Below are 72,089 nucleotides of genomic sequence, written 5' to 3'. Positions count from 1 at the left end.
AATATATGGGAAAATATTTTATTGGTATCTGTGATTGAAGATTAAATTATAAGATTTAATTTGTTTTATAGTTTTAATTGATTAAATTTTATATTTTGTTTTCTTTATTTTCTCTTTTTTTTTAGCAATTTTTTGTGTGAATATTTTGGATATAATGCAAACAAAATGATTTAGATTGCATTTGTTATTTGTCAAAATTTGATTGTCTTTAGATGTATGGATTTTTTTTCAGAATATTTTATTCGATATAACACATATTGTTTATATAGTCCTGTTAGAAACTGTTAACTTTTTAAAATATGTGAGTCATAATAATTTTGTCTCTGGTATATTAAGGAATCCAAAATTGAATTTATTTTCTTTCAGAGATATGGAACATAAAAAAAAATTAACATTTTTATACTGTATATTGGTCAGTATATGTTTTCGATATGTTATTCATTTCTTGATAAGATTGGCATGGGCAGGTCAGCATAATTATTTATACAAAACTAAATCACTTAAGTCATTTCCAGCTAGGCTAAAAAATCCTTTTAAAAAGATATCGCTGAGGGTTTTTAAATATGACAGGACTAGAAATGTTGTTTTTAAGATTTGTCTGAAACATAATTTATATGCAAAATTTCAAATCATTAAAAATTTTGCTAAATCTATTTTTTAAGGACCACCATTTTTATTGTGCACAATGATCCAAAAATTGAAAAGCCATTTTTGATGATTCTAAATCAAATCATGCCAAGATTAGCACTTAAATTGTCAGTTTAATTCTGAGTATATTTTCTTTATAATCTTTTGCATAAATTTAACTGTCCCATTTGATCTATTTAAGAATTTCATTTTTTTTTTTGGTTTGCAGGTTTTTATTTGTTTGGGTCGTCAGATCAAACAAATAATGGTAGCGAAATTTCAGAGCCTATTGCTGTTAATTGCAAATGCCTAAAGTAGTCCACTTTTTTGAAGCGGTTACTTCACTTACGCGGAAAAATTCAGGGGAGATCAATGTGTAAAGATTGTCAAATGGCAGGCGCATTAATTTTCAAGCAAAGTAGTTCCCAAATGGTCGAAGATTTCTAATATTGTTTCATTCTTTATAGATATACATACCTACAGTAAGCTCCATGATTATTTACATCTGTGTTTAGCGTCGAAATAATAAGTGAGTTACAAACCCTAATTTAGAATAATATGGTTTTCTTCAGGCCATTAACATATAACTTCACCGTGGCCAAGGGGTTTGCACGCTCGCTTATGAATCGAGAGGTCTAGAGTTCAAATCCCAGTTGTGGCAACTCATTTTTTTTTTTTTTTTTAAGTCAAATAAACCTTGAATTGACTATCAGTGTTGCAATTAGTCTTACAGCCAATTTACTACAGTTAAACACTGGAAAGCATTGGTGGACCTATACAAAAACAAATTGGTTTATAATCTCACAACCTTCACCTTTCTGACATCCCAAGACCCAAACAAATTCAGCGCCTTCTGTGCTTTGATTTTATTTTAGTAGAGAGCCTTTAAAAATGATTGCAATAGGCTAACATTCTTTTTTCCATCAAATTTTATTAACTTTGCAGGTTTATATGTTATTTTGTTTATTCTAAGGGGTTGAAATTTGAGTAGTTTTAAATGTTTATATTTATATGTTGAAATGAGTTCATTTTGCTAGAATCCATTCTGAGTTTATGATTAAAGGGAAGTAACCTGCTACATTGTACTTGCATGAAGGTTAAAGTCACTCTTCCACTAGCTTTCTTTGTGTGATATGTACATACTTTTAATTAAATAATCACTTGCTTAGAGGGAAATTTTTGTTTGTTTGTGTGAATAAATTCCTTTTTTCTAGAAAATACAAGTAACGATACTACTAGAAAAGTTGGTAACATATTTTGAATACATATTTAATTTGTTTTGTATGCAAAAATAATGCATGATTTTATTGTTTACTTGCTTCATGCCTTAACAAGACTTGCAAATTTATTTACTATAGCGACTTTTAAATCATTTAAAATAAACAATATACTTAATATGTGTATCAAAATAAATTTCTTGAAAATTGAACAGTAAAGGAGCTTTTGTCATTTATATAACCTGTCCCTTCCCTTGTCAATATTATTAACCATTTTGTTCAAAATTATACACAATTATCTCAAAATCTTTCAAGATAATTTATATTTTTGTTATATTGAAAAAATGTTGATTATCCATGGGGTTGGGGTGGGTTCCATTGTAAAAGGACAAAAGTTTGACCATCCTAACCAACTCCACTATGGGATGGGAAGGGCATACATACTGGTTCTCACCACTGTGGGTTTTAAATCCCGCCAGAGACTTTGGGTTCTTTAATCATAGCTATCCACTATCAAGCTAGCTTACAGAACATTGGTGGTTCTACTCCGGTGCCCTCCAATGCCTGAAACAATGACAGATGAGGTCTTCCTCTAATAGTAAAGGGACAGGGGAACTGCTGTATCCATGGACTAAAACACATTAGTAACAGTCATTAGGGGTGATAAACGGAAGGAAAATCTCTTAACAGGGCATTAAACCCTGAAATTCATTTCAACACCATTTGAATTGTCCCTTTTTTCAACCTGGAGTTCCGGAGTTGGTATTTTACAAAGAAGGGGAAGTGAAACAAGGTGTTTTTTAGTCTTAATGACATATTTACTGCTTAGTCTGCTTTGGCCAACTTATTCTTCCCATGTGACCAGTGCAGACCAATTTAAGCCAACACTCATGCCCTCTGGTCATGGTCTGTACTGCTTGCTAATTAGTCATTCGAATTTTGTAGTTATTCCAAAAAATTATGAGACTGAAAGATGGACAAGAACATTATAGATATTTAGGATAGTAAGGATTAATAATGTTCCCCCATATACTTAGAATATAATTCAGTGTTGCTATTCTTGAAAATATTCACTCCCTTTTTGAAACAGTTATATATTCTTTATCAAATGTGGTAAACCATGTCAGTAAAGTCGTCATAGAATCGAGGATTCTGTTTTAATTTTGATTATTCATTAGCATTTTAAGGTGTAGGTCAATTTCTTAGAAATTGAAATTGAAGAACGTCCATTAAGTAAAGTTCTCGTTTCAATTGCCTGATTTAAATAGGTATATTTTTTCATGGGGGAATTAGATAGCTTAAGAGATATTCTTAGTTCTCTAGAGGTTTTGCACAAGTACAAAAATGAAAAACAATGGATGCATTTTGAATTTTGTCCGTCCTTCAACTCTGCTTCTGTTGGTTTATCCCTATTGGCGTCAAAGCTACGATTCGTAACCACTTACCACACATCAGCACTGGTTAAGCTGCGGTCTTACCCGGCAGAGCCCAGAACCACCCCGATAAGGTCTTCTAGACCGTCTTCCCCCTCATTACAGTGGAAGATAATTTGGTGACTTTTGGTGTCAACCACGTAAATGACGTGCATACTCTTAATTCATACATTAACTAGTAATATTAATTATAATTATTTGTAATCCCCGACTCACTTTGCACCAAAATATCTCAGCCTGTAACTTTGAGAGAGCGAGTCACTCATTAACGAAAAGCACCGCAGGTACAACCAGACGGTAAAATACCCGCCGTATCGTGGCTTTTTTGGCGCGAAAATCATTGCATGTGCTTGGTAGATCAATATAAATAACATAGTTATTTTCCTTCGCTATCCCAAGCGTGTAAACCCCAGGGATGTGCGCCAATGAAGGGTTTACAAACAACATGTCAGGGATAGGAGTTGATGCCTTGGATTAATTAATATAAATTATTTCAAGCACGTACTACATGTACATGTACTTACTTTCATTTTTATAAGCTTCACCGTAATATTTCTGAACTTCTTTCGGGGCTTGCTCAAACGTGGCATTTAAACCATCTTGTATTGTATCTTCCTCAACGATGCCTGTGTCGAAATAACCTGGTTCTATCAGATGTACACTGATTCCTGTTCTGTAAAGCTCCCGTCTGCAAGAGGAAAATGACATGAAAGATGGAATACAATTTTAAGGAAAAAACTTGTATCTAAAAGGTTTTCTCCAGTAACTAAGTTACACATTGATTACTTGCTGGATGTTTAGAGATGTCCATAACAATTAATTCGCCAATCGATGATTTATTTTTGAAGTATTTCTTAAAAAGAACACCAATTGCCAACAACAACAGTTCCATACCAGAGTCAAATCAGCCCTGATTCACACCACTAGCTTCACCTAAAAGTGCCGTGAGAGGCGGGCGTCACAGCCAGGGTGATTGTTTGGTTTAATACATTATTTTTGAGAAATTGTGTAAAACATCTATTTTTAATTGGAAAGCAATCCTGCACTCCTTACATTTGATTCGGATGTGCGCTTATTAATGTATGTGTGTTCGTTAATTTTCATGATAATATATATCATACTATCATAGTATTCACTGACCTTAACTGGTCCGAAAATCCTTCAACTCCGAATTTAGACGCACAATACGGCCCAGTAGCTATAGCAAAACGGCCACATATGCTAGACATATTCACAATCCTCCCACCCTTTTCCTTCCTTACTAATGGCAGAAACTCCTTTGTAACAAATATAACTCCGAACAAGTTTATTTCAATGGTCCTTCTAAACTCTGACGCCGACAGCCATTCTATCGGACCGACAGTCCCTGGCACTCCAGCATTATTTACTATTGCCCATAAACCTGAAATTAGATCAAACGTATTGAATTGACCAGATCATTTATGCAAATTCTGAAGGTTGTTGCATGTAACATTTCAGGTAAAAAACTGCATGTTTCTGATAAACTTTCATTTCAAATTATAACACTTGTCATTTATTTTTGTACACATGAAAATCAGTAAGACTGTCTTATAAACAAAATATAATGGCCTCGCAACAAACTTAGCATTTCAAAAAAAAAGAAAAGTTAACGACAAACATAAACGACCAGTTTGTTAGCCAGTGCGCATCCGTGAAATCTCTCAAAACGGTACACTATTGGCTGCCCAACTTGTTGAATACGTACATTGTAATATTGAAAACCCTCTAATTATCAATGAGACAGTCCCACAGTCCCATTACTGTCCCACTATCAAAGCAGAACACGAACTATTACACCGATCAGCATTAAACATACATCATAATTGCCCACCTTGTTCTCCTTTGGTAAAATTTCTTTTCCTACGATCCCTTTTGTTGCTTTACGTGATACTTGTTCATAGAAACAATCTATTTCAACGGTCGCAATTGATTTAGAACATGCCGCCTTTGAGTTCTGTCATTCCTTTTCATTGTCACAAACAGCCCTGCATACACGACGGAAACCAAGTCGTCTAAAACGTTAGCTAACAAGTTTCACGAATCCCGTCGTCAACATCCAGTATGGAAGACATCTTGTTCCATAGTACAGCACTTTTAACCGCTCGTCATAACAACCGTAACTGTTAAAACATACGTGTTAGAATATTAGAGATTTTACAGCATTTCTCTGAAAAAGACAGAGCAATAACTCGCTTACATTTTGTATGTTGAATTGAAAAAACAATTGCATAATTATGACAAATCTGTTATTTACTGTAATTATTTTATATTTAAAGATGTGGTTACAATAAGAAAGCATGTCGCCATTTTTATATGGCTACAAGTCACAATAATTTGGTAATGATAGACATGAGGTTATATAATTCAAATACTGTCATGTGATTGTTATCACATAGTAACTGTTATGTGTTGTGCGGTAATTACATGTATCATGTGTATAACGTCAAATGGTTATAGAAACATAGATACAGTTATATGGTTACACTTATGTGATAATACTTTACAGTTACATTATTTGGTTATAGTAATATGTTATTAGTTTACAATTACATTATTAGGTTATAGTAATATGTTATTAGTTTACAATAACATTATTTTGGCTTATAGGTATATTGGTATGTTTACGATAAGAATTTTGTCGGTTTCATCTTTAACAGCAATGTCTTAACAAGTAGTAGCTGTTACTCGTCAATATTTGGTTAAACAGTATTTACTTTTTGATATAAATAATGTTAGTATGGTAGCCTGGAGGGAGGTTAGTGTATTAGTCAGCATTAATAAAATAAGTCTTACAGATCCCTTAATAAAGCATGAATTCCGTCATTTACGTAAACTAGACGAAATGGAATTAAAGGTTTTAATAATGCCTTCGGATAAAGAATTTATCTCTTCTCGTGAATGTTATCTTTTATTTTGTTGTTGAAATAGCTTACATTTTGTCCATTTTTTTCCAAAATGTATACAATGTAGCATAAACGTGACCTTGTCAACTATATTTATTGAATTTTACGAATTAAAAAGTGTGTTTCGTATAATAACTAAAAGTTGTTAACTCTTTCTGTATTACATTTCAATGAGGATAATTTTGTATAGATTATATCACTTATATACACGCTGCAGCATATAAAACTGACCACTTTCTTTCTCTTTTTTCCAAAAGGAAGCAATTATGAATGAAATATAATTTGTTAGATTGTTGAACTGGTTTATGGCCGTGTATAAACGGCTGTATTCTGTAAAACAATGGACAAATTTGCCTAAATACTCGTGTTATTTATGTGCCTTATACACTGAGCTATACGGTGCATTTTAAACGGGAAAGCATAATTTTACCACTGTGAAGTATTATATAATCACACGTGTCTCGGTTTGGATCTGAACCTATATTTCGTTATTGGTTATACAATTCAAACATGTATACGTCTCGTGACCTACATTATTTATGAAACGTAATGTGTAATATAAAAACAATCTTACGCATTGAAAGCATGCACCTAACACCAATATTTCCTAAATCGTATCGTATAAAATACATTATAGCTAGAGAGAACATAATAATAATGAAAACATACAAAAATGTTACCATCAAAGTTTAATCAGGTTATGTTAAATATTGAATGCGGTAGAACAAATAGCTAACATTAACAACGACTCCGCCATGCGTGTACACAACTTATGACTCGTGTTTGTTTTTAAGCGATAAACCATGAAATAATAGAGTAATATTATAATACAGCAATATATAGCTTTATGTTTTAAATGATGACTGTGAATTTAAAATATAATTTTTTATTCCTTTTTACTAAATCACTTATAGTAATTTCTGTGCTAAATGTAGATGTATGTATAACTTGTATACTAAAACTTTCCAATTGCTAAATTTATAAACTGTGATCAATTTCACATCTGTAATACTTTGCACATTATAATTTCCATGGCTCATTATAAATGGTCACGCTCTCCTGATGGAAATTACTCTGATGGAAGTATATCATGTTTATCATATGATATTGGCACATAATACATTTTCAAGGCTACTTACCTTATGCACGATGATAATTTCCATGCCATTTTATGGACTATTATCAATTCCCGTGATTATTGTCCGTGGGTTATGATATAACAATTATGAATTTTCTTACAATAAAAAAGAATACAGTTTTAAATTTCCAGTGGCCATTTAGCGATTATTAATTCAATTACATGTATAAATTCCATGGCTTAGCTTAATAACTATACATTAATCCAATGTCACATAATATTTTTGTTAGCTTTTATGGACTATTTGTATGCACTTATTTATTTTCTTTTTTTCGACATGAAGTAAATATTTTGTAGGATTTCACTAAAAAATAAAGTGTACATACAACGAAATATGATTTAAATTACATTAGAATGACATACAATCCAAATCTCAGTATGCTTCTGAACGTAAACTCCATCTAGATCTCGCACGATAACATGTCAGTTAAGCTAGAAACATTACAGTCGTTTTAGATGATAGAAATACAATAATTACCTCCTTTGAAGAGAAGGAACTTTTATTTATAACTACTGAACAGATTTATTGTCAACAATAAGAAATAACCTTCATCTCTTCTTCCAATCAATCCTCTAGATATTTAAATTGTTCTATCCCGAACGCCGAATGAATTCGTTCATATTGGTCACATTACAATACCTAGTACATCAAATAACAGTTTATTTGCTTTAAACATTATAACACGTTCTAGCATAATATCAGACAGTAACATAGTTAATAGCAACAATATGCAAAACAAAATGTTATGAATCTGGTTTAGCGGAGGATATTTGGTTAATATGAGCAAGATATAAATCTTAATTTGATATTTTTTTGTGAAGAAATACATAAGAATACTACACAAATTTGAAAAATGTTAATTACCTCTTCTTTTACAACCGCAAAGTATAAAAATCTTGATAAATTTTGAGTCATTTTACTAAATTTAAAGTAAAGATCACTTCAAACTTTGTTGATTGTTGAGCCAATGGCAATAATAACATGGCAAATATTTTATTCTTATATCTCTATAGTAAGGGCAAGCACCAACAGACAGAAATGATATTCGTCCTCGAATTGATTAAGATTCGCAAAGGTCATAGTCGACTTTGGCCGGGGTGTGTGTATTATTGTCCAAGTTTCAATGCGTATTAAGTCTGATATTCTGTCTTATTAACAGCTCATTCTAATTTTTTTTTCCAAACAATCGAAAAATATTTCTCCACAAAAAATCGTGTTTAAATATTGAATAAAAATGTTAAGCGACTCGAATTATTTATTTCACAGTACAATTGTGTTTATTTAATCCAAATAACCTTAACTTAATCTCTGCAAACAGAAATACTCTATGATCCAAACCTTGCATTCCAAACAATATAACTGAAACGTGGACAATCTAAATCATTTTGATTTGAGTTGAACGCCATTTTTGAGAGAAATATTTCTTTTATCCTGTATGATTTTTCAGCATTGAGAAATGTTTTGTTTAATAAGCGGAAATTTGATCTTGTTTTTAATATTGTAGCATATTTGTTTTCTATTACACCATCGTAATACGCCCAGTTTCACCATATAAGTGCACATAAATTGGTTGACTTTTGACACAAAGAACCTGTCTTAAAAATTTGTATGTACAAGCTTCGATATCTGATGCTTTATGATGCCCCATATTGTGGTGACCAAAGTTAAGAAAACGGAACCGACAAGAGTATCAAATAACGAAAGCTTTTGGGACATTGAGAATTCGGTGTAATTAAGGATTTTAAATAAATTAATAAAGAAAAATGAAGCATGTTACGCGAAATATGCGTTTTTTGGGTGCGAAACCATTACCATTTTTAAACAACAGTTATTCCTAGAATATTTTAAAAAGAGGGAACTATTTCAAATTAGAGTGTGTGTCAATATAAAAATCAAATGTCGTATGTCTGCCACGTTCAAAAATTCATAGCTTTTGTTTTGAGAAGTATTAATCTTTAATCCCCAAAATTACATAATTAACCACATCGTTTAACATTTACTGTAAGGAAACTGGCGAGAGAAGAACACTAGTGCCTTGTCGTCGGAGTAATACAGAAGTAGAAACATTTATAGATCTTTACAGTAAAAATCCCATCAAGTCTGAATTAATATATTGTGTTATTCGTTGAGAACAGCATAAAAATAAAAAGATGAACTGGGGTCTCCTGTTTAGGCCTATATTTGAGCTAAAATATTCCTGAATATGATTTTTATAACCTTACACATGATATCTATTGATTAATGTCTTAACTTAGTTGTTAAGTGTAATTCGTAAGACAGTAATATAAATATAGTAGCAGACCCCTTTACACTGCGACTTTTCGGTCCGTTTCGCCATGATTTCGGAATAATTTGGCAGCAACCGATTGACTATGAAAGGGTAAAAGCACAGAACAGCAGCAACAACAAAAAGTGGATGATTTTTTTGCCCAACCATTGTTTACTGGTGCATTGGTAATGAAAGGCGATCGTCAACTGCTCAAGCACAATCACACGTGTGTCACATTTATATACGTTCAATTTATGCTTTAACGAACAATAGAAGACAGAAAAAATAGAAGCAACGAAACATAGATTATTATAAACAAACTTTAACACTTAAATCATCATCATGACTTCTATCTACAACATGAATTACTTTTTGATAATCTTCATTTACACATGTATGTATAAGCGATATATATTCAACAAAAATTCTTTTTTCTGTTTCCCCTTGGAGCACTATAACCATATAACGCTAGTAAATACTAACTCACTAAATATACTATTTTAAGTGAACAGCTTGATTCAATCATGTCCCATAGGCAAACATATTGCAGTTTCATCCAGTACGTGTAGAACTACTTCAACTCAATTTTTGTGGAATCAAACGGCGAAGTATTCGAATGTTCTTAACCATATGAAGCTGAATGCCGTCTAAATTTCTATAAAACAGTCTTTAATCTTTATATTATTTAATGAATAATTCCTTCCTGAAATGTTAAAAAATATTCTACTTATATTCGATTGAAAATAATATTTAATATTTCAACTATGCATTTATTTAAAACATTGACCAGTTGGCAGGGTTCTGGCTATAGCTTGCATTCATTCATTTATTTTCAGTCTCTCATCTACATCTATTTACATTAACACATACGCGATATATAACATACACTATAGTACATTCGGAAGACTTGCGCAACATACAACATATTTACATATAACTAAAACGGGACACTTAACCAAATGCGAAAACACACACTTAAAATGCTAACTAAAAGAAATAAAAGAATAAGATCCCTAAGAATCTATGACAACCCTAAAAGTATCAGTGTCAAATACATTTCATTGTCGGATATAAATGCCAATGAATCTTGAATCTCCTAAACTCGACCTGAATATCCAGCTGGTCAAACGAGCACATTGGACCGCTTCTCAATCTTGTTAAATTCTTCAATGCACACATGTCAACGCATCTTCAACGGTTATTACTGTCTGAAGCATCATATAGTGCATACACCTTGGCAAACTTTTCAGGCTCAAATATTGTAATTGTTTTTTAACATACTGTCTATTATTTCAATATAATTCGTCATTAACTTATATTGATTTGATGTATTTAATATCCTGTGCGACAACAGAACCGACATGTTGATGTCATGTCAAGATAAGATCTAGTAGATGATAATTAATGTATTTTGGCACAAATATTATTTTTCTCAACATAACTCGTCGTGTTTCATGACCTAAATCACATAGAACCACGATAAAGTTTGTTCTTTAAGAAATATTTGTAAGATATATCCGCATGATACATTTCAATGTGTTATTGATATATTGAAATACTTATTTAAATTGCCCATCGTAGACAAATTACTTTTTACAAGAGAAAAGATTTAAATCATTGTAGTCTTAAGTTTGTGGTAAATTACACGCTATGACGTAATATAGTCGACTGTTATGACGCCGCTACATCAGCTCTAACTTCTTCTAAAGTTTTCTTTCACTTTATCTACCAATTTTGTCCATTCTCTTTTGAATAATGTTCCACTTACAAAGTAAATCGAAAGAAATTGAAAGAGAAGTTAACACCAGAGACAAACTTGTACTATAACAGGTAGCAAGTTGCCACCCGGCCAAACTTTTCGGACTAAGTTCTGGCTTGAAACGAGATCTTGCCTCGTAGAATCCAATAGACACACCATGGGGTTGTTGTAAGTAAGTAGAATGTACTAAGAGTGAATAGCAGCTTAGCTGATGATCTTTTTCTGTTAGCGACAGTCGGATTTATTTCAGAACGTACACGAGCGGTTAGACCGAATCGTTCCTTTTAGAATAAAGACTGCGATGTTAATGTTTCCGGTAATAATAATGCGGGCAGGAATAGCATTGTTACACTATCAAGAAATATACACTCCAGTACTTTCTGTAGAACGATTCATATTCAGCTGAGATAAAAGAAACACCGGAAAGGTTGTAGTTGGCGGTGCTATTTCCGTAAATGTCCATTGCAAATTTGTCATTTCCGGTAATATTCAAAGCTAAATCGTCACTTCCGTTAAAGTCCATCGCCAAATTTCTTCCAGTAAAATTGTAAGTAAATCTCATCCCGTACACCACGTGACTGTTGGTGGAGAGAATGATGAAGAGGGCGGTTACCCGACACAATGAGCAGTTCTTCGGTTGATTCTCTTCTTAGAAAAAATGGGAGCTTTTATATCAGCAGTATTCTTTCTATTGTCAACAGAACAAGTATCCACAGTAGAGAAGGACCGCAGCGGTCGTTGTCGACCAGATTCGTATACGACAAAATATCGCTGATTGTTCTTTCAGGCCGTTGTCCTTTAATACCTAACAATGTGTCAGGTACTAATGACATCCATAAAACCACTATTCTGTTATAGCAAGGATAAGCAGGAACACTGTTGTTGGATATTTCCGCAGTTGTTTTCTTGATAGAATTATAATGTTTAAAATGTTACCGCAAAGTGCCAATAAACAGTAAAATAAAAGGTACAGTTCTCCATAGCCAGTATGACATTTACACTCAATAAAATATTCGGTTCGCAATTTCCAACGAAATAGAAATTTCTATCCATCGTTAAAAGAAGAGTACTATTTGCCAGTTCAGTCTGTTCTTATTTAACCTTCAACTGGAGATTAATGGTATGGAACACCAATTTCCGTTTCGTGTTGCTTGCCTTTTCTCAATATTTAATTACTGTTATTATTATGTAACATTATACACCAAACAACATATTAGTAACACCAATTTTTGTTGTCATTACCACGTGTACAATATCGACAATCCTGTAATAAAATCGGTAATGCGGACACAATTATAAGAAAAAAATGTGTTTATCCCTACAATATATAGCCATTGGTTAAATATGTTTTATATTTGAAAGTTTTTTTTATAATCACACATATCTTAAAAACCACTAACAACAAAGAAACAACAAAAAACAAACAAAAACAACAAGAAAATCAACAAAAATCTTGCAATTTAGAAATGTTAAATATTATATGTATGTATATATTTTGTTTAAAAAAATGACGAGCATTAAAAAAACAAGTTCATTCCAGAAAATGCTTAAACTCTCTGGAAAAAAAGTTTTTTTCGTTTGTGCTTGAGAAATTCGTTTATCGTAAATGATGAACATCTTAATTAATGTATCTTATATCAAATAGCATGCAAGTATTTCATGGAAATAATAGGATGTAAACAGAATTTTTTGGTGAAAAAAATCGAGCGATGCCATATCTTTTGCAATGTCTTTTTTCCACATACATTAACATCGATAAATCGAAGACAAGTCTACCACGCATGATCTACTGATCTGAAATATTTTCGGCAATCGTCGGCGGTACCCATTTAACATCATGGCCACTGGAACGCTTGAACCCGTAAGCATTATAATAGTACACACGTACCTAAAACAATACAAACAATGGTTCATAATGGTTGAAGACAAAAAAAAAACAACAAAAAACAACAAAGCATAATATGAACAATAACATTCGTCGCCTTTAACATGATTGAGGGGCTACGGTATCAGTATTTGAGTAGAGCAGTGACATACATAAACATACATAATCAGTTATCATTTAAGTATGACTACAATATCTGTACACACAATATATGATCTTAAATATTCACTTCCCAGTAACAAACAATTCTAGAATATGAATATGTTAACAAAACATTATATTTGTGCCTGTGAAGATATAATTTCATTATAAATTAAAGGCAATTTGGGCTAAAGCGCCAATGAAATATATAAGCTTAGCTTGAATTTGAGTATCACGGCTGTAGTTTGTCATTTGGAAAAAATCCTTGTTTTCGTTGTTTTACAATTGAATGTATACAAAACACTAATTATTTTGTTTAAAAAGAACATATATTGAACACTTGTAACAGCTACGGTTATAGAAACCGATATTTGGTAAACAATACTGTCTCGTTGATCGTGATTATTGTTAATGTTAAACATGTTATGGGAGCAACAACAAATGCAATATTAATTAGCAGTTATCATCTTACAATATTACCATTGGTTAGGAAGAGGATAATACAAAATTACACAATCCCACAACGACAAACAATAATTACTTTAACATACATTGTGACATCTGCACCGTATGCTATTGTTAATCTTATAACATTTCACACTTGTGTTGTCAGACGACTCTTGTATTCTATTAATTATTGACCCTTTTATAGATCTATAACAAATATACGCTACGTTTTATTAATGTTATTAGTACGTAAACATGTTGTTATCTTGTCTCATAGCACTTAAAACTAATAATAAATTCTTCATTAATCAATATGATATAATTACTTTCATGAAATTATACGAAGCCAACCGAGTAAGGTGCATGGTTGTTTTAAAGTAACTACCTGAAACCACTTGTGGCTCAAACCTTATGCCACCCGCTTAGCTCCATAGGGAGAGCATCAGATTGGTAATCCAGGGTAATCGGCTCGATCCTTGGACCGGGCGAAAATTCTTCGTTATCTCGAGCCATTTTTCTATCACCGTTGATATCGTCGGTGACCTGTGGTGATTTTGATAATTACTAGTAATTAATCAGGAAAGTCAGGTGGACAGACCGCCGAGTGACCAAAATGGTTTATACGGAAAGACATTAAACTTTAATACAAATACACACAAAGAGTGAAGAAAGTTGTTTTGTTTGTTTTACGCCGATTTTAACACGATTTTGGACACTCGGCCACCTTTTGGTTTCGTTATCTTGAATTTTCACCATCGTACTTTCATCTTTTTCATCATCGTATTTTCGAGTTTTCATCATCGTGGTTTTGCAATTTGAGATAATTATCACTTTGTTGAATACAATACTGATTTTATACTCAGTACTATATTGGACGAGGCATAAAACACATGTATATGCACGAATATTCAAACAGAATCATTACTTTACACAACAATGTAACTTCTTTTTCATAAACCATTTTTTTGATATTTTGACAAAACTTTGCTACTCAGAGTACACTTTGGGTTTGTATATGGAATTTTTGGATTTTAAAAACAATGCTAGACGGTGTACAATAGTGATTCGATTCGATATGGATATTTTGACTCGGAAAATGAAAACAGTTAAGATGAAATACAATAGTGAGACGACTTGAAAAAATGAAAACGAGGCTAAATTTAAAAGTTTTGCTATATTAAGATCTCATGCTGCATACGCTGGAAGCTCATTGGTTACTTTCATAAGGAGCGGACTAATTACTTTTTATCGTGGAAAGTAACTCTAAGCAAAATATAATTACATTATATTTTTTTCTGGCAATTTTGCGTTATACATGTATACATGCGTTATTTGAAAATATTGATTTAAATATTATCTGTTAGCTTTCTTTGATCTTGCACATGTTGATCTGATATTTCAACAACAAAGAAAAAAACAAAAAAACAACAACAACAACAACAACAACAAAACAACAACAACAACAAAAACAAACAATTATTTAGCATGATAAATTGTATAATGATATATAATGATATAATGACTTCTCTGAAAATAATTGTGCATAATTTATTTTTCTTTTATAGTTCATGATTATGCAGCATTATTGCAATTTACTTATTGTATCAAATTTCTTTTCATTTTAAAGCATGATTGATTGTTTGGTACTATAATTTGTATTTTTGCGTGTCTTTACCATATAATGTCATGAATTTATTGTGTATGGCGATATAAAATGTATTGATTGACTGAAAACTTTACAAATAATATCTATATTTTGTCTGCTTTAACTATAAGTCTGTATTGTCTATATACTCGTCTGAGTGTTAGTCTGTGTCCTAATTAAGTCTATTTAAAAACCCGGAAGGAAAATATGATTTATTTTGTTTTTATTATGAAATTCTGAAGATCAGTGTTTGGGAGGAGTGAAATTATCAAGTGTGACAGCTACATTAAGTAGATTGATTTAAAGGTACATTGCATTTCTTATTCACCTGATTCTATCAGCATTTTAAGTACTGCAATGAGTGACAGTTAAATTAAAATTAGCCTGAACATTTTTTTTTCAGTAGCTTTTGATTATTTGTTGGCTTTTACAGCTTCTACAAAGTTACTCGTTTGGTTTTGACGATTAGTGCACTTAAAGCTGCATGCCTCCAGATGAGACAAAATAGTTTAAGAAAATCAAACTAAGATAACATATTAGATGTAACGGTTTAATTAATAATTGATTTACATATATTGTGCGATTCAGTAATTTTATCACCATATTTCTTCTGTAACCAACACAGCAAGGGCTATTTTTGTATATTTTGGCGTCTTTATGGCAATTTACGTAGATTGTAAGTGTCATTTTAAACGTGTAAATGACATTTTCTGTTCAGTTCCATTTTTTACTTCTTAATACATTTTAAAACATTTTCATGTAAATTAGCATAAATCTGGAGGCACGCTGCTTTAAAGTGATTTAGTACTTTGTACGGAAGTCAAATCCAACTTGGTTTACATTTTGCTACCTTTTTCACATTTAAAGCTTTTTTTCTTCATGTGAAAAGTATGTCACATATTCTAAATCCATTATAACAGCATTACTAAACAATATCCATTTCTGAAGCTAAATGTGCCTTTATCATGTTTGTAAAATTGGTATATTTAAGGTTATATTTTTGTCAATTGTCTAAGATTGTTATGTACATCTTTATCCGTGAAGTTCTGCCATGTCAAACAACGTAAACTGTTGGCTTATGGGATTGTACGAGTATGTACCTGTCTTTTTGTTAACATAAAAGCCTTTCTGTATCTTTGCAGACATCAGCCCAAACTCAAAACCAACGTACAAAACAATCATTAAATATCGATAATAATTATGGTTGCCGAAAAACTTTCGTCCTCATGATCGCTCTTAAGTGACAGACAGTAAGGATTGTGGTTGATATTTTTCCAAGAGATATTAAAGGAAGGAGCAGTGCAATTACTAACCATGGAGATTTGAAGGTTGTTTTATTTGTTTGATTTATTCGTTTATTTGAATCGTCATTATATTGTTATCTCAATGACATTTCTTATAGATCTATCCATTACGTTACTTGTTTTCGTGAACTACAATTGCGAACTGAAGCCAACTATGGACGTTTATGATTTGAATAATGATTTTACTACACGCTGCTATATCTGTTAATTTCGTACCTATAATTTAAGAGTAAAATGTTTCTATTTTTATTCCGAAAACTTTATTTTTGATATTGGTTTGTAGTTGAAGTGCTGCATCCCCTAAATTACGACATACATGTACAGTTGTATATATTATTTTGAAATTTAAATCCTTGTTAACATTGCAATTACACGTACAGTTTCAAGATGTATTCTTTTATAGTAGTATCGTTATTGATCTACCTGATAAATTATGTAATCAAGTTAAACATTCTGTAATCAGCTAACTTTTTTCTGGTCTTTGATGATGTTTTCAGGTGTAAAGGTTGGCGTCAAGGTTGCGGAGGGAAAATCTAAGGTGGTTTATATAATACCTGAAACTCATCATGTCTTACTACACTCAAAGGATCGTATCACTGCAAGAGACGGGGAACGGGCACATGAAATGAAAGGAAAAGCAGAAATGTCCACTACTACAACATGTGTTATCTTTGAGTTACTCAACAACGCTGGTAGCTTTATGATTTTTAGCCCAATGTTCCTATTTAAATGGCTTTATATATACGTTTAATATAGTTTTATCATGTTTAATTGCATACGCATGAACGCATACTCACACACGTACGCACAGACGCAAGCACGCACGCACGCACATACATACATACATTAATACATACATTCACACAAACATACATACAAATATTAACGGTCTTGGTCTATCTGTAATAAAAACAACAACAACAACAACAACAACAGGGAAACACATGCTTCAGTACACCCTGTAGCACACGTTCTGCCTCGATATTTATCCCAGTATGGCTACGGTACTGGCTTGTATTAAGAAATAGTATGGAAACTTGATAAAATTTTCTGTAAAAAACATTCACTGTCGAGATTATAAAACTTTTTTTGAGATCTCAGGATTTTCATTTAGACTCGGTGGATATTCTGTGCTGGTTCTAGCAAATCAAACACCTGAGACTTGAGTTTGAGCTTAAAATTCTTTATACCATTGAGTGCAGATCATTGTTGAATGTTTAAAGGGGTCTGATTAAACGCTCTGTGAGTCAAGCCAAGGAAAGGGTATTCATAGACTCTGATACATCTAGTATCAATCATGAGACTAAATATGTAAATGAGCTAGTAACTTAGTTGATAGAGCTGCGTAATGGTACAGAAGTTTCAAGATTCCGTACCATCTAAAATACCCTAGTGTTATAACATTTATGGTACTGTAAATGTTAAAATTTTATCTAACTTGTTTCTCTGATTTTAAGTCGACTTTAACACATTTTTGGTAGTATCTTGCCAGTCGGTCGTTTTCCTGAATAACTGACCAATATAATTATCAATTCCTCGCCTTTTATTCACTACTTTGGCGTCTCAATCGGACTAGATAAGTGACTTCCATCTGTTTCTAAACTGCATGGTCTTTGAAGGTATTAAAACCCATTTCATCAAGCGTCAAGGGAAGACAACTATGGTTACTCACCGATGTGATATGATACCTATAGAGTGGGTGACTAGAAGATTAGCCACTGGTTCTTTCTTAAAGAGAAATCCTGGTGTGACGGAGGGGTATAGATTCTATCCTCCAAAACTGGAGACTTTCTTAAAGGTTTACTCTTGTTTCATACAAATAAAAAATCTGTTTATGTATGATAACATATATAGAAACATTTGTATCCCTTAAATTTCTATTATTTTATCATCTACAAATGTATGTAACATAAATTAGTGTTTATAATATAGTCTTATAATCAAAGAAACTATATATATGAATTTCAATTTGGCAAACTGGCCTACAGATCGTCTAGTTTTTTTGTTGTTTTATTTATATGATGCCTTTTGTAAATTGACACAAATGTTCAATTTTTAAACATGATTTAAATCTTTCACATCTTTGAAAGCACGATACAGATTGGCCGAATCATGCCTCTTAAAATTAAGATTTAAGGGAAACAAGAAACGTAACTGCGATTGTTTGGAAACAAACTTTTATTTATTTTGCAAATGGAGAAGGGTTTGTTGACAGGAACTGTTAGAATATAGAACAAAAACGTACTTTTATTGAGTAAAATCTGTTCAATTATTTCATGTTTAGGATGACAAGAACCATGATCCTCAGTGGTCATATGAACAGTGTATTGAGGCCAAACTGACTGCTGGACCCCGGATCATTGGTCAGTATGAGATAGATATTATATCGAGAACAACGGTCACTGTGTTTGAAATTTTAGAGAAAGCTTGGGCGTCCTTAGGTTGTTCTCTGATTGACATGAAGGTAGAGTTTGGAATAAACCATGAAACTGGTAAATGTTACAATCTTTAATTTGCACGCGGAAACATGACTTAACTTCTTTTGAAAAGAGAAAACTATAATACAGTAGCTAATATGTTTGGAACCCCTACAAAAGTTATATAAATTATCCCACTAGCCTCAACAATTGGCGAGCAGTTCCAAGTAACATAGTTTACATATACATACAATAAACACATCTTACAAATATTTTACTAAACTGATCACTGCCATGGGCATTATATATTTTGAGTGTAGCGTCACCTTGTCATCCTCTAAATATAGTTGTATTATGACCCGGTGTCAATTTGGCAATTTACAAGTAGTTTATATAGAAAACACATTTAAACCTTTTGAAATGTACAGTGCCAAGGGATTACACCTTTTTTCATGTAAGTTTTAAAATTTTAGCTTATCTGGCAAAACGTGATTTTGTTGTGAAAAAGAATTAATTAATTTGATTGCAGTGAATTTCACTTTTAAAATGATTAAAAAAAACATTTTTTTTATTTCCTAAAGCCATGTTATAAGAGTTTTTACAGCGTACATTATTTTTCTAGGTGAGATATTGTTAGCTGATGTCATTGATAATGATTCATGGCGTTTATGGCCGGCCGGGGATCGCCGCTTGATGAAAGATGTACAGGTGTATAGAGAGTTGAAGGAAGTCACAGCTAAAGATTTAGACATGGTCAAACGTAACTTTGAATGGGTAGCTGACAAAGTGTCTGTAAGTGAGCTTTAGTATTGCATTTTAGAATTATCTGAATGTTCTGTTACTGTTACAGTTACAACTTGGTCATGTCAAAAATATCATTTGGGCCCCGTCTCCTCCAAATATTAATTCGCCTAATTTACTTTAGTTGAAAAACAACTTTCCATCCCGTTTCGTATTCCAAATTTTCTGTGTTCAATTCTGTTCTGTTAATTTATAGATAATTCGTCGCTTGAAAACTGTAATGTTCTATTAGACAAGACTGATTTTAAGAAAATATGAATGCTAGAGGCATTTTATAGTACAAGTAATATCTTGAGTGTTTTAACCTAATATTGGTATGCTGAAGACGATGAGGGTGGATACCAAGAAAATAAAAATTGACATTGACCTTTAAAAGGTCAATTCAAAATGGCCGCTTGAAAATACTAAAATAGGTCATTAAAACTATGATACAATATGATGTAATTAATTATTCTTGTCAAAATCAAATGATTATTCAATATGATACGATTTTAATGAGATTGGCCACCAAATTTAGCGATTATAAGCATAATGGCTCAATTAACAGTCATATACAGTACTGTTTTACTAGCGCGTTAAGGTATAAGACTAAGATTGAATGTTTTAATGATTTAAAAAAAGATTTAATGTTTTGTTTACTTGACCTATATTTAACAATAAACTTTGTTTATAAATATTACCAAAGAATAAATATTTCGTAATAACAAATTAATATTTCGTAATTACGAATCAATATTTCGTAATTAAGATTTTATATTTCGTTAAAACGAAATAATATTTCTAATTGGGAATTATTCTCTATATATAAATGTAGAAAATGTCACTTCAGGTGTTCCGTAATTTTCAACATTATTTGTAGCTATGATTTTTTTAAGTTGTTCATTTTGTTTTCATATATTTTGCACTTGGTTTAAAATAAATATTTAATTTTTTTTTTGAAATGTCAAAAACTTACTTCTATTCATCTTAATTACCTTAATTAATCAGGTTATATAGTCTCTTAATTTTTTGTTTGTTTTATTTTTACAGTCTGAAAAATACATTCCTCCCACATGCAAAACTGCTCTTGATGACATTTGGGCATATTTAAGTTTACCATCTTGTTTAAAAATAAGTGACTATTTAATTTGAAATTTAAAGTTAAAGTTAAAAACAAAACCAACAATAACAACATCATATTTTCAACGAGTCAGAAAATGTCTGAAACCGGGAGATTGCTACGTGTGTTTGCTATACCATGGCAGCTCTCGAAAATTTTGGAATTCAGTCACGGTTTTGAGAAAATTCTACAAGAAGATTATCACATCATTCCTGGTACCCTCCAATAAATTTCCAGGATATCTTAAAGTAACATCAAAGTTATTTTTGCAAATATTACTTGTAAAAAAATGAAGTGATATTTTCTTTGACCATATATAAAAGTCACGTGGGTTGGCTACATAGTAGAGGTGTTAAAATATAATTGTAATACACCTTTTGTTAGCCATTGAAATAGTGTTTTATGTATAAAGGATTTTCAAAAATGGTTATTATTCAGAGCGGGCGCAATGGTGCAGTGGTAACACTGTCTGCCTACAAATCAAGGGGTCGTGAGTTCGATCCCCCGCTACTCCACTACAAGACTGACAAAACCAGGACATAGACACAGAATGACGGTAACGATAGAAACAAGAAAATACCTTAACGGAGCAGGAAACAAGTAACCAAGTACAAGACCGAAGAGGACGACCGATAACGAAGGAAGAACGGAGACAAGCACTGACAACAAGCGAACAGAAACGAGGACCGATAGAAACAAGAAAATACCTTAACGGAGCAGGAAACAAGTACACGACCGACAACAACCGACAACAGAAGGAAGAACGGAGACAAGAACTGACAACAAGCTAACAGAGGCGACGACCGATAACGAAATAACAGGACAAGCACCGATAACAAAAGAACTGACAACAAGACAACGGAGACGGGGATCGATAACAGAGACGGAAACCGATGACAGAACAACGGAGACCAGGACTAATTACAGAAGAAAAGAGACGAGAACCGATGGACAAGCACCGATAACAAAAGAACTGACAACAAGACAACGGAGACGGGGATCGATAACAAAAAAACAGAGACGAGGACTGATGACAGAAGAAAGGAGACGGGGATCGATAACAGAGACGCAAACCGATGACAGAACAACGGAGACCAGGACTAATTACAGAAGAAAAGAGACGAGAACCGATGACAGAATAACGGAGGCCAAAGACGAGAACCGATAACAGAAAAACAGAGACGAGACCCGATGACAGAATAACGGAGAAGAACAAAGACGAGAACCGATAACAGAACAAGACAGGGACCGATAACAGAAGAACTGACAACAAGACAACGTACACAGGTACGAGGATTGTTGACAGAAGAATACGACGGGGGTCGATAACAGAGACGGGAACCGATGAAAGAAGAATTGACAACCTGAAAACGAAAACACAGGACTAATTACAGAAGAAAAGAGACGAGAACGGAGAAGAACGAAGACGAGAACCGATAACAGAAGAACGAAGCCGACGACCGATAACAAAAAAAAAACAGAGACGAGAACCGATAACAGAACATCTAACAACAAAAAAACTGACACATCCAATTACAGAAGAACTGACAACAAGAGAACTGCGACGAGGACCAATAACAACAAAACGAAAGTCACGACCACTTAAAGAGGAACTGACAGCAGAGAAATGCGACGAGAACCTATAACAGAAGAACGAAGACGACGACCGATAATAGAAAAACGAACACCAAAACCCAAGACTACTCAGAGAAATTAATTAATGTATATTTTGCATGCACACGTTTTAACCCCTCACTAGCCACTCTATATGCGTTCATAGAGTCCCAGATAAAATACATGAAAGCTCCATATCAAGCAGATAGGACAGGAAAGAGTGTAGTGTTCGCCTTTAAGATGTCCGTACTATCTTTAATATAACTTCTATATTACTATTATATTGGCATATAGAAAAATGTCTGCCATCTTGGATTTTCGGCCATATTGGATTGTCTTTTTACATGCTTTGTGACAAATTTCAGGCTTTTCCTTTCCTTAAAAGTTTTATTTGATCTATCATCCATTTATGATAAAGAAATTTGGCGGCCATTTTAGTGGTCATTTTAAATGGCCATTTCAATGGTCAAGATCAAGTTTTTCAATTTGGTATCCACCTTTATCGGATTCAGCATACCTTAAATAGGTAAAATACACCAAGATACCACTTGTACTACAAAATGCCACTAGCATCTTATAGGGAGCCAAATTCTCAAAATCAGTCCTGTCTATATCTCCAAATTTTCCAAAAGCAAGTTAAATACACAATTTTGTTCGTAATGGACTGTTCTATCTCCTTGGCATGTTATATTAGTGCTTCAGAGCTTCATAAATGAATTACAACAAAACCATCCTGTTCTAACTCCACAAATTCAGTATGTTTTGATAAATAGACTGTTCTAACTTATTGGAGCAATCATATGATCGATAAATGTCATGTGACCCGTGGGGGCATATGTAACAAACTGTTCTAAATCCAAAGTACCTTATCAAAACATTGCATTAAATCACGTGATGGCAGGACACCCGCCATGTTGTACGAAACATTTTGAGCTAGCTGGTTATACAACGTTTGCTGTTTATTCATATATTTGTACTAAATGTAAGTATTGAATAATATTATGTATTCATAAATTTACTCCAATAATTGGCATTTTATTCTTAAGTCCTATGAATTAACTGCATGTGATTAAACAGGAAAATCAAAGCACTGAATGTACTGGTGGGGAGGCTATGAGAGAATGTTTCAGACTTATAGTGTCTTTTCTTTTTGCTTAAAATATGCTACCAAAATAAAAAGATATGCACATTGCGCTATTTATCCTTACTGTTGTGTTCAACCATTCATATATATGGTTAATGTGGTTGACTATTCATTTTGTTAATATTCCAGAACATTTCATTGAGGTCTACATTCGGACTGTTAATCATACAAATTTTGAAAAACCTTAACTGTCAATAATAAATGACATACCAGCAAGTATGACGACTGTTCATTATCAGATAACAATAACATTTTACAACTGACGGTTCCTTATCAAAATCACAGGAACTTGAAATTCTATCAAATAACCAATATTAATTATAATATCCAAATATACAATATACTATAAAAAAACACAAACACAGGAACTTGAAATTCTATCAAATAACCAATATTAATTATAATATCCAAATATACCCCCTATATACTATAAAAATTTTTTATAGTATATAGGGGGTATATTTGGATATTATAATTAATATTGATTATTTGATAGAATTTCAAGTTCCTGTGTCAAAATATTCTAGGACTGTTCATCATAAATACTTTATGTCATTTTAATATTATTGAATGATAATAACAACTGCAAGTGATGCAACATTTTTATTGAACATAAAAATTATACACGTTTAGATGTACCATAATTGAGATCAATAAGATACTGTCTTGTGATGAATATTAATATTCATGCTCTACGGACAGAAGGTTGTCTTCTCCAGAAGCAAATCTCGAATAAAATCACGTTTCAGAAAATTATTCCCATTTCATTACTGACGGCGTCGGATAATATTAAAGCTAAATATTTCTTGAAAAAATACATATCTGCAAAGCTTATTCAAAACTGAATCAACCTAAGTGAAAATTGATCAGGAAGTTATATCTTCTTTTTTTACCGTCAACACTCAACCAACTAATGGTAGTTAATCGATAGCTTGTGTATTTTTAAACCTCACTAGCTTGAAATATATACTGCGGAAAATCTGTTGTTAACAGGGTGTGCGGTTATTACGTAGGGTTTTCCCTGTCTACCATTTCCTGCAAATAGATGAGAACACCGAAGCCGTCAGTGCTATGAATGATGTTATAAATGGCGTGTTTTGGAAGTTTTTGTTGAAACTTCTCCAATTTCTCCAGAGGCGTGCACGTCGCGGAGAAGGCACACGGAAGGACATAGTCAAGTCATCATAAGTACCAGAGGTGATTGGTTGACCTGTCGTGACTTACTCTGGAGGTTTGGCGCTAATAGATGCCGTTTTTGTTGTCGTCAGTCAGAAAGTTGATGCCTTGACGGTATTGTCGTCTCCTTTACCACCAAAGAACGAAGAATGGGCTTCCAGGAAGAATCTGCTTGAAAAAGACGTCCCAGATGCTATAATCTCGGACATATGGTTATTCCGGCGCCGAGTATAAATAAACTTAAAACACACTCACTTTTGTTGAAAACAAAACAAAAAAAACAACAAAACATTTTCTGTAGTAATTTTTCAAGTGTTGTAAAATGAATAAGAAATTCCTCTTATGCCGCGGATTATTTTTAGAACACAAACATAAAAGTTCTTTTTTTTATTTTTCAAATAAACATTAATCACTTCAGCGCGCGCAAATATCGTTTTCAAATTAAAGTTTCGTAAGATATGTTAATGACTTCCCGATGCTCGACTGTAAGTAATTTGTATATGTATGCGTTTTTTTTGTTTTTTTGTTTTTTTTGTTTTTGTTTTTTAATTAAAGCTTCTTATTCTTTAATATTTTTTATGTATCTCATAATCTGTATTGAAAATTTGAGTTTTATTACACATGGACTATCAAATTATGATGTATGCCCTAGAATTGAATAAACTTTCTAATTACACAATACGGGGTCATACTGATCTTTGCGTCTTTCTCTGAAATAATTATTTCTTTGTTAAAACATATTTGACCACATATTTCTGTCAATTAACTGTTCACTTTACTTCCGATTTTTGTTGTACGGAAACACATGTTTCTATTTGTGTTTTCTAATCAATTCGAATCTATAATCAGTTTAATGGGATCACCACCGGGTAAACGACTACTAGGTACTTTGGTCATGTTTTATACCCCAAATATTTGAATGTTTCTATTGGGATTAAAATGAGCATAGTTAAGTAAACAACTGGTTGTATAAATCCCTGACCTGTCTAATTCTAATTATGAGATCAGTGAATATATAAGACTTTCACTACAAAATATTCCTAAACAAAAGAGCACATGTTTAAATTTATTCCTATACAAATAAAAGATCAGAGTAGGGATCTGTCAATTGCCAAATATACTTTTATGTTAAAAGTTTGATTAATGAATTATGTAAGATGAAAATATAAGTATTGCTTTTTTATTTTGCTAATGTAAAATGTAATATTGTGCTGGAATTTTGTCGGAAGGTCCCTATAGGGGTTTTGTAGTTAAATAGTTTTTTTTTCGGCGATAATGGTTCAAGAATATAATGTTTCAAACTATATGCTCATCACCATCAGTGAATTTTTAGTTAAATGTATGCAAAATATTTACTAACAGCTATGATATAGCGGTTTATGACCGTTTTCCGCGTACAGCCTCCTGGGGTGTACTAATAAGTTAGTTTTCCTTTGTTATCACGCAAGCATGATCCATGTCTCTGATGTAAGCGACAGTTTACAATTATTTGTCTTTAAAAAATATTAAGGACTTTTAATGGTATATAACAACAAAAGAACATGCATGATATTGAGAATACGGCATTGTATATACACCGGTCTCAAATATCGTCAGTAAGACCGGTGTACACAATGGAGAATACGGTGTTGGAACGTTCTAGTTAATGACCCGTCATAAACAGTTGGTCGCTGCGTAGTAATTGGAAAATTGTTATCAAGAATAATAAAGAATATTTGCCACTAAATTAAAGCATTTACTTACAAATTTTCATTTATGCTTTTTGTTAAAAAAATATTGATAAAGTTATTATTTTGAAGGGTTTTAATACCAGAACTATTTATTACAGACGTACGTATGCTTAAACCTGATTACCGCGGCAGTATGACGTCACGGAGTAGTGATTTAAACAAAAATCAAGAATTTTTCAGAGAATTATTATCTTTACAAATTGCAGATATGAAATTAAAGAATGAAAATATTTTCATATTGTAAATGTCTGTGATGAGTGATGAGTCAGCTTAGAAAAGATCAAGGTACTATTTTTTGACCTGATTACCGCGGCAGTGACCTGATTACCGCGGCAGTAAGATTTGACGAACAGTTATTAACATTGGGTCGGCATAGCCTCCCCAAAAATCTATCTTGATTTGCAAGTAATTTCGGATGTGTATTTTCGGATAGAAACAACTGTGACAAACAAATTCTTAAATAGGAAATGTTTATAAGTTCTAAAGTTTTTTTAATTTAAGGCACTTAATGTCTCAGAAATCATTTGTTTTCTTTTAAACAGGCAAATATGAGTTTTAGAAATTGTAAGTTACAAATAATAAACAGCATACTAGATACTTTTCGCATGAATAATACTTATGAATGCTAAATTCTCTTTATAATAAAAGTAGCAAAATGTCAATAAAGTATAGTATTTTGACTTCCATTCAAAATACTAAATAACTGTAACTGTACTAATGCAAATAAGAGATTGTTTAAGTTACTGGCCAATGTGGAACTTTTTTTCTGGAAACTATAACAAAACTCCAAATATAAAGCTTTTGGGAGATAAAGATAGAAGCTTTTCACGGGCACAACGGTCCTGTTAGAAAATTTATAGATATTAAGCGTTTATATACAATTTATGTTTTAGAATGCATTAATGTTTTATAAGTAATAGATTACTTCAAAGTAAAACCATTATATAGCAAAGTCAGAAAGAAGAAAAATATTCTTATACGTATATTTAGTTTGTCTTGTAATTTGTCTTTGAATTTCTGAATGTATATATATATATGACATTATGTTTGTAATGTTTTGTTCACGGACAATCTTTAAATATGACATTTTTCAAATATAAGTCATGCCTTCTAGCAGATATATTTTCATTGCCTACTTAAGTTATAGCAACAGATTTTTTCATTCCTACCATTAGAAGAACTTCTTACGAACACAAATAGAACGTGTTAAGCGCACTACTATTTCAACCTTTTGGGAGAAATTTGAATTTGACCATCTTTTGAATTTTCATGAAAAAAATTCTTTAAAGATTTGTCCAGCATTCTAGAGGAATTGAAAGTTTTCTATTCCCGTTTGTGTTTACAGCTTTCTTTTTCTAGACATTGAATCAATTTGAAGGTATTAAAGTGTCTGGCTAAAGTAATGAAAATATAGATAAAAATGTCTACAAAATTTATGTGGGTATTAAGTAAGCCATGTCTTTATTCAAATTATGTAAATGAAGGGTTAAATTTTTTATTACAGCAGTTATCACCATCGTCCCATGTCCGGGCAGTTGTGTTTATGGGCTCACCAGTATACATGGCTCACTGCGAGAAGATACGGTCTACATGTGAGACGTTTGGTGTACCATGTGAATTAAGAGTGTCTTCTGCTGACAAAGGATGCCACGAACTTCTGAATATTTTAGCTCAATATGAAGGTATACCTACTCACTTGCATTTGTAAGAAACCATTATAACTGGTGAATTGTAAGTACCAACTCAACTAGAGAATAGTGATAAAGTTTATTTTTGGTGAATATCTTCCTTAATGGTTGTACTTTGGTGAACTGCGGATGCCTGTTGTTCACAAGCCTGATTTAATGCACCATTTTCTATCAATTTCTAAAGTCTTTGATTTTGAAGACAAAAAATATATTATACTAAAAGGAAATAAGCGAAACACCATGCCAGCTTAAATAATTTGTTTATATAAAGGGACCGTGGTTTAGTAGTAAAAGTATCTCCCTCTGAAACCAGGAATCGTGTGCTTAAGCCGTAATTTGGTCCCGACCATATTTCTTTGTACTTTTGGTTCCAAGAAACTGGATCGAAAGGACTTAATAAAAATTGCATTTATTTCACAATCAAGCTTAAATAACAATTTTAGCTAAATTAAATATAAATATTTACATATATAAGAATAAATGTATGTTGTATAATTTGGAAGATGACTTTCAGGTGAGGGTATACCTACTGTGTTTATTGCTGTAGCCGGAAGTAGTAACGGGCTTGGTCCGGTTCTATCTGGTAACGCAATCTGGCCAGTCATTAACTGCCCGCCAGCTGACTGGGTAGCTGAAGATATCTGGTCATCACTAAGAGTACCTACAGGTATGAGTCTGTCCTTTGTCTTATTGGTAACTGTATTTCTTGAATAATAACTTAATAAGTAATAGAAAGAGCATCGAAACACGAGGATATCTCATTTGTACGAGGGGGCACAGTCCCCGAGTATAAATCAGATTGCCGAGTGTTTTGATATTCTTTCTCTTTTGTATCATAAAAACACGTTCCCTGTACACAATATGAAACCCCATACAAAAATAACTAATGAATGAGCATCTGACTATAATATTTTTTATCGTTTTCCCTTTCTCTGTCGTCACAATATGCAAACCCCAGACAAAATGTCCCCAAACTATGATACAATATTAATATTAATGTTTAGAAATAACTAAAATTGCATGTTATGCCTTTCTCAAAAATGGCAAATATTTGAAGTAAATTGTGAATCCTGTATGAACATGTAGTAAATGCATTTTTCCCGTGACTTAACCGAACAGAATACAGATAAGAAGAACAAAACAATTTCTCTTTACTTAACATTCGACCTAGAATTTCTTGCTTTTCTATGAGTTACCTATACAGCTGGATTAGAAGGTTTGTGTTCTACTTGGGTGTATGCTCTGAAATAATGCCTGGTAGGAAGGGCACCAGAGGTCTTCTTCCAATAGTAAAGCTGAAAAGTCGCCATATTCGGTTAATATTGTCGGCAAGACTTAAATACAACACACATTAATTAATGAAATATTTTTTTTGGATTTTAGCAATAAATTGAAATTGAGGAATTTCTTTCAGAAACTTAGAAACAAATGTATTTCAGATTTGGGATGTACAACAGTCACCTCCCCGGACGCAGCTGCCCTTGCTGCAGTGCAGATTCTTGGTCTCGGTGATCATATTATATGGTCGAAGCTACGAGCAAACCAGCTCAATACCTGGATAAACTTAAAGGAGGCAGACAAGAAAACGAGAAATTAAATGTGATAAAAACTTCCTTTTGTTTCCCATGATCTCATAAAATAATTATCTAGCTAGTCTAAGGAATTTCAAGCCTTTCCTGTGTGTGTGTTTTGACATATGAGCCGCGTCACGACAAAACCAACATAATGGGTTTGCGACCAGCATGGATCAAAACCAGCCTGCGCATCCGCGCAGTCTGATCAGGATCCATGCTGTTCGCTTACAAACCATATAACAAGTAGAGAAACTAATAGCGAACAGCATGGATCCTGATCAGACTGCGCGGATGCGCAGGCTGGTCTGGATCCATGCTGGTCGCAGACCCATTATGTTGGTTTTGTCATGACACGGCACATTTGTGTTGTTTCTTTTATCAAACATTTCTTTAAATGACTTGAATTTGATACAAATTATATTAAAGTTTTACAAATGTTAGATTTATTGTTTATTTATATGGTAACATTCCATGTTTACTTTGGAAAATTATATATTATGTAGAAGTCCAACTTGGAGTATTCAGTTCTCATCATATTAGGTACGTATTTCTAACGGACTTCTTTCAATTTTTATATAGAAACTTCCACTGTTCCTTTCAGAAAGTAACAGGACAGTACCTATTTTTAGAGTACAGATTTCACCACAGTAGCACCATAAAATTTTGGCTTGGATGTTATAATTCTTAATATATTCTGTTCTGAGTTGTTTTTTAGAAGTCGTCTCTTAATTATTAATAAAACTACTGAACAAATTAAGAATGATCACACCCACAAAAATTAAAGGTAATTGGATTATTTTCTTCATATTTCGTATATCTGTCAATTATTGCATGGTTTGGAACTTTTCCTTTGTTCTTATAACCCATTATACTCAGTACACTTTTAATGAGCATTTGAAAACTGTATTGATATATAACAGTACAGTTTTTTCATTGTTTCATATAGGAAAAAACTGAGCTGCTATATAGCAGTTGAGTTTTTTTCGCACCTTGTATATATCAGTATAGTTTTTTCACTTCATGGTCTCCGTGAAAATCGATAGCTCTTTAAAATTTAATTATACACAAATGCACACAAAAATGAAAAAAGTGCAAGCATTTATCGCTCATCTTGCTGGTGGACCACTTCATGTGACCAGTGCAGACCTTTTTGCTACTCAGTAGGTAAATATTTTGAAAATTCCTCTAATCGCGATTTTATCATCAAGTCGTCGTCTTTACATCATCGATATATCGTCCCAGGTCTAACAAATAAAACATTTATCAGTGATACTTAACTCGACAATTTATTTACAATTTTGCCGTAATATATTTTTAGTTTCCTATTAATTAGCCACAATTAATCATTAGACAGGAAGTCATCAAAACTGCTTACAGCGGTTACTTCCCAAATCAAGTTTAAAAACATACTCGTTTATCGCACATATGAACAAAAACATATAATAAGATGAGAAATTTATAACTATAATCAGACTGGAAAATTATATGAAAGATATCAAGATTAGAAAAAAAAGATTGGCAATTTTAACAAAGTTAATCTATTAATTTAATTGAATAATATATTTAATTCTTTGTTGTTTTTTTTTGCAAAGAAGTTATTAAGGGCGGTTACTGCATTGAGATTACCTTAAAACGGTATGACTTATAATCTCCCCTTCAACTTACCGGATGTTTACAAATGTTTAAGGTCACCCTTGTACATGTTAGCTTAATTTGTTAATATGGCATCAAAAAATACGCTACAACTTATAAGAACAATTGTGGAACATTCGACAAAAGGAGCACTTGGCTTTGAAAACATTTTGAATAAGGTAATACACGATATATATTACTTTTAGTTTAGTCTTTTCAAGTAAGCTATTTTTAGCATAGTGACCTTTGGTAATTAATACCGTATTACTTCTGTTTGCTGTGCTGTAAATATAATATGTAATATGACTCAAAAGAAATGTACATCTTCAGTTTTTCGAAATAATTGTTAAGTACTATCGGATATTGCGTCAGTACTACGATAGTCGCCTTATGTACAGTAAAACCTATCTTTTAAGTCCACTATGTCTGTGGCTGTATAAATATCTAGTCTAGATACCTGTGATTCGTGTCAATGCTTTTTTCATTAATGTAATTAAATAAAGATTTTGCTGCTTATGAAGTCCCCGCTTTTTCGCAGGGAATGATGGAAAACATTGACGGTTGCGTTACATATTTCTGCAGGAATTATGTGTAAAAGCATAGGATTTTCGTTCACAAAGGAATGCTGAGTACTGTAAGTCCGCTATATTCAACCGTCACGCAAATTGACTACTAATTTCGTTTTGATTTTAGGTGAAAGTAACAAGCGGTGGGGGAGGGGCGTGCACGTGTGAAATGCGGGTGGCAGAAGAACATCAGAATAGGGCTGGTACCTTGCATGGCGGTATGACCTGTACTCTGGTTGATGCTGTATCAACATGGGCGCTCCTAGGGACAGATGAGCCGGTAGCCGGTGTTAGTGTAGACTTAAGTGTGTCGTAAGTGTATTTTTTTTTATAGATTTTTGCTTGTTCTTAGTAAGATCATGTAGGTTCATTAAGTGTAGTTACTTTAATCATGTCCGTGGGCAAGGGTTAAGGTCGTTGACTTCGAACCACTCGTCCCTCACCGCTGTTGGTCCGAATCCTGCCAGGGACTTTGGATTCTTTAATGTCAGAACAGTTACCCAGCTTGCTTAGTTACGGCACGTCGGTGGTTCTACTAAGGTGCCCGCTAGTGTCTGAAATAATGCACGAAGCGGAAGATGTGGTATACATCCATTATTAAAGCTGGAAAGTCGCCATATGACCTTTAAAGTGTCGGTATGTCTTAAAAGCTCACTGGATAATGTAACTTTTAATCAATCACAAATCCGGTTCTCGGACCAAATCTACACCAATAACATTTGAGAAAATATGCCAAGGTAGGGCTCAATCCCACGAACGCTTGGTTAAGACAGACACCTTAACACCGCTCCACACCATACAAACACTGAAGACATGGGCATTTATGCTACATGTTATGTTTAAAATGCAAATTTTTCCAAGAAAAAAAGGAATTGATGATAAAGACAATGTCAATATACATGTAAATTTAAATCAATATATCAATAATTATAGCATTATAGGTAAAATAAATAGTCATGTTTCAGCATATTTAAATTTCTATCTATTTCGGCCTAAATTTTGTTGCCTTCCCTTCAACTCTTCATTTAAAGGAGAATAAATTAAATGAAGAGAATAAAATTTAATTGTGTGTATTGGCTTCATACGAAAACAAGAAAAGAAAATCGGCATATGAACCTAATTATATATTTTTAGACTAGTCATACATGTACATTTTTGGGTTGTTATATTGACTTGTAGATGCTCTTTTATTTATCTAGGTTTATGAGAGGAGCTAAAGTGGGAGACGATATCATTATTGACGCAAAGATGTTGAAAAGAGGCAAAAGATTAGCATTTTTGACCGTAGATATAACAAATAAGTTAGACGGAAATCTTTTAGCGCAAGGAAAACATACAAAATATATTGGGTGATCAGTAAATAGTCATGTAAGCGGGTGTTACATTAAGAATCAAAGTTTCTGAACTTTGTTGCTTAAAAACCTGGATTTTGTTTTAATGCGTTGCTTTAAATGTTATTTAATAACATGACGCAAATCTGCATTCACATGTGTGAACAAATGCACTCAAAGGAAAGACATATCATGGTATTTATAAACTAGTGGTCGTTTTTTGGAAGTTAGTTTTTTCCGTTATATCAATGTAGGGCTATCAAATAGTGGCTTTTATTTGCACGTTTATCTTTATTCAACGGTGACCTTTCACACAGGTTTAATTGTATGACATTTTATAAATGAATCACCATACAAAGAACAAATATACTAACATTGACACGATAAATAGAAATTAATAATGGTGTACATTGTCAAAACTTATTTGAAATTGATTAATTTCGTGTTACGTTGTCAAATAATAGAAATATCTCTTTTTTTAAGTACGCGGAAACAAGATGTTAATATCTAAGCCGATCCTAATGGCAAAGTGTACACATATTATAATAAACATTTGTCCTTAAAAAATAGGAATATTTTATGTTAAATTCATGGCAATGCATTATACATGTACATTTATAGGTACTCAGGGTGGGTGATCAAGTGACATTTGTTTACGGTAACATTGGGCCCATGACTTAAAGCTACATGCCTCCAGATGAGTCAAAACATTTCAATAAAATCAAACTTGAGAAAAATGTTCTAAGATGTAAGAAAAAGTAAAAAAAAAAGATTAAAGTAATATTTTACATATTTTGTGCGATTAATGACTGATTTTTTCAGTATTTACAACTATATTTCTACTGCGTTACTAACGCAGTTAAGGGTTTTAGGCATATTTTGATCACTTTTTGGCAATTTACGTGGTTGGTAAGTGCCATTGATAATGTGTAAATTACTTCCTTCTGGTTACTTCACAATATTACACATTCAATTACGTTTTTCAAAATTTTCATGAAAATTAGCATGAATCTGGAGGCGTGCTGCTTTAAACTTTGTTTTTGTTTTGCTTATTGTTCGTTGTATCTTTCACTATTTAAATAATAAACATATACCATGTTTCAATATTTTCTTACTTTGTTATCCCACATGTATTTTATTGCTGTGTATGGCCAGCTGAGGACCAATTCATCTTAAACTTGAACTTTGAACGAACACGTAGAATTGACAGTGACTTTAATTATTCTTACTCCAAAAAGCACGACACTTTCCGTGCTTTCGATGTCGATCAGTCCGACAAATATGAAATGTTCAAAGTATCTCATGCTCCCTAGTATTAACTTGACTATTATTTAACCTTGAATATTATGTTTTTTGAATCAATGATCATGAAGGATCGTAAAAAATATATAACAAGGGGTGGTTCGGCGTCGGAGGCAAAGAAATTATGACAGGAAATCCGTCAAGAGCAATTAAAAATCAAACATTGCAGAACCTGTACATTAGACGATATGAAACGCACAACATACCCCTTCCCCTCCAGCATCAACAATCCAAAAGAAACAGAAACATTTTGTAACTACTGCAGTATATACAATTCTGTAATGTATTTTAGTTTGGTTAGAGTAAAATCTGTATGGATTGTATGAATGTAGTTTTAAATAGCTAAAATGCTGAAAAAAATAATTTTTATGACTTACTTATAAATGCAAAAGTTGCCCGTGTATTTGCATCGAATTTAAACGGTTCGATGAACGCCTATAATAAACTCGGGAGCAAAACTGGAGTGCATGTTACTACCATGCGCTTTTCAACAAAACAAACTATGACAAAAAAAATGTCACAGGTGTATTGACAGCAAGGTGTATTTCGTTAAAATAATGATTTAAAAAAAGATATCCACAAGCAGATTCAACCATGTGACTTGTATAAAATCTGCTGATGTCTAAGTAAAAGCAATTCATGTTTAAAGATGATACATGTAAAACACGTTCGGCAATATAATGGTTCAATAAGTTAAAAATAATCTTGGTAAAACCCAAATTTATATTATATATAGCTCGTAACGGGGATATACAGACTGGAATACCACACAAATAGATATACGAGTATATGTTGACAAGCTCAGCGATGTGATATCTGAGCGAAAATGAGTTATGACTAGTTTGTGGTAGAAAAACATCTGCTGAATAGCTGGCAACAATTATGTTTTAAAAATACTTGATATTTTATTAAATATTCTAATTTGTATGACATCACCATAACAACAAAAAATTAACATTTTAAACTTTTATTGGTATAAACTAGAAATAACTCAATAGTTTTACACAAATAATAAAATAAACAAAACACAGTAATCATTCATCTTGGTGTAATAAATGTAATATCTTAATATAAAAAACTATCATTTGTTTTCAATAATCGGTTGCCATGGCAACAAAAATATAAAAAAATCATCAAATGCAATATATTTTGATTTTATCATGATTAATTCATAACCAAATTAATGCATATATATTATATTAAAAGACAACAATATTTAAGACTTTTCAGAAAAAGAAAAAAAAGGATTTTTCACTTTTCCCTTTAAGTGTTAATGATAATAAATATAAATGAAAGGATTAAATTCTCAGAATTTCAGGAACTTTTCCATGATTAAGGCGAATATCATAACTTAAGTTAGTCCACTTTAAAGCTAATAGCTGTACCATATAGCATATAAATTATAAATCCAATGCAAAATAATAATTATTTAATGCACTGATTACAAAAATGGTGTATTTTTGGTTACCATGGTAACAAAAAATATGCAAAAAAACCCCGCCAAAAAACTGTATGATTTAAAATAATGGCATCTTATAAAAAATATTTCATATAAAATAATTGTGTTCTTTCAGAAATTTAACCAAAAAAATGAAAGATCTAGCACTTGTTATTTTCCTGATTATATTTTCAGTTACAGATATTGACGGTGTAACCATATCATATTCTTATCAGTGTATTTTAAATTGTATAATATGAATAACATTTTATATACATAATATATTTTTAAATTGAAATAATTTCAATAATTTAAAACAATTATAATGACAGATTTTTGCAAACACATGGAAAGTCACAAATGACAGATCACTTTTGTCCTTGAATGTAGTCTTGCAACCCCAGTTTGAGGGTTTGATCCATACAGGGTAACAACAACCACCATGTCTCCTCATATGCCCTCAGTTTTTGTAAGCAGAAAGTGATTCATAAACTTGCAAAAACTTGTTTCACAATGAAGTAAAAATATTGAAGCCTCTGCCACTGCAGTTCTAAGCTTTTCAGGGATACTTCTGAAGACATAAATTCCAATGACAGACATTTTGCAGTCTTTGACTGCCTATGCTTGAAACCTTATTGGAAGCCGTGCTGGTAGAATCTGCTACATGTATGTGGTATTCATTACTTTAAGTAATTCCAATATAATATGATTTATTTTTCGATACTATTACTACTAAAAGGATAATAATAATAACTTCACTATATAAATAATTAACATATACCATGTTTCATTATTTTCTTACTTTGTTATCCCACATGTATTTTATTGCTGTGTATGGCCAGCTGAGGACCAATTCATCTTAAACTTGAACTTATAACGAACACGTAGAATTGACAGTGACTTTAACCTTACTTCGCAAAGACAAGGCACTTTTCCAGCTTTCGATGTCGATCAGTCCGACAAATATAAAATGTGCAGTATCTCATGCTCCCTAGTATTAACTTGACTTTTATTCAACCTTGAATATTATGTTTTTAGCTCGACTATTCGATAAGAATAAGTAGAGCTATTGCAGTCACCCGAGCGTCGGCGTCGGCGTCGGCGTCGACGTCGGCGTAACCACTTATGTTAAAGTTTTTGTAATAGTTCAAATATTTTCAAAGTCCATTGACACATGGCTTTGAAACTTTGCACACTTGTTCACCATCATGACCCCAACCTGTAGACAGGAAGAGGTAACTCTATCAAGCATTTTGACAGAATTATGCCCCTTTTTCGACTTAGAATTTACGTTAAAGTTTTTGTAATAGTTCAAATATTTTCAAAGTCCATTGACATATGGCTTTGAAACTTTGCACACTTGTTCACCATCATGACCCCAACCTGTAGACAGGAGGAGGTAACTCTATCAAGCATTTTGACAGAATTATGCCCCTTTTTCGACTTAGAATTTACGTTAAAGTTTTTGTAATAGTTCAAATATTTTCAAAGTCCATTGACATATGGCTTTGAAACTTTGCACACTTGTTCACCATCATGACCCCAACCTGTAAACAGGAGGAGGTAACTGTATCAAGCATTTTTTTTACTATCAAGCACTAAGAATAGTCGAGCGTTGCTGTCCTACCGACAGCTCTTGTTTGAATCAATGATCATGAAGGATCGTAAAAAATATATAACAAGGGGTGGTTCGGCGTCGGAGGCAAAGAAATTATGACAGGAAATCCGTCAAGAGCAATTAAAAATCAAACATTGCAGAACCTGTACATTAGAGGATATGAAACGCACAACATACCCCTTCCCCTCCAGCAGCGTCTATTGAAATCAACAATCCCAAAGAAACAGAAATTTTTTGTAACTATATACAATTCTGTAATGTATTTTAGTTTGGTTAGAGTAAAATCTGTATGGATTGTATGAATGTAGTTTTAAATAGCTAAAATGCTGAAAAAAACATTGTTATGACTTACTAATAAATGCAAAAGTTGCTCGTGTATTTGCATCGAATTTAAACGGTTCGATGAACGCCCATAATAAACTCGGGAGCAAAACTGGAGTGCATGTTACTACCATGTGCTTTTCAACAAAACAAACTATGACAAAAAAATGTCACAGGTGTATAAAGGTGTATTTCGTTAAAATAATGATTAAAAAAAAGATATCCACAAGCAGATTCAACCATGTGATTTGTATAAAATCTGCTGATATCTAAGTAAAAGCAATTCATGTTTAAACATTATACATGTAAAACACGTTCTACAATATAATGGTTCAATAATTCTTGTTTACATGTTTTAATTTTCATGATATCATATTACTACTGTCAAACGTAACTTTTCGGCCCTTTCCGTCAGTCTTCATTGATAATAGCCGAGACTACTGTCAAGTTATAAATAATCTTGGAAAAACCAGATATGTTATATATAGCTATATAGCTCATAACGGGGATTTGCAGACTGGAATACCGCACAAATATATATATATATATATATATATACAGATATTCGTTTACTTTTTAAGGTATTGTAAAATAATATCATATTTAAACATAATCACAAGTCATTCAGAGGCTTAGTAGAAATAATGTTTATAAAGATGGGTGCTTGGCTTTGCCTTAGCAATCCTATAAGGTACTAATATGTACTTTACTTACATTCCTTTTTTCCAGATAATTGGAAAACGTGCATATGAGTCATTTAGGTCTAAATTATTACATGATTTTTGCAGCAGTATTGCTTTCAGTGTGTTGACCAAGGCGAACAAGGTAAGTTTTTAAGCTGTATCTCGAGATCTTATGGTTTACTGTTTAATTTTACCACGGCGAACAATTTAGATTTACTGATTTTTTTCTGTTTTGTTTTTATTCTAAGATGACATTATATGCTTGTAAATATTGGCCTTATACACCTTTCAGGTGCTTAATGCTTAATAAACGATGTTGTTGTTGATGATATTGTTTAATAGTGAATGATTTAGATTTTCTAATGATTTATCATGGTGAAATTTAAAATGATTTAGATTCACTGATGATTTGGTAAAATTTAGAATGATTTAGATTTACTGATGATTTATCATGGTGAAAATAAGAACGACTTAGATTTACTGATTATTTATCATGGTGAAATTTAAAATGAATCAGATTCACTGATGATTTGGTGAAATCTAGAATGATTTAGATTTACTGATGATTTGGTAAAATCTAGAATGATTTAGATTTACTGATGATTTGGTGAAATTTAGAATGATTTAGATTTTCTAATGATTTATCATGGTGAAATTTAAAATGATTTAGATTCACTGATGATTTGGTAAAATTTAGAATGATTTAGATTTACTGATGATTTATGATGGTGAAAATAAGAACGACTTAGATTTACTGATTATTTATCATGGTGAAATTTAAAATGAATCAGATTCACTGATGATTTGGTGAAATCTAGAATGATTTAGATTTACTGATGATTTGGTAAAATCTAGAATGATTTAGATTTACTGATGATTTGGTGAAATTTAGAATGATTTAGATTTACTGATGATTTGGTAAAATCTAGAATGATTTAGATTTACTGATGATTTGGTGAAATTTAGAATGATTTAGATTTACTGATGATTTGGTGAAATCTAGAATGATTTAGATTTACTGATGATTTGGTGAAATTTAGAATGATTTAGATTTACTGATGATTTGGTGAAATTTAGAATGATTTAGATTTACTGATGATTTGGTGAAATCTAGAATGATTTAGATTTACTGATGATTTGGTGAAATCTAGAATGATTTAGATTTACTGATGATTTGGTGAAATTTAGAATGATTTAGATTTACTGATGATTTGGTGAAATCTAGAATGATTTAGATTTACTGATGATTTGGTAAAATTTAGAATGATTTAGATTTACTGATGATTTGGTGAAATCTAGAATGATTTAGATTTACTGATGATTTGGTAAAATCTAGAATGATTTAGATTTACTGATGATTTGGTAAAATTTAGAATGATTTAGATTTACTGATGATTTGGTAAAATTTAGAATGATTTAGATTTACTGATGATTTGGTAAAATCTAGAATGATTTAGATTTACTGATGATTTGGTAAAATCTAGAATGATTTAGATTTACTGATGATTTATCATGGTGAAATTTAAAATGAATCAGATTCACTGATGATTTATCATGGTGAAATTTAGAATGATTTAGATTCACTGATGATTTGGTAAAATTTAGAATGATTTAGATTTACTGATGATTTATCATGGTGAAATTTAAAATGAATCAGATTCACTGATGATTTATAATGGTGAAATTTAGAATGATTTAGATTCACTGATGAAATCTTGTACAGACTCAATCAAATGGAGTCTGCAATTTTCATGTAATTTTGTTGTGATCAATGCTTCCGAGGGATCACTTTGTTTCCATTTTTTTAGATTTACTGATAATTTATCATGGTGAAATTTAGATTTTTTTTCAATAATCAGATTTGTTTAACAATATAATTTTCTAGATTATTATATTTTTAGCATTTTCATTTTAACATTTTAAAACAGCATGGTCGAATTTTTATGATGATTTTTTGTATTACTTTGTAGCTTAGCGACCCATTTAAAGTATTTCTATAATTATTTATGGAAGGAGCATTTTACACTTTTGATACCTTAAAAAATATTATTTAAATATTCTAGTATTAATGTTTTAAAGCTAATTGAGATTAATTAAGACCATTCAGTAAGATATAATTAAACAATGTATGGTTTAATCTTTTTTTCCAATTAAAAATATGTTTTTGTAATTATGAAGCAGTAAAATTCACCATTGGCAAGTAGATTTCTGATATCTTAACATAAATATTTTATAGTTTATATCATGTGGATGTACTTAGATATTTTCTGGTAGGGTTTTCGATTTTTCTTTTTTTCTTTAACAGTTTCAACAACGAAACAATGATCAAGATTTTGATAGCTGCAATTGCATGGTCTGTGCTTGTATCAAGTCAGGGCACAAGAACACCTTTCCCGTGCCACTCAGATGTCTGTAATTTGTAAGTATAGTTCATTCATAAAACTGTAAGACTGCTTTTATTAAATGTAGTAACAGCGCCAAATATACAAAGTCAGTCCACATCCAATCAAAAAAAGGCCGTACATAAATTAAAAAAATTACACGGGTTATAAAATAAAAATAAAAATGTACATAAAAAGCAACAAAAAACAGCGTAGACATTGCCCTGTATTTTATTGAATATCCCAAGTCGTACACATATATAATAAACACATTATGCTTTTCTCCTAATATTTGCAGGTTAAAAAGCGAATGTATATGTATCAAATGCGCATAACGGGGGAATAACAACAATTTGAAATTTTACTATATTATAATTTAAAAACGTGTAAAAAAATGTTGCATTAGTTTTATTACCGCCTCCATGGTCGAGGGGTTAGAGTCGATGACTTCTAATCCAATTAACTCTCTGGCGTGGGTTCGATCCCCGGGAGATGCTTTGGTAGTATAGCGCGGAGGAAGGTAGTCTAGTACTGGTGTAACTCTCCAGGAACGATGGTTAGGAAACTACCCGCCTATATGACTGAAATACTGTTGGAAAAGGCGTAAAATGAAATAAACAAACAAAACAAAGCATTAGTTTTAAATGGCAGTTTTTCTATCCCATATGGGTAAATTATCAAAATACACGTTTTTATTAATAAATTGTTTCTGATCTCAGAAATGCTTTCAACACAATGTCATTATACATAAGATAGAGTAGCTAGTATAAGCAACTTTACTTAAAGGTATGGCCAAGACCAGTTTTGTAGCGAAAGAGAATCGAGATGCCGTGACTGTCTCGACATTATTGATGGATGCTTCGAACCTGAGACACCAAGCAATTGTACGAGGACGTGCATAGGTGAGGAAACACATATTTTGAACACCATTAAAGGCTCATTTTGCCTCAGAAATGTTTGTATTTCTCAAAAGCGTATTTTTTTTGTGTACTCTTATAGTATCCAAAATATTACTCATTGGTCTATTACCTGAACCATCTTTTTCACCCGTTTCGTTTTGACAACAAATAGACTTATAATAAATGAGTATGTTGTATGGAAGTCAAAATACTACTTTGTTTACATTTTGCTACTTTTAAAACAAGTTATCTCACATTCATCGCTTTTTATTTAGGTAACAAACATCTTACATTTCTTAAAAACCATTATTGAAGCATTATAAAATTTCATATTTCCCTTTCTAAAGCAGTAAAAAGATATTTACTTCTGAGTCATAATGTGCCTTTAAAGTTGTCTTATAAAATACAGTGACTAAAGTGTGCTCTATTTTTATCATAGAATAATGTATGTACACTCCAATGACTTATTTCTTTCAGTAAACCTGTTTAAAATGTTTTAATATATATTGGTGAACTGATGTGTGAAATTCAGTGTTTATAGATATACATGTATATATGTATCTTCCGGCGTAGATTATAAAAATGTTGTTGAATATTAATAAATATTCTAATACATGTATTTGATTTTACCGGTAATTGGTTTTATATTATTATCTTTTTTAATTAATAAGATAAATAGTTATTACGAATCTATAAATTTCTTGCTGAAATTCTTCATGACTGTCAAGTAAATATCATTTACATATGTAGTGAATTTAACTATTCTGTATTTTTCCCCAGAATTTCATGTGCAAGAGAAGCTGAAAAATGAAAGAGGTGTGTATTGTTCCAAGTTTCTATGAGTGTTTACTTGTTCCATTTGGTTGTTGAAAAGCAGTTAAAATAATAGTTTAAGGTTCGATTGATAATGGTTTAAAAGATGAAGTTGTACGTGTGGATATATTTGATAAACATTACTAGTAAACCCCCCAATTGTCGGTGATAATACATAAACAAGTTAAGTTTTACTATAAAAACTAGAAGGAAACCAATTCGACTAATCATGTATAGTCGTTACTCGTTTGTTCTTGTGCGATTGGAATATGGAAATTCAATATGAAATAGCTGAAAAGACTGGTATCATTTAAAGACGTAACAGAAACTTTCATTGCTAATACTCTATTAAATTATTTTGAAGCATCTGCTTGCCCGGAGCTTGGCCCTATAGAAAACGGAAAAAGTAACGACTCTACATCGGAAATATACAAGCCTGGTGATGTCATTGGTATAACTTGTGATGCAGGGTATCGCTTATTTGGTCGCCCTACGCTAAAATGCAAAGCATATGGTCAATGGTCACATGATGTTCCGACATGTGAAGGTATTTGTTAGTATATAAAATATGTTTTATCAATTTCAATTACACCTTGGAAGAGGTAAAATTTTGTAAGGAATATAATTTTCAATACAAGAAAATCAACTTAGCTTCAGTTGGCAGTACGCTTGCTCCCCAGACCGCTTCCAAACCAAGTAAATAATAACATATTGGTTATTTCTTTAATATCTTAGATATGTTACTCTAAGTGTCCATGAATTACTGTTATATCTTTTCTTAGGTTTCCTTTTATCTTTAAATAAGTTCACATTCACAGAGCAATTATAGATGAAAACCGCTCTTCATATACATTTTCACTATATAGTTTATATATTTATGAAGCTGTTTAGAAGATTTTAAAAGCGAAATTTAAACTAAGAATTTTATGTTATCATGATAAATGTAAAGTAGGCAATTTAAATACTTTAATGAACATATTTGTATACAAATCATAACAGTTTACATTCTTAATTTTCAGAAATTACATGTCCCGTGCTGCCAGAAGTTGGCAACGGAAAACATAATGGGTCTCTAACAATTCCGCACAAGCCAGGAGATATAGTAACAGTTCTGTGCAATCACGGATACCAGAGAATCGGTCCAGTATATGCAGTGTGTCAAACAAATGGTGCATGGCAAACACAGCTGTCGATTTGTCAAAGTAAATATGAAAACTTACATTAACTATCTTGACGATTTAATCACATAGAATGTATAGCATTGCACACACACATAAATAACATCTTACTTTTGACTCCTATTATTGCAAATAAGGGCATTATGTAAAATACTTTAAAATTAAGATCAATCACATAAAAGCATTACTCAAGCATAACTATTTAAATTTAAATTAATTTGAATGAACATATTTTTTGTAGAATATCCAGAAATTCCTCCCATAAAGAACGGAAGATGGGACAGAACAATGGTGACAAACAACTTAGAATCAGACGAGTTACAAGCTACTTGTGACAGAGGTTACACCTTACTAGGTTCTGGCAATTTAAGATGGTCAAAGACAGGAATCTTCACAAGCAGCAATGGTCATCTATCACTTTGCAAAAAGGATGAAGAAACAAACGGTACCGTGGCATTTTCTGATTAAAATATACATGTAAAAATCATAATTGCTTAATTATGATATACATTTATAAAAAAAGTATTAAACACTAAAAACTTCTCTACAGATATGCTTTTCAATAAATTCAATTATTGCATAGTTTAACAAATATGTTTTCTTGATATATTTCATTCAGTAAGGATATACGTTTTATTTTCTTTATTTTTAGTTTGGATGATTGTGGCTATAACAGAAGGAGTTCTACTACTCGTATTAATCGTTTGCCTTGTTATCTGCAAAGTTTACAAATATCAAATGAAACAAAGACAAAACCAAACGAAAAAGACCGTTCGTGACAGTTCTAAAGAAAATGGGAATAAGAAAGAAACTCGCCTTTTAATTGATTCAGTTGAAAAACAAATATCTAACCCCTGCAGTCAAAGTGGATATGCATGTCCGAACAAGGACATATCTTTGCATGATCAAAAGCTACAAAGGGAATCAGGATCTAAAGAGAGTGAAAGTCAGTCTCCTATGAATAATTTGTATGGCGATCAACCAGACATGGTCATTAATAGTATTTCCACTGGAACAAGAGTTCCTTCAGAAGTTCAGAAAAAAATCAAAGATGCTGCAGTAACAAGAGAGATAGACAGAGAAAATGACTGTCAATCTAGTAAATCATATGTGCAGATTGGAAGAAACCCAGATGCTGGAAACAGTAAGTTGAGATTTAAAGATTCTGTACGTTGAAATTTAGAATTTTATATCAAGTAAACTGAAATTATATACACTTACCGGTATATAAATTTCCATTTCTTATAAGAATATGACAATACTGTAATTAAACATGTACTTGATGTTAAAGACAACTTGATGTTAGGAGAAATCATTGTGAAGTAATATGACCGTTTTAATTTTGAAAACTTTACCGGTAATGTGAAGGAAATGTAGGGCTTTGAATTTTCACCTGATATAAAGCTATCACATTTACAATACGATTTCTTACGTTTATTTGATTACACTTTATTCTTTATAACATATATATTCTTTCAGACATGCACGTAAGTATAAACATAACTGGCAACAATACTACCGATAACAATGTTATTGTCGGCAGTGGAACAGATGCTACATCTTCAAAGTCTACCAACACTACAGCGCCAAGTACAGCCGACGGACAAACTGCTGATAAGAGGATGAACGACTTAAAGTTGCCCGTAGAGGAATCAGCAACATATCAACCGTCCCAACCTGAATCAGCATCACCTGAACCTGAAGCGTCGACTGTTTTGAAAGAAGTCCGTAATGGGACTGCCATTATGAACGATGACTCATATGCCGCTAGCCGTCCACTTAATGGATTAGCTATCCAGCAAAATGCCAACAATGAACAAGACATTGCTAGAAAACTTGGTTTAGCTAATGGTAACGTAAACACAGACGATCTAGAAAACCATGAAGTAACAAAGTTTTAATATATGTTTAGAATGCAAGTCTAGCTGTACACATTTTATACAAATAATTAGTATTAATTAAATAATCAAATAAATACTTAATGTTAATGTATGTAATTTAACATAATTATAGAGAAAACCCGCCAATCTTAGAAAATTCAATAATGACAATGCATAAGCTTTAACAACAAAGCAGGTAACAAAGCATCTTAAATACAAAGAGACATTCATGCAAAATAAATAATACATTTCATGCATATACTGACTCAAAATAAAGCATATAAACACATATCCATACATGTGAATTCTCTTACTTCAGACTGATGACTCCTAATTAGCAAAATAAGAAGACAACTGCTTCTAATCAATTTTTCAAACAAAGTCAATTTAACTCAAACACTCCCTAAATAAAATACATTCTCTAACTGTGTGTAAGAAAGATTCACATATATGCGCATTTCAAATTACAAATAATTAAACAAAACTATTAACTTTACACATACAAAAAGGCTAAAACAAGCAACAAGCAATAAACTCAAATCAAAATTCTAATTTGCCGATCAACATACATAATGGGTTGGGTGGGAGGGTTTTCTTAAACTTGACAGCTAGACAACAAAGGCTCGAATGACTAGAAGTACAAAATTGGCGCGACAATAATCTAAAATAAACGACCAATCAGAAAACAGTTCACCAAAGTCACGGTTTACTCGAAATAATTAGTTATTTTAGATCAAAATATATCTATGCATATATTATATCATTCTTCCGATTTCACCTATTTTATCATTTATGACACACATATGTTTGACTATTGTCAACGCGTCGAATCTTTTCGATTTTTATATTCATTACGAGCAGTATACTGTTGACATGTAAATGAATGTAAAAATCACTCTCCAAATATGTAGAAACACAGCGGTTAAACTGTATTACAACGATTATAATGTGGTACTCGAATATTCGAAATTCAGATTTAAATACGTATACGTTTTTAATGTAAACTTTTGAAGAAACTAAATAAAACAATTCACAATCATAATAACTGATGTTTGACTAACGCGTCTTATAGAATACCTTTTGGATTTTTATATTTATTGGCGACGCCGGTGAGCGGCGTCGTCTATTATGGAATGCTTTTTATTTTTGCCTATGGAAGGAGCTGTTATTATTAGCAGTTAATTTCATGTTGTGTTAATTAGTTTTATTTTGATTCGTAAAAATCAAGTAAACAAATGTGTTGTTATATTTGTATTTAGTAACTTTATGTAAAAAGCATGTGCATTGTGATATTATTTTCACGAAATTGCAGGTTAAGTTTAACAGCTTGTCCCTTAGTTTTAATGACAATACTAAAACCCGGATTTCGAATATCGTTGTGGTCTAGATTGAGGCCGTATCAGTTCATTCATTCATTTATACATTTTCAAAATTTTCCTACAAGAAGAAAGTTCACCTGCAATTGAGTATAAGGATAGGTAATGGAACTGTTGTAAACGATTATCCTATTGATTTTATCCTTATTACATTTATCTGTTGCGCAGAATGGTTGTTTTTACAAAGTGTACCAGTATCCGGATGTTGAAAGCTATCCGATTTTCTGCAATTACTGCTGACACATGGCCATCTATTTTTTTATGAATACATTACCATTAATTTGCATGGCTTGATAAAACTGAACCTGCAGCATTTCATAATTTTGCTGTTTATGGTGTTCTTTTGGGTTTCAGGTTTTCTTTATTTTAAGGGGAAGTAACTCATGTTTACTAAATTATTTGTTCTTTTCTGTCTATCTTAGGTATTACTTATAATACTATTTTTGTTGTATATAATTCACCAGTTGTAAGGTCATCAAAAGCATGTTAATGTTAGGATTTCATATTTATTTAATATAAACTGGGTTAATTATTAATGCTATGTGCATACATGTATATCTTAGACAGTAGTTTAATGATATGTTGAGACTTATAATTTTTCTGCATTTAAAGAGATACAGTTATGTCATTATTATTAAAGGGATGAGACTTTCATTTAAAGTTATAAATGATAAAACATGTATTGATTGAAAATGTCATTAAACTTGGATCAAGCAATATAATTAATAAAGTCTCAAAAAATCATATTCTGAATAGTTATTCTATTTTTTTCTAACATGTGCATAGTTTGAAAAGGACAGCTTCTGTCTTATCTATTTGTAATGAAGGGACACCGGTTTCAACCTCCAGGTCTCTTGAGTCAACCCGACAACAGACTGTACATAGAGTAGATTGTTACTTGCCCTTGAATAAATTTGTGCACTAAATTTAAAGTGGGTGATTTGTGCCACATGAAAACCAACATAGTACAAAAAGTAACTGGGCGCCAGATGAAAACATGAAAATACAATCTACCACAAAGTGGTTTGTTTGTTGCATTTTCATGTTTTTGCCGGGTGCCCTTGATGCAAAATACAAATCAGCCTTCATAAAATTTCTTATGTTGGTCACAGGTTTGAGTTCTGGTCAAGCTCAAAGTTTTTCTCATCCTGTGACTGCATATTAGCATGAGTTCAATTTCCTATGCTCTGTAACATAAGAAATTCACGAACACAAATCGATATAGTGGGGAAATATGTTGTGGTTTAGAACTGTTTCATTATTAGAAAGAAAATGTGTAGCAGGCCGGATAGCTCAGTTGGTCTTCTGAAAGTCATGGGTTCGAGTCATGGTCAGGCAGTTTCAGTCAGGGTTTAGAAGTGGTTTTTCAATTGACACATGTTTGATTCATTTAACAGATTGCATTATTTGAAATGGACAAAGGCAGTATTGCATGATACTTTAAGATCTACAAAGGGCATTTGATACAGTTGAACACACTATACTGCACATGAAAAAGTTTTTTTTCTCCTTCTTCATGAAACTTTAAGCATCTGCCATATATAATGACATTCTTACATGGTTTAAGTCTTATCTCTGATAGTAGCTGGTTGATGTGGCTGGTACTCATTCTACTAACTGCTCTGAGTACCTATGCTGTCCCCCTGATGTTCATTTTAGGCCCTCTTTTATGTCTAATATATGTCAATTACATGTCTTCAACCCTAAGCAATAAGCTTTTATTATAATGCACAGGCACGAGTATCAGACCTTGGAAGAAAAAATATGGCCAGATTGATAAAAAACCTGTGTTCATCTTAAAAGTGTCAACAACCAAAATAAAATGTAAATAATGACCCCCTTTAAAAATATACTTCAAGTTGATAGTATATTTTTAAAGGGGATCATTATTTACATTTTGTTTTTTTTTGTTTTTATAAACACAGTTTTTTATCAATCTGGTCATCTGGTCATATTTTTTCTTCCCAGGTCCGATACTCGTGCCTGTGATTATATGCTGATGACTCAGGAATCCTTGTGTCTCATAAAATAAATCTGAAGAAATTCTTTCTTATAGCATGAGTCTTATAAGATTGCTTAATTGACTATAAATTGTCTTTGCATCTTGGCAAGACAGAGTCTATTCTTTTTTAGTTTAAGTTTCAACTTAAACTGGCCCTAGCCTCCAGGTCACATGTAATGGTACTGCTATAAAGTACACATCTTTTGTTAAGTATTTAGGTGCAAATCTGGATCAAATTCTTTTGGCGTCGCCCTTTGATGCTTTGCATCAATGCTTTTCTTGTTCTGTACTTGTTATACAACATGTTGTTGACAAGTATCACTCTCCAGATATATAAAAACACAGCGATTAAACTGCGTTAGTGGTACTCGAATTGTTATGAATTTTCGAAATTCAGATTTAAATACGTATGCGTAAAATGTCACCGTCTGGAGAGACTAAATAAAACAATTCATAATCATAATAACTTAACCCGGTATCTGTGTATGTAATATTCAACCTGAACTTTTCTTTTGTACTAAGAGTTTAAATATTTCACTAGCTCAGACCGTGGGATCCCATTGACAAATCATCGGTACTGATATTACATAACACATAAATTTTTTGACCTAAAAGCATATCATAGGTGTAATTCAAATCATATGTATGCAAACTGTACATATTGTACATACTACTTGCTGTATATTACTTGTCATCTTGTTTATGTACAAAATGTAGATATAATTGATCCGGCTTTGTCTAGTTCTCTATCCTGAAGATTTTTTTTATAAATATATTTTATTGTAGTACAATAACGCATTATGAAATATTTGTTGTGTGAGTCTTGTTGGTGTATCAAATTTTACACTGATAAATTATAGATACTGACTTATCTTGTTGGTAAAAAAGACAATTAATTATAGACATATGTTAAAGTCTATAATTACCAACGACTTTAATAGTGTACTAGTATATGTATATCTTTTGAAAGAATATCATGACGTTATGCTTTCGTTTTTTTGCGGACTCATGCATGGCGTCAACTCAGAACGGCGCTTTTATAAAACTGAAAGTGATATATATTATATGTTTATTGTGATTTTGTCTCGAAAAATAGTACATTCTATGACTATGTCTTGTTGATGTTAATAGTGTATGGTTGTATTTTATTTGCTGTCTTTGTATTGTTGATGCAAATGGGTTAATGCTGACACAAATGATTATAATGCCTAGTTCTTGCTGATGTACAATATCATATACTGATGCATATTTTTTATGACATACTTTATGTATGTACAATATCATATATGTTTTTTGTACACTGGTAAATAATTTATAAAGATTTTGCCTTGTTGATGTACAGTTCTATATACTGATGTATAATTCATGATAACTTTTTCTTGTTGATGTACACTAGTACATACTGTACATGACTTATAAAAATCTTGGCTTGTTGATGTATCCTAGAACATGCTGATCTATTATTTATGATGCTTATATTTGTTGATGTACAATTATATATACTGATGTATAATTAATGATTGCTTTGTCTTGTTGATGTACACTAGTTCATACCGATCTATAATTTCATAAAGATTTTTTTGTTTTGTTGCTGTACACGAGTACATGCTGATTTAATATATTAAACCTATGTTTTATAAGTACCATATCATATACTGATGTATAATTTATGATAACCTTGTCTTGTTGATGCACATCAGTACATACTGATATATAATTTATCAAGATATTGTCTTAGTGATGTATGATAGAACATGCCGATTTATGTATTATTTATAATGCCTATATTGTGTTTAAGTACAATTCAATATACTGATGCTTTGTGATTGTTTTGTCTGTCTTGTTGATAAGCTCAAAGGTCAAGGTAACCATGACATTTCATGTCAAATCCTTGTCTGATAGATAATTTGAGAATGAGGTCTTGGGTCAAAGATCAAGGTCACAATGAATCTTAATGTAAAATTCTTGGCAAATCAATAACTTGAGAAGGAATAAGCCATGCTGTTTGTTACTTGATAGAACATTGCTCTTAGTCCCTTAATGGCCAGGAGAAAATCCCTTTGCTTTTTATATCATTAGGTCAAAGGTCAAGGCAACAGAGGTACATAATGTAAAATCCTTGTCGAATCAATAACTCAAGAATAAATAAGCTATTGTTTATGTTACTTGATGTGAATATTGCTCATAACAAGATGACCCTACTGATTTTGAGATCAAAAGGTCAAAGGTCAATGTCACAGAGAAACTTAGAAGCATACGTGTGTATATGTGCCACTGTGACAGGCAGGTAAAGTAGGGACATTATTGTCCTATGTCACAATTCTAAGTGAACTAAGAAACTTTGGTGAACATTTTGAGTGCATCATCAGTCTTTTAGACAATAATTTTAAGAATTTTAAACAATTGAAGGTATTCACTTGAATTCTAATACATGTCTTATACGACATAGTATCTCGTGCTCATGACGTAGTTACTCGTGTCACAACATAGTAACTCGTGCGCTCGTCTTAATTATCTTGTATCTCGTGCTCATTAGTCATTCATTATGACAATATCCGTGTATTTAGCTGTACAGGACGTACTTGTAGTATACAAAATGATTGATATTACATTTTGTTTTCATACGAGTTATTTTTAATACCGTAACGGATGAACTTATTCTTCAAAATAAAATCATTTATCTGATTACAGTAACGCTTCGTTTCGTTTCGTTAATGGCCGTTTTGTCACTCCGGTATTTTAACGCAATACAAGATATAAACACGAAATATTGCATCATCTGGTACGCAGTGAACTTAAGTACTCAGGGAAACCAAAGTAGTAGTGTACTAGTTTAAGAGGCGAATTAAGGGGGGAATAATTATAAATTTCTTGTAATATGAAATAACATGGATATTGAGACTTTAATTCTTAATATAAATACAAATACATGTATATATACAATTTTAATGGGCATTTATTACGTTCTGATAAAACATCGCCCCCAGACATGCTATTCAGTAGACTTCATTCGCCTTTTAAAGTGTATATTGAGTAAATCCTCTATTGAATGAATACTGTCCATTTTCAAGAGCAAAACAAAAGGTTTGTTTTCAAAACAATACAACTGTTTTTTATGTAATACTACTTTGATTGTGTACTTAAGAAACTATATTGTCCTTGATTAAATTGATTTAAATTGAATTAAATCACCACAGAGACAATGACGTTCTGCGAAGATAGTAATTTGTTTTTATATTTATAATCTGCATATGTGATTTATTATCATAGATCGTATGATTATCAATAAAAGCACATTATGCCTTAGAAACAAATACAGTTTTAAACATTCTTTACAAAGGGAAATCATTAGTTTTATAACGTTTAAATAATGGGTTTATATACATGTATGTTAGATGTTTATACCATAAAGAAAGTAGCGCTGAATGTGAAATTATTTGTTATAAAGTAGGAAAATGTAAAAAAAATTGGAATGTTGACACTCCATACACACTTCTAAATCACTATATCTGTACTAATTGCCAGACAGCAGTAGACACAAAATATGGTTCAGGTAATTGGCCAATTAGTATCATTTTGGAAACTGTTACAGGACACAAAAAATTAAAAAAGTTTAGGGAAATAAAATTAAAAGCATTTCTGGGACATAATGAAGCTTTAAAGAATGTATTTAAAACGTATTCTTTTGTCACTTGTATGTGAAAAATATCACAAAGGATGAACTGTACAAACATATCAGGGTCTGTCATAGAGATATTTTAAATTTTTGTATTGCTTATCAAAATATCAAACAATAATTTCATTAACTATAGACAGTAAATATCTTTAAGAAATATTGTAAAAATGTAGACTATTAACTATTTATATCTTTACTTAATCTAGAATTCCAACATATAGAGACAAATTATTGTATGTTTTATAGCAGCATTATAAACAGCCACTTATAGTAGCAAAATGTTAGTTTTAGCCACACATGTACTAAAAATAAGTGAATGCTTACACACACACGTTTGTGTGTTTGTTTATCTAAGAATCATCAAGTAAAATATGTCCAACAATAGCTTGTATTGGTTTTGTTATAAAAGTTGGAAACAGACATTTATTTATAACGATATTTTGATGATTATTTGACATTATATTTAAAATAACATATGGTGTCCTGTACTCCTTTTTCAGAAATACACTGACAAATCGGTATTTAAAATGCGTTCAGACACACATTTTACATAAATATCACACACATATATAAAGCTATATTTTAATTTACATACATTTACTAAACATGAAACTTTTTTTTCAATTTATAAGTTACATTCATAAACATTTTTTTTTCAATTCCGAATGTTCGATTAGATGACATAATGTACTCAAACATTGTAGGCAAAATATTTTTGTGGTAATTCAAAATATTAATTAAAGAATGATAAAAAATGGCTCAGATTCTACGGATTGTGTTGAACGGAGTTTACAAATACGATATTTGTCTTTACATGTATATTTGTTACATGTATAGATATTCAATTACAAGTAAAGTAAGAACGAGTACATTAAGGGAATGCGTTTTAATATGGTTTGACATGTCTTTATACATTATCTATAACTGCTGTTGTCACATTATCTATGAAGTATTCAGTTACTGTTGTATTTATGTAAACGAAGGTAAATTCAAAGTTTTACTGTGGCAAGTTTTGTTTAAAATTGTTTTTTTTGTATTTGTATTTTTGTATTTGTTTTTTATTTTGTTTTTCATGAACAAATATAACCAAAATGTTCCTGAATTTTCCCATTTTAATTTTAAAGTACGCAGTTAAGTCAATGTGTATGTAAAACAGGAAAAAACATTCTATTCATAGATAAAACACAGTTAATTGATAAATACTGTGTTATCTTTGAAATTGATCATTCTTCTTCCGTTAGAATTAATACTTAGGGACCTTTTTTATTTTGGTATACTGCAGTATAGAAAGTTACTCTTACATGTTTATATCATATTATACTGTAATATACAGATGGTTGTATATATGTTCACATGTTTTTATATATTGTAAACTGTGACTCTGACAATAAAGTTTTGAATTGATTTGAATACATGAACATATATTAAAATATGTGAACAGATTTAGTCCTGTTTGAAGTGTTTTTACATTCAAGGTAATATAGATTATTATCACCTGATAAAAGTAATACTTTAAGTGAAATTATTTGTCATAAAAGTAGCAAAATATAAAAAAATGTAGTATTTTGCTGATGTTAGTTAAACTAAACCAAAAATGTGCCAATTTGAAATCAAAATTTGAAGGTACTATATCAAAACATACTGAAATACTTTACAAAAAGTAAATGTAGAAGCAACCAGAAACCAATTACTAGTGCCTTTATCCAAAAAAAAAAAAAAAAAAAAAAAACAACCCCCCCCCCCCCCCCAAAAAAAAAACAAACAACAAAAAACAACAACAACAACAAAAAAAACAACAACAAAAAACAAAAACAACAGAGAACTGATGCAGCAACCTAAATATCGGTCATATAAAATAATTTATCTCTTCTAAGAAATCGATCTGACAAATAATTTAATATAACATCTTGTCAATATATCACACATATATCTTAAATAATATAATACCTATTTTGAAATATTTTTAAATATCTTTCTACATATTAAGGTCACAAGATAACTTCAAAGCTACAGTTTAACAATATTAGGATATTGTTGGGTTGATATATACTTAATATTATGATGTTATTACTGGCATGAGTTGTTATTCTACTGCCGGACAGATTTTCCACTTTTTTGTTGTATATGCTATGTATTTTCACACACATTATATGTGTAACAAGTGAAACACGTTTTTGATAAACTTAGACATACTTGAAAAACTAGGATGAGTATATCACTGTTTATAATGTACTTCAAAGTCTATGCATAACAAATAAACAAAACAATAGTGGGTGTATGGAAATATTGGTTTAAAACATGTATACATAAATTACATAAACGCATTTCAAAATAACTTGTTTACACGAAGGAAGGAGCAGACGACAAATTGTACTTTTTATAATTAATCACACACACACACACACATTATGCATTTAATTTGATCATTGTATTGCCCTAGCATGTTCACTAATTTGCTAATTGTTTCATACTTCACCAGAAATTAAAAAAAAAACAACATAGATCTAGTAAAAAAATAATAATTTTTTTTTTTAAATAAATAAATAGAAAACTAAAAAATAAGTAATTTGATAAATTTTTACAACTCGAATGACGATATAAAAGATTTCATAATTATTATAAAATCTGAATCATAGCTAGATAAACGGATATTTCATAATAAGTTTAGTAGTAAACAACGTACATGTTTTTGGGATTTTATTAAATGCTATTTATAGATACACGTAAAAGTAGATCTACTAGTATCTTGAACTTGAGTGAAATTTACGGTCTTAAAAATGTTGATGAAAGGTAAGAAATTATCTTTTATTAAATAGATTTTGTTTTTCATTTTAATGTATCTAGCTCTACTTAGAAAAAATATTTAATTTTTCTTACAATTCGTGTCGTTTGTTGCTTTGACACTGTGACTGCCTACTGCAGTAGCAGATATTAGGCCTACTGCGTAATTTGTAAACATGACCATATTCTCATGTTTAGCTCTTCACTTAGCTTTTTTGGTATAAATGACAGCTTTGTCTCATCTTTGATCTTCCATAATTGAAAAATAGCATAAACACCTCATTTTAAATACTACGGATACAGCGTAAGTTTAATGCAAGGCCTGTCCGCTTAATGCTATGTAAAATACCAGCAAAGAGCTCCTCATTGACTTAGAATTAAAGATTTGGGCTTTTTCTTCTCCTGGTTTGTCAAGGTCACACTTCCCGGTGCAATGTTATTTCTTTTAGACGTAAACTTTACATGATAAAAGCGGTTGACTGTTACTATTGATTTTTAATCACACAAATATATTCAAGAGCCATTTTAACTCCTTCTTTTTTTATCAAGTATGAAGCAGATTTATATATATATAAACACATTCTGAAATGCATTATGTACTCGTACTCACAATCAAGAATGAGTCTTTGCATTTTATAATTATACATACACAGTTACTGGATTAACTATATATTAAGAGCTATTACGCTCGTACTGCATAATTTCACATTAGCAATTTATGTAGATAGTTTGATGTGTCTTATTCTTAATAACATCTCATTGTCTTACTGCAGATAAAACAAAAGTTGGTTTTAAAAATAATAGATAAAATCCTGACTTATTATAATGAGTTTTGAATCTATCAACATTCGAAAACTTAGACAAAGCGATTAAGGAGTTGATAGACAAACAATTGATTGTATTTTCTTTGCGTGCTAGATAGACTTCTTAATCTGTTGAGGTTCGAGCTGACAATACCAATGAAACAATGCAGCTTTTTATATGGAAAGCCTTGACTGCCTTATAATTATAAACCTTAACATTGTTATGTCCAAATAGCAATATATTGAGTCAACCTTTCCTTATACAACGTGCACTCATCAATATATTATGTGGATTTATCTCTATATGTAGTCAACTGAACAATATATGATGTCAATGTGTCTTTATATGATGTCAATATATCATTATACGATGTGCATTTTTGAATATATTATGTGGAACCATCTTTATATACGGTCAAAATAACAATATATTATGCCAGTCTGTCCTTATATGATGCCAATCTTTCATTATATGATGTGCATTAATGAATATATTATGTGAAACCATCTTTATATAGAGTCAACTTAACATTATATGATGTTAACACGTCCTTATATGATGTCAGTCTTTCATTTAATATACGATGTGCATTAAAGAATATATTATGTGAAACCATCTTTATATAGAGTCAACTTAACATTATATGATGTGTATGTGTCCTTATATGATGTCAGTATTTCATTATATGATGTGCAATTACGAATATATTATGTGGAACCATTCTTATATAGAGTCAAAACAACACTTTATTATGTAGAATTGTCTTTATATAGAGTCAGCTTAACAATATATGATACAATTTACTTTGAGTTTTCCCGCTGTCGCCACGAACGGTGCATAGTGAGATATACCCCGGTAAATTTAACCCCATCAGTATAATGACAAAAGCACACGATATAATGATGTTTGCACTTCATATAAAGCAGCGGTCGTATAACAATAGATGCACATCGTATAATGAAAGATTGACATAATATATTGATAAGTTGACTGTATATAATGATGCAACCACATAATATATTCATAAATGCACATCGTATAATAATAGGTGCACATCGTATAATGAAAGATTGACATAATATATTGATTAGTTGGCTGTATATAATGATTCTACCACATCATATATTCATAAATGCACATCGCATAATGATTCGTCGACATCATATAAAGACACATTGACATCATATATTGTTCAGTTGACTCCATATAAGGATGCATCCGCATAATATATTCATGAGTGCAAATTGTATAAAGATAGATAGATAGATAGATAGATAATTTTATTGTTTTTTGTTATACAATTGCATATACATTTACATTTATTAAGAAAGAGTGACACAACAACGTTCATTTTTACAATCATAAGACAGTCAAGGCTTTCCATATTTTTATGGCAAAACTTTAGCACATAGTAGCTAATCCAAGACTGATAACCTTTTTTTTTAGCGACAGTGTTAATGGGTTTAGTGGTTGTTGGTGTAAATGGGCAAGTAAAGAGAGCAGAATACATGTGCCATGGAGACTTGTGTAATGTGTGAGTATATAAAGCTATTAGCGGTAATCTTTATATGCATTGAAATAAGAGTAAATACGCATACTTATATATCATGTCATTCTGTCTTTTGAGTAAGATGCGTTTTTGTCCCCCTTGAAGTTTAACCTTTAATTATGAATTGGACATTAAATGTTTCAATCCTAATTTGTACAAAATTCCATTTTGATGTAAATTTATCCTTTTTTTTTATGAAATATCCTTTAAAAATCATCAAAGACCATTTTATATTTAATTAAAGGAACTCAGCTGAGGTCCACTAGCCTAAAAACATAAAATTTAAAGTCCTTACATTGTTTGTGTTTGGCACTTGAAACAGAAAGGTTTGCGAAAGATGATAAAGATAATAAATATACCTTAGAAAGATATTAAAACTCATATTTTTGTGATATCTTTTAACCCGATTTGATTAAAAAGCGTTGTAACGCTTTCAATTTTGGACTATTTTTCAATGGAAAATTGGAGAAAGCAAATGATCTGAAATTTTGAACACAAGTAAATCTAATTTGTCTAGAAATACATCAAATTGAACATGAGTCTTGAACAAATATTTCAAGTCCCGTCATGTCATAAAAACTCAGTGAAGTTCCTATAACGCAATTATATGTACATTAACTGCATTTAAAACGACTTTCATGTAAAATGCTTATTCTATTTCTATCCTATTCCTACTTTTATCTTATTTGAGTTAGTTCAAATGCCCAAATACACAATTTTTCATATAATAGACTAAATGTTTGTGCAGTTGATTAGTGCAATTTGGCATTTATTAAAATATAGATTTATACCATATTGAAGTGAAATGCTATGACATGTGTAAATACATAAATTGTGTTTATAACATTTTTCGTGACTTTTGCAATAACTTGTTATCTTAAAGAGTGAAATCTTGTTAAAAGCAAGGTTTAATTCTGAACTAAAACTGAAACTAATATACACATACTAATAGTTACATTCGAAATGTTGCTGAGCTGCATAATTAATATATCATGTCAATATTATTCTCAGAAGATGATATAGTTGATCTATGTCTGTTTTACATGTGATTAATTTTCCTACAAATAATCGTGCGTACACAACACAATGTCATTTCAGTGGTGATAAGCCTCAATTCTGCTCAGAAACTTTTAAGTTATGTAGAAATTGTGAGGATATCAAAGAGGAATGCGGCACAGCAAGTCAACCAAGGAACTGTACACAGTACTGCCAAGGTAGAAAAAGTTTAGACTAGTTCAAAGATACAAATGAAGATACTGTTAGGGAAAAAAGAATAAATTAGAAAAGTGCTTAAGAACTGTACAAAGTACTTCTAAGTTTTAATAGATTGAACTTCTACCAAGGTATAAAAAAGTAGAAAAGTATAATGCCAAGACAAGAATAATGCCGATATAAATTATAATAGTTTTTTTTAAAATACCACCAAGGTACAAACTGATAGTTTTAGATACTGAAACAAGGTAAACATCAATAGATCAGAATACTATCAATGTAAACATGATATATTATACATTTTCTTTCAAATGTTTACATGTTATTTACAATTTAATCACGGAATACAAAATACATTAGGAATATATCATATTGGTATTAGTATTTGAAAACATTGAACACCTAAGTTTATCAGATTACCTTTTAGATAAATAAAGGTCAAATATGCCATTTTTATCAGTTTATTCTATTTCTTTACGTAAGATCAAAACATCTTATTTTAATCTATAAGTGAAGGAAGAACTTTAGTGTAAGAATATTAAACAAATGATCCAGTTATATAAATTAATATAATCTGTGGTTTGTCTGATACTAGAATTAAGTCTTGTTGACAAAACAATAATGTTTTTCAATTGTAAGCAAATCTCAAAATTGTTGTTAACTTATTACAAATTATATGGAAGAAAGAAAATATAGTTTGTATGAAAGATGTTGAGAAGATATGTTAAATCAACCATATAAAAAGTGACACTTTTTCCATGTAAAGATTATTGTTTCGGCAATAAATATACTGTGTTTCTAGTCATTGAGACTTAGTTAAACATTTAACATTCATTCATTAATATCGATAAACTTATTTTTTCTACAGATTTGGCTGTTGAAAGAGCGATCACAAAAAACATGAAAGAAAATGGTAAATGATTTATACTCCTTCTCTATACAAATATGTTTTCATACAATAATATTGGTACCATGTATTGGTATTGAGTTAAAATCTTTGAAGCTGTCATTTTATAACGATCACATGTAAACAGAGACAGCAACCGTTCTCTCCTATAAATGGTTAATTTAATGAATGTATGTCAAGAATGCCTTGGAAGTGGTTTAATGTACTTATCAATAAGCGTAATATTTGTATTATATTTTTACAGAAGATTCTTGTATAGTTCTACCAATGTTGTTGAACATAGCACACGGCAATGCAATGCTCCCACCTTACAATGGTAGCCGAATTACTTCAGGTTCTGCTATTGTATATAGATGCGACGTTGATTACAGATTAGAAGGAACTGATACAATTGTGTGCTTAGGCAATGACTCTTGGAATCAAACGGCACTTCCTTACTGTTCTGATCTATCTTGGATTGGTAAGAGAAAGCTACGTTATTTTCATTGTTCTGCAATCTTTTTTATCACCTTCTAAGTTTCGGCAAATATTTTCAAATGTTGTTTTCTGCTGAAAATTAAAATAGATTGGTCTTCAATGGACACAATTTCCATAAGTATTTCAAATATTGATAAAAACAATAGATATGTATCATTTGGATATATAATATTCGAATAATGTAAATTCTTAGATTGTCTTCAAAGATTATCTTCTAATCATTAACAAGATTTAGAAAGTGATTAATCTTTACTGTGTTTATAGGTTTCAAACGTGCAATTATAGCACTCAGCATTGCTATTTTTGTATTGTGCATCATCATTGGAATCATACTAGTATACAGACACTGTAAAAAAGGAAAGGGACAAGGAATGTCAAGATCAAACACTGATAGTTCATTCGAAAGCAGAGAAATTGTCAAACCTCTGTTAGCAGCTGAAGACCAATGCATAAATAATGAAGTTGAAACATTGAAAATGAGTGCACTCAATGACGAGTCACGTGAGCAGAATGAATCAAATAAGACTCCTGTTGTCCCCACAGTACCTGCTGCTCCTTCTGCCCCACCTTTAGATGAACAGAAAGACGGTAAACAAATGAACGCATCAAGCCTACACGATGGAAACAGGCAATCTGACGACAATGGAAATGCAAACGGTCCATATGATAATATTCCTAGAAAAAATGATGCTGAAGGCATTGACGAGAAAAGGGGTACAGAAGAATCTGTTGACAGTACTGCTGCAGAAAGAGGGACTGGGAGTAACATTCACAACGATATTGGAATGGCTGAGGAAAACGCTCGTGGAAAGAAAGGAAAGGGAACAAAACCATTGCCAGGTCGTACCACTGAGAAGGTATCAGTCGGTAAAGGGCCACAAGTTATCGCAGCAAAAAGGGATAGTATAACACCAACGAAGGAGACTGAACAAGATGATGTATCCAAAAATATAGGAATTGGTGGTGCCACATTCCAAAACTCAGATATTAAAGGAAAAGGAATGCAAACTGAAATAACAAACAAGGAAGGTATTGAGTCGGCAATAAAAGAATCGGGACTGGATGATTCTTCAGCCAAAGTTGGGTTTGATAAACGCACTTTCCCAGCATCTGACATGAAAATGAATGAGCTAAAAGTTGTCGATTGAGTTACAACAATCAAAGTATAAAATGAAGTTTACTCCATATAAAAAATTAATAACACTTTGAAACTTTAATAAATGACACGTACATATTTAAACTAAGCCAAAGAACTTGTGTCATGTTAATTCTAACAATATGTAAATTGTTGTTTTTCAAATGAGTTTAAAGAGCAACAAGCAGTATTCTGTGGTCAGTTTATAAGGTATGGACTATGAAATATCATTTGGTAAAAGTACCTAGCAAGTGGTCGATGTTGTATGAGCCAAACCAAACATTACAGACCAGCAATATCAAAAGGTCCCACCGAAGGAGACTGCTCGACGAAAGCCATCCCGCCCCGGTTGACGAGTGTTGTTCAAAGAGGAGAGGATCAATCGAGCACATTAAGGGACTCACGGTTGGTGTTAAGATGTTAATTATTTGTTCCCTATAGTATAACTCCATGATATGGCTTAACATGAACAGGCACAACCAGACTAAGCCTGCAACCTTTTCAATTTTGCCGTTTTGAGAGATTCTTTAGGGATCTGTTTTGTCTTTATTTTCTTTGGTTTCTAAATGGTAATGTTCCGACAATTAGATTCGACGAATGACAGATTTTGCTGTCATAGAAAGAATGGGAACAGACATTTTCTGAGATAAGATTATTGATGTTGAAAGTTTGTACCATTATATGTCATCCCTGTTTGACTGAATCTGACAGCCGGGTCGATTGAGGGAGTGTGTAAGTGACGGGATGGATTTCTCATTTATTAGACACTTACATTAATATTTTTTGGGTACATTTTACTATAATCAAGTACAGTTGTAATTGTCATTATGTTGTTGGGACATTCACCATGTGTTCTTTGGTGTTTGGTTTGTGTAATGATTGTGTATATTTTGTTTATTTTTAAAAAAATATGAATTGAATGTAAATGGTTCAATTATCACAAATTTTGAGCGGCGAGTTTGAATTGTCACGAATTTTAAGTGGCGAGTGTTGATTCATTCCACAACAATAGCACACTAATTTGCTTTACGGATAGTACAAAAATTGGTCCGAATGAATACCTTATATATACCTTACAATGTTTTGAGAAAACAGCTCATAGATAAATATTATTGGAAAAAACCAAATATACCAAAATTTATTGAATTGTTAACATCTCAAAATGAAAATACTATAAGAAAATTATCAATGTTTATCTTTAAAATGTTTGAATTAAGAACAAATGTTGAATATTCGTAAATTATAGTAGCTAGGAAGGTAAATGTAATGTTACTTAATTGATATCATTATGCAAAACTTGTGCTTCATTTAAACCTTGCTGTAATATGATTATTCTGTTCATATTAAACCAAACTTATGTCTCAAATATACAGTAAATGTTAAATATATGTTATATATGTTTAATGACCTTGATATTATGTTTCTGTATGTATGTATGTTTGTATGTATGCTGTGTACTCATGGGTATAATACCCACATGTATTTGGAATAAAATCTTGAATCTATATTTTCGGAAAATTAACTTTGTTTTCAACAGAAAAGTTTTAGATAAAAGACACTGCTTATTTGTTGTGCTTTTCGGCTAAATGATACTAGTATGTACTGCTTACATAACCTCTTTTTAAAAAAATGAATAAAATAGTGCGGCTATCCCTTTTGTGAAATAAACCTTACTGTATATGCATATATCATCATCTTCCATTTTTATTGTTACATACTTGTACAAGGCATGCATGTGCAACAGAGTATTGTTGCAGTATGTTTGTATGTCTTAACAAGTAAGTTACTAACTTCAAACAATTACATTGTATTTCCTTACTTATTGTAAATAATGCCAGTCTTGTGTACGATTTAATTATCTGTGTTTAAAAGAGAAATTTCATTTTGTAAATACAATTTTGTAGCATTTCTTGGATGTATTTTGGAATTGAAAGATCAATATAATGATCATGATAATTTTGTACTACGCTAGATACGCCTTAGCCTGGGCGCCAGGATCATCATCAGATTTATTGATTGTTTGATTTTTGAAGTTGTCATTTTGAGATATTGTCCACCTTAGCTTATTGTAACTTTTTTGCTTAATCAACATATGAAATGCTTTAAATGAAATATTGTTGATTATGCTTTTTTGGTCATTTTTTTTGTTTATCTTTACGATAGCTTGCTTTTACTTATTATTATATTTTTTTTAATAAATAATTCAAACACTTAACTTTTTTTTAAAAAGTCTTAACGCAAATTAGTAACATACATTGATTGTAATTTTATCATAGTATTCTAAATCAATTTCATTGTATGACATTGTTTAAAAATTCACATAAAATACCATAGTTTTTAAACAACTTTTAAAGAAATAAAAAACTGGAACAATAAATTGGAAAGATCCCAATGACATATTTTTTTGTATATAATTAAATATCATTTGTGTTAGTCTTTTTTCTCTGTGTAAAAAGTGTATCCAAAAAAGTGCTTAATAAACATGTAGCTTTACAATGTGTTGTGTATATTTCTTAAACAAAACAAAATGAAAAATAAAATAAATAAACAATAAATAAATTAAATTGATGATGCAAATGATGCAATTAAAAAAAGGAGTTGTGCATTAAAAAAAGAGTAGCGCAATAAAAAGAATGAATCATGTTATAAATAAAGAATTATGTATGCTACTTATTATGATTTTGAAATTGTTGTCAATCTCAGAAACCAGAAGTAACACATGGACAATGTTTTATACGGAATATGTCAATGGAGAGCTGCACTTCTTTATTTGTAATGAATAAAAAGCGAAATCAAAGTTGAAAAATTGATATTCCAGAAAAAAAAACAACTTACATGTATGTATTGTTATATAAATAAATAATGTTCAAATTAATACTGTATACAACAGTATTAGTTTAATTGTCTTAAAGTGATATCATGTCCATTCAAGTGTAAATAGTGAGTAAACAGGTGAAAATAAGATTACATTTTGCCATAATTCCTTTCAATTTTATAACTAACTTCAAGCGATTGTTAAAAAATCACGTTGCCCAACGAAATTTCTATAATATCCATCGAGTTTACCGATAATGTTCAATTTATAAAAAAGAGTGGTTAAGTCTTTCTACTTTATTTTAACATTTTTAAATCGGCTGTTGGTCAATCACTATTATAACAGTCAATCTTTTGAAATATATACATGTAGTTAATTCAGCTCAACTTGACAATGAAAAGATGGGCATAATGTCACCGTAAGGTCATCATGCCTCAGAAATGCTTGTATTCTTATTTCCCAACAACACTTTTTAGCTTCCAAAAGTTATTCATATGTCAATTACCTAAACAATCATTTTAATCTGTTGCTTTTTGGCAATAAGTACAGTTATAGTGAATTAGTATGGAAGCCAAAATACAACTTTGTTTACATGTTACTACTTAGTCTTATGTGAGAAATAATTTCATATATATCGCTACTTGAGCTTTTACGTGTAGATGAAAGTCCGCCGTTAGTCGTCTGTCGTCCACATTTAATTCGTTAACACTCTTGTATTGGCAACATGTTTGTCTCAATAGTAACGAAACTTAGTCAGGATATTTGCCTCAGTATTAAACCGAACGCGGTTGAAAAACTTGGTCACATGATCCCCTCCCCAAAAAAAAAGAAAACTCATAATAACGTATTAACACTCCAGAGGCTACAGTTTCAGTCCAAATATCTTAGACATTTATCTGAAAGACTAAATCAAATAGTGAATAAATACATAAATACACAATGTAAATGAAATTTAAGAGCAAATAGCTGAACACAAAGCATCGGTCTTGAATCAGTAATTCTCTAATATAACAAGGAAGCATTTTGAATGGTGTGCGTCATCTTGTTCTTTCAATTGTACTAATAGTTGTTATGATATATTTAAAACTGCGTATTGAAGAACGCAAAAAAATAGTGTATCCAAGTGAAGATAAAGTAACGGATGTTAACGAATGAACCATTTTCTTTATGTTTTACATAATAATAATAATAATAATAATAATAATAATAATAATAATAATAATAATAATATCTGTCATATGTTACGGTTCGGATCGAATATCTGTACCGCGGGGACCGCCCCTTGGTCGATAACGAGGCATGCCGAGTTTTTCTTGCATATTCTACCATATTCAATCATACATGTACTTGAATTCTTAAGCTTAAAAAACAAATTTCTATCCGAAACTATTTTCTTACATTAACGTATGAAATTATAACTTCATTCATAACGGCGAAATTAGGTCATCCTAAGCATGCCATTGTATAGCACGCGACTCATGAATCAGTAATTCGCTAATATAACAAGGAAGTTTTTGAGTGGTGTGCATCATCTTGTTCTTTAAATTGCACTTGTAGTTGTTATGATATATTTAAAAATGCAGTTTGAAGAAAGCAAGTTTCTTTAAATTGTACTATTAGTTGTTATGATATATTTTAAACTGCGTATTGAAGACAGCAAGTTCCTTTTTATTGTTTCCGGCTAAACAGGATACAAACAACATACGTAAGTGTTTGTAATGACGTCAGTTGAATGACCTGTACTGAGATACGTTCAAGTGTTAGAGGACAAGTGTTAAGTGAATGTGATCTCATAATAGCGAAACCGTTACTTGTTTGTTTGATTGATTGATATATTTGAAGTACGGTAAAAATATATATATTATGTTGACAGTATGTTGAGATAATAATGATAATAATAATAATAATAATAATAATAATAATAATAATAATAATAATATCTGTCATATGTTACGGTTCGGATCGGAATATCTGTACCGCGGGGGATCGCCCCTTGGTGGATAACGAGGCATGCTGATTTTTTTCTTGCATACTCTACCGTATTCCATCATACATGTTTTTGAATTCTTAACCTCAAAAAACAATTTTTATTGGAAATTTATGTCATTATATCCGTATCTATTTTCTTACATTAGCATATGAAATTATAACTTCATTCATAACGGCGAAATTAGTTCCGGCTAAGCAGGATACTTAACAGACAATATATACGTAAGTGTTTGTAATGACGTCAGTTGAATGACCTGTTCTGATCAGTATTTGCCATTGTATAGCACGCGACTTATCTGGTATTCCCCATGCCAGAATAAATTTACGGCACGGAAACAGCAAACTTTCGTATTTAATGTCCTTTTTTAAACCTCCATCACATCGGACTTGCGACATTACTGCCATCCCTGGGCGTCTAGGACGCCATAGAAACACCATGGACGCCGTAGGGCCGAGTTGAAAACGATTTTAGTCGAAGCAAGGACCCAGTAAACACCTATAACGACACGGAGTCACGGCTACTATTTTGAAAATGGGCAAAACAAATTGTGTCCTGGGCTAAAACGCCCGAGGACACAATAGTCGCAGTAAAAACCCTTAAACACACCAAGCACGTAGAAAGAACTTACTATGTATTTGGGGCGGTGATAGAAATAAACCAATGAGATAGAGTACTGAAACGAAATTCCCTTAACCACGTGATCTATTTTTGGATAGGCTATCTGTCAATCTAATGCCCCTTTGAAAAGCTATTGAGTGCAGTTCCCACGGTTTCGTAATTAGACACTTTTTTCTTTTCTATCAAACGGTAGTTAACATTTATTTTTGTTTAGATAAACGAAAACTAAAAACTGTATTTTTTTAAATATGATATATCAGCTTACAAACATAAATCTATATTGCTGTTATATACGTATTTTTTGTTTTGTGAAAGCATCACAGTGACCCATTTCTTTTATATGTTTACATATTTGATTTGCTCATGTTTTTGTGTTTTATACAAACTGAGTGTTACTGTAAATAAAATGAAAATTGAAAAAATGTACATGCCGTATAGTCAGCGTATATACACACAATGTTAGCATGTAGGCGACACTAGCGACACTAGGGCGTTTGCAGTGCATCTTGGTAGTTCTTAATACTATAAAGGCGTTTCCAGGACGTGGTACAGTCGCCATATTGACCTCCACTTGAACGCAAAAGTCGCTGGAAGTCGTAGTGCACACTCCAAGAACGCACTGAAGACCCTGTGGGGTGGCATATAAACGCCGTAAGAACATTTTAGTTACGCTTTATAAACGACGTGCAAACACAGTACAAATTTCAAGAACGAACTGGCAACGTACATAGCAGGACGACGCAGACGGCTAACGGAAGTTTGCAAAAAATTGCAAAATTGAAAAAACAAAACAAACACACACACACATCTGGGTTCTTTACAGATAAAAAATACTGGAACAAATTGCAATAAGAATGCCATGTTGATGTGGTCGATGTGACGGGGGCATTATAGTCTATCTTTAAAGTGCTGTTTTCATATATATGTATTTGGTGGTATTCGTCATGTGATCTTTTCAATCGCGTTATAAAATCATCTAAATATTCTTGTTGAGAAAAATCATTCTGTAAAAGGTTCCGAATTGTGTAACATATTTACAAGAAATGTGTAATTGTTTATCTGCACCCGGTAATCAAAATCATGTACATTTTGATTAAAAAAGAATTTATTCTTGCTGAAATTGTGATCATATGTAATTCATCCGTTTTCAGATATAGTTCGTCTACGGTGAAAAGACTTTTGTATGTTGTTTTTATTTTTTCACTGCGAGCGAAATTTTCAAATTACAATATACAAATACACATCAATATTTTCAACAAGGGCGCAAACGTACAAGAAACGAACATGTAAGAAAAGTTACATGCCACTTCTAACGAGCTACAGTCTATATAAACAAATTTATTTCTTACGTCGCATTTTTTATTTTACACTAGTTTGACAAGTAACGCATACTTTTTTATAATGTTATTCATCAATCAAGTACCTCTTCATTTGTTGTGCGTTATTTCGAATTCTTTGTTAAATATTTAATTGCATAGAACGAGAACAAAAATTTTATATCTCATTCAATTTCAAAAAGTGTGATATGACATATATTTAAATGATTTTTTTTACAACATCTCACCGGAAATCATAAGATAAATAATAAATATCTTAACAATAAAGCCAAAATATGTTAGAAGATAATCAGTATTATATACAGAAGAAACAGAATGAGTGAAATTGATGTTTTATTTCTGTATGGAACATTCATCATGAGCAATTAAACGTACAAGAAACATTTAAAAGACTTTTTACATCTGTGGGCTGAACAGGTAAAACAAGCTTTTCAAGAGTAGCAAATATAACTCTAAAAATGGTCTTAAATTCTTGTCTGAAAAAATTGATGCCTCCTTATCTCTATTCTGCGAATGAAATACTCTCTGTACTCAATCAAACATGTCTTTCTTGTCGCCCTTGGCAATGCTCACGCACAGCGGTTCGAAAATGCCGAATTACTTCGTATTTTCAAGAATAAATGGACAGTGAAGGAGGGGTGTGGTGGGGAATAAGGCCGGTAGTTGCTATGGTATCTGGTTCCCAACCAAGGGATTTTGTGTTCGAGACTCCCTGGGGTCATCTCCATGTTTCTTCATATGACACAAATACTGGTAGTTCATTTGCAAATAAGCGTCAAACTTTTATTATAATCAAAGTGATATAACTATCTTTAAAAATTACTATTTTTTTGAATGTATGAATGAGTCTTCTAAATTAGGAGTTTTTAAGGAAAGAGATAAAATGCAGGCACTGTTCTTATTGTTGTTAATCTCAGGACTATGAATTGCCTTCGTTCTCGTGTGTACGTGATTCGTTGATCCCTGATGTTGCAGCCATACCTGTACTTATTGTCGTAATATTGGTGTCTACTTTGTGATATACAGCGTGAATCTGAAAAAATAAAATCAAGAGTTGTCTACCTTGTTGTATAAAGATAAGTTTAAGAAAGGGAAGAAAATGAGTATTCTTGTTGTATACAGAGTAAATCAGGAGTTATTCACCCTGTCGTATCGATTGTTAAAATGTAAGATAGGTATTAGAAAAAAAAGAAAATGAACCATTGTTTGTAGACAGGGTGAAATTTAAAAGAAATCGCCAGTTATCTGTCCTGTCGAATAATTATTATTCTTAGTTCCAGTCTGACGATTTTTTATGCGCTTCTGATCGGCAAATCGACATTGATATTATCAAAACACGATTGAGTATAAAATATCGGTATGTTATGAATAAGCAAAAAATATCAACTCCTGAATCCCAAGTTAAATAATTATGTAAAATTAAGATAAAATAGGAAGATAACTAAATATACGTGTTATATACAGCGTGAATCTAAAGGAAAGAATTTAAAAGGTGGGAACAAGTCATCAACCTTATGGTATAATTTGTTTAATGAATACATGTACATCGTTTGAATTTGTGAAACAAGTTAACCATTCATCTACTCTATTCTACAGTATAAATCTTATACGAAATCAGTGCATTACGTGATATGCATAAATCAACCTTGTGACATTCATCGTGACTATGCTTAATTAAAAGAACAAATATCAATTGTCAAACAGATAAAATGATCTATATCGCTGGGGGTGATAATATAATATAACCAACTTGTCAACCACGGCTTCAGTCACAGTAAAACATTCAATAACAGCTCCGTAGTTTTAATTGATGGAGTATCGTCTTGAAAATGTATGTGATTTAAAACGTTATGCCAATGGGTCAAACTCCAGTATTACACATGTCTTACCGACATGTGTTCAAACAAATGTCGGCGTAATGAAGAAAATGACTACTGACCGAGATTTTTATAAATAATTACTGATTAAGGACATTTGATGATGAACATCGCGGAATAGTATGATTTTAGTTACTTGAATAACAAGCTGTTCCACTTACATCTCATGAAGGTTGTTGTTATTGCGTGTTTCTTTCACAATACGATCACTAATTCAAAACACATTAAGAGATAATTAGCATTAAATTACCCGCTTTTATTTTTCATAATTGAGAAAAAAAATCATGCGATTAAGTTCAACGATAAAAAGGGATATAATGTGCTTACTTCTGCTTCTTGAAAAGCCGATTACGTTTATAATTAATTCAATATCTTGTTGATGACCAATCCAATATTTTGTTTATCTGCAATCCTAGAAAGTAATTACCATATAAGGCGTTTCGGAAATGACGCTGTTAATGCAGAAAATCATAACAAAATAACAAAATTTCAAAAGGTCATCAGCCGGTCAAGTAAACAACTTTAAATTTGTGTAAATAAAATGTAGACATGTCATTTTATCATTCAGTGTCGCCCTACTTTTGTATCCATTGAGATGGGTTTGATCCTTTTTTTGATCCAGGTAAATACAAATGTCTTGCTCATGTAAAATTTCTGTCTGAATTTTTTTGGTTAGTAATTTGTTTCCAATTTTCAGAATGGTTTGAAATTGTGAACCCCTGTTCGACACATTATAAGCAATTGTTTAGCGGGTGTTCTTGTACCTTTTCTGGTCATTTGTCAATATATGGGTTAGTCATAAGGTTGAAACCTTACAAGTTACTTTCAAAATCAACTTCAAGATGAAATGCACCCGCAATAGCGATATGCAAACAGCTTTGACAATACCAGGAATCTCGCACCTGCCATCACTTTCAATTGTTTCCCTGGCTTATTAGACATATGTCTTGCCTGTTACAGTCACATGTCAAACAGATTTTACTCCAATTTTATGACCCTGTGTAAGTCAGAAATGGTCTTTCTCTACCTATAGGATTTGTCTCACAAAATACCTTATCAGACCCAAAAACCTCCCCAAAGTGAGTAAAAATCTACTGTACCGAATGAAAAGAGTTTTGTGCCAACTTTTATACAGGCTCTAATTTCAATATTTCAACATTCTTAACCTGTTTCCAAACATTTTTACAACAATGTTCAGCAACTGGCTCTATTACAAATGCGACAAGATTAAACCTAATAATAATTACATTCAATAAATCATATAATAATGGTTTAAATAAAACTGTTGACATTTATCTGTAAACTATTTCAACTTATTTTTAACAACATAAATACGTTTATCAAACAACCGTACACGTATTATCATTTAAGTAAATTGAAAACATAACAAATTGATAGGCATGCTGATCTTTATTTTTTTATTCTTATGTAGTTGTAGTTGTTTATTCTATACTATAC

At 31.6% G+C, this 72,089-nt stretch overlaps 5 protein-coding genes across 7 annotated transcripts in view; 4 read left to right on the top strand and 1 right to left on the bottom strand.

The window, feature by feature from the left end:
* Positions 1–5,370, bottom strand: part of LOC132734887 (short-chain dehydrogenase/reductase family 9C member 7-like) — a 16,166-nt gene extending 10,796 nt beyond the window's left edge. Inside the window, exons 1-3 of the mRNA XM_060721754.1 lie at positions 5,328–5,370; positions 4,418–4,679; positions 3,802–3,965 (exon numbers count right to left, since the gene is read on the bottom strand). Of these exons, the coding sequence (XP_060577737.1) occupies positions 3,802–3,965; positions 4,418–4,679; positions 5,328–5,370 (469 nt within the window). The remainder of the gene's footprint in view (positions 1–3,801; positions 3,966–4,417; positions 4,680–5,327) is intronic.
* Positions 5,371–17,274: 11,904 nt separating this feature from the next.
* LOC132734889 (multifunctional protein ADE2-like) lies at positions 17,275–30,184 on the top strand. The gene is made up of 7 exons (XM_060721755.1): positions 17,275–17,482; positions 18,410–18,588; positions 19,075–19,282; positions 19,830–19,999; positions 28,276–28,453; positions 28,974–29,126; positions 29,899–30,184. The coding sequence occupies exons 1-7, from the start codon at positions 17,275–17,277 to the stop codon at positions 30,054–30,056; spliced, it is 1,254 nt and encodes a 417-aa protein (XP_060577738.1). The 3' UTR covers positions 30,057–30,184.
* Positions 30,185–31,685: 1,501 nt separating this feature from the next.
* LOC132734890 (acyl-coenzyme A thioesterase 13-like) lies at positions 31,686–34,603 on the top strand. The gene is made up of 3 exons (XM_060721756.1): positions 31,686–31,844; positions 32,359–32,543; positions 33,431–34,603. The coding sequence occupies exons 1-3, from the start codon at positions 31,755–31,757 to the stop codon at positions 33,582–33,584; spliced, it is 429 nt and encodes a 142-aa protein (XP_060577739.1). The 5' UTR covers positions 31,686–31,754; the 3' UTR covers positions 33,585–34,603.
* A 3,835-nt stretch (positions 34,604–38,438) lies between these two features.
* LOC132734886 (uncharacterized) lies at positions 38,439–51,279 on the top strand. Of its 3 annotated transcripts, none has more exons than XM_060721753.1 (9): positions 38,439–38,822; positions 41,230–41,343; positions 42,092–42,207; positions 42,985–43,020; positions 43,382–43,564; positions 44,037–44,219; positions 44,437–44,640; positions 44,848–45,339; positions 45,675–51,279. In XM_060721753.1, exons 2-9 carry the CDS (start codon positions 41,246–41,248, stop codon positions 46,094–46,096), a joined length of 1,734 nt encoding a protein of 577 aa, XP_060577736.1. In that variant the 5' UTR covers positions 38,439–38,822; positions 41,230–41,245; the 3' UTR covers positions 46,097–51,279. The 3 variants fall into 3 exon arrangements, with proteins under 3 accessions (XP_060577736.1, XP_060577734.1, XP_060577735.1); XM_060721751.1 differs by having other exon boundaries at positions 38,818–38,932; XM_060721752.1 differs by lacking the exon at positions 38,439–38,822 and adding an exon at positions 38,834–39,066.
* A 4,287-nt stretch (positions 51,280–55,566) lies between these two features.
* On the top strand, positions 55,567–64,186 carry LOC132734885 (uncharacterized). Its single transcript, XM_060721750.1, has 6 exons — positions 55,567–55,919; positions 58,161–58,248; positions 59,362–59,477; positions 60,344–60,388; positions 60,627–60,842; positions 61,124–64,186. The coding sequence occupies exons 1-6, from the start codon at positions 55,907–55,909 to the stop codon at positions 62,005–62,007; spliced, it is 1,362 nt and encodes a 453-aa protein (XP_060577733.1). The 5' UTR covers positions 55,567–55,906; the 3' UTR covers positions 62,008–64,186.
* The last annotated feature ends 7,903 nt before the right edge of the window (positions 64,187–72,089 follow it).

This window comes from Ruditapes philippinarum, unplaced genomic scaffold (assembly GCF_026571515.1).
Source record: "Ruditapes philippinarum isolate M1 unplaced genomic scaffold, ASM2657151v2 ctg4021_1_1_1_1, whole genome shotgun sequence".
Taxonomy (NCBI): Eukaryota; Metazoa; Mollusca; class Bivalvia; order Venerida; family Veneridae; genus Ruditapes; species Ruditapes philippinarum.
This window is presented reverse-complemented; position numbering and strand designations above follow the sequence as displayed.

Bases quoted from the DNA above. Each gene is read 5' to 3' on its own strand.
- LOC132734889 (XM_060721755.1), top strand. From the start codon at position 17,275: ATGATGTTTTCAGGTGTAAAGGTTGGCGTCAAGGTTGCGGAGGGAAAA. The intron at 18,589-19,074 runs GTTTACTCTTGT...TTTCATGTTTAG, and splicing joins AACTGGAGACTTTCTTAAAG to GATGACAAGAACCATGATCC. The intron at 29,127-29,898 runs GTATGAGTCTGT...AATGTATTTCAG, and splicing joins ATCACTAAGAGTACCTACAG to ATTTGGGATGTACAACAGTC.
- LOC132734885 (XM_060721750.1), top strand. The intron at 58,249-59,361 runs GTGAGTATATAA...ATGTCATTTCAG, and splicing joins CATGGAGACTTGTGTAATGT to TGGTGATAAGCCTCAATTCT. The intron at 60,843-61,123 runs GTAAGAGAAAGC...CTGTGTTTATAG, and splicing joins TTCTGATCTATCTTGGATTG to GTTTCAAACGTGCAATTATA.
- LOC132734890 (XM_060721756.1), top strand. From the start codon at position 31,755: ATGGCATCAAAAAATACGCTACAACTTATAAGAACAATTGTGGAACAT. The intron at 31,845-32,358 runs GTAATACACGAT...TTTTGATTTTAG, and splicing joins TTGAAAACATTTTGAATAAG to GTGAAAGTAACAAGCGGTGG. The intron at 32,544-33,430 runs GTAAGTGTATTT...TTATTTATCTAG, and splicing joins AGTGTAGACTTAAGTGTGTC to GTTTATGAGAGGAGCTAAAG.
- LOC132734886 (XM_060721751.1), top strand. From the start codon at position 38,886: ATGTTTATAAAGATGGGTGCTTGGCTTTGCCTTAGCAATCCTATAAG. The intron at 43,021-43,381 runs GTGTGTATTGTT...ATTATTTTGAAG, and splicing joins GAAGCTGAAAAATGAAAGAG to CATCTGCTTGCCCGGAGCTT. The intron at 45,340-45,674 runs GTAAGTTGAGAT...ATATTCTTTCAG, and splicing joins AAACCCAGATGCTGGAAACA to ACATGCACGTAAGTATAAAC.